At 32.1% G+C, this 72,089-nt stretch overlaps 2 protein-coding genes across 4 annotated transcripts in view; one reads left to right on the top strand and one right to left on the bottom strand.

Moving 5' to 3' along the window:
• LOC145279844 (ciliary microtubule inner protein 5-like) overlaps positions 1–32,112 on the top strand; it is a 135,966-nt gene extending 103,854 nt beyond the window's left edge. For all 3 annotated transcript variants that reach the window (XM_080131287.1, XM_080131286.1, XM_080131285.1), the window contains exons 2-4: positions 10,189–10,329; positions 14,390–14,429; positions 25,807–32,112. In XM_080131287.1, the coding sequence (XP_079987413.1) occupies positions 10,189–10,329; positions 14,390–14,429; positions 25,807–25,995 (370 nt within the window). In that variant the 3' untranslated portion in view covers positions 25,996–32,112. The remainder of the gene's footprint in view (positions 1–10,188; positions 10,330–14,389; positions 14,430–25,806) is intronic.
• An 11,605-nt stretch (positions 32,113–43,717) lies between these two features.
• LOC145279843 (beta-1,4-glucuronyltransferase 1-like) lies at positions 43,718–67,921 on the bottom strand. Its single transcript, XM_080131284.1, has 2 exons — positions 67,751–67,921; positions 43,718–59,971 (listed from the first exon to the last, which is right to left on the bottom strand). The coding sequence occupies exon 2, from the start codon at positions 57,504–57,506 to the stop codon at positions 56,229–56,231; it is 1,278 nt and encodes a 425-aa protein (XP_079987410.1). The 5' UTR covers positions 57,507–59,971; positions 67,751–67,921; the 3' UTR covers positions 43,718–56,228.
• Positions 67,922–72,089: the final 4,168 nt, after the last annotated feature.

Genomic DNA, 72,089 nt, shown 5'->3' with positions numbered 1-72,089 from the left:
TTTGATTACATTTGAAAGATTAAAGCCTAAAGTTAATTTTCAAAAGGAAAAAGTATTTATACGCGTGAAAAAAAAAGGCTATAATGAAAAATGTTTTCACGGCGACATTCAGAAGCTGACAAATTCAGCTAAATTTTTAAGTTAAATAAATTAATTGTAAAAATACTTTGAAAGATAAATATTAGTTTTCTGGGTCTATTTCAAAGATACTGAGTTAAATAATAAAAAAAAAACGCCTTGTTTGTACAAAAAAAAATGGCTTAATTAGCCCCCAACGCGGGAGATTCCGGCTTCACTTAAACATAAGCAAACGAAGTCGTGTAAGCGATGATTCTACGGAAGCCCAGAAAGTCAAAAGGCTATCTGAAAATGACGTCAGGTAGTTGGAGGGAGGAAAGGGGTGCTGGTTTTCTTTTTGTTCTCAGCCGTGCATCCGTACATTACTATCGTGAACATTTGTATAATTTTTTTAATTATTTTTTAATTTAATTATTTTTCTGTGTTCCTGCTTTTCGATTAATTTTTTTTCAAGATTATATAAAACTTGTGTTACGCCGGAAAATTTACGTTCATTCAAGCAAGGAAAATACAAGAATCTTACATATAAAAATTACGCGAAATATGTAATCTAAAAAAAAAAAAAAGTAGAAATATTTTTTCAATTATAATTTTTCTGTGTGAAAATATTAAATAAACAATGCTTACTTAAATGATACTGTCGGTAGTTGGAGAAATTAATTTTTGTTCGAGTTATCGAATTCATTAATATGGACTTTAGTGGGGGTTTTCATAATGTTCCTGAAAAAAATTTGTTTCTTTTTTTTTTTTATTGTTACAATTTACGATACTATATTTTCATTAAAAAAAAACGCAAAAATATATTTTTTATTATTTTTTTTTTTACTACTGAAAATCATAACTTTAGTAAAGGTGTTCTTTGTTTTAAATAAAATAATACATTTCCAATGTCATGGCATCGTTCTAATTGACTGAGTTGTTCAGGATCGTATCGGGTCACGTGGATGAAATTGTTATAGATCTTGCTGCCGCGTGTGATAACAATTTCTTTTTTGTTCTCTCTTCTCTTGTGAAGCAACAGAAAACTCCGAAATAACAACAATCTTTCTTAGCTTATCCCGTCATTGTTTCCAGGCGTCTTAAATTTCTCTTTTCTATTGGATTCAAGCAATACCTGTTCAGGAGAGATGCAATTGAAGTTTACACAACTCCTGCTTTACAATAAACTTTACGTACAAGTACACTTACGGGAGGTATCCATTATCCGAGCGGAAGCCTTAAATATACAACTTTTTATTTTTAGTTATCCAACTTCGCTTATTCTTAATTCATCCTATCCTTAAAGGGAGAGGATATATAACAAATATTAGTGACCAAACGACAGTGTCAATATATTATTGATACACCTAGCATGTGTTGTTAAAAGCAGCAGCGGCAGTGAATGATGTTTTTACGTATCGATTCTCAATTAGACAAAATCTCCAATCAACAATTTTTTTTCAGCCAATCAATAGACGAAAAAAAAAATAATATTCACTTCGAATTCCAGTGTGTTCTATAAAAACCCAAACACAGTTTTCTTTCTCTGTTCTGATATTTTTCTTCAGACAACATGCACCTATGTCCGAAAGGCCCTCGGAAAGTAGTGTACACGTGATGTGAATGTGGTAACAGTGTAAAGAAACGGAAAAATAAGCCAACATTGTTAGCAGGCGCTTATGTCAACGGATACTTAAATCTAAGGGAGATAAACAGCATAAACGTAGCAAAAATAAGCATATTTTGCAAGGTATAATTTGGAGCGCTTATTAATTAACGAGCAAAAAGTAAACAACCTGTTACAATGAAATTATGGTAATTAATCAAAAACAAAAATAAACTTGTTAATTAAGGAAAATAAAAAACTTTTTTGGAGGAGCTTTTGAAGTATTTAAACCGTCATTTAAAAATTTTTTAAACGAAAATAAAAAAATTAAAAAAATAAGAAATTTGCTTTTCTTTGTTTTAGGTAATCAGTCAACGTCAGGGTGATTAAAACGTTTTTGAAGGATATTTTGAAGTATTTAAACCGTCAATTTCTGGCTATGATTAAAATTTATTTATTTATTTATTTTTTTACTATTATATAGTTTCACCTAGAAATTCAATAAACAAAATATACCGTAAAAATTGAATTTAATAATAATAAAATTATACCGTCCTTTCTCTACCTGAATATCTGAATTGTCAAAACTCTTATCAAAAATTAAATGAATAATAAAAATTTTTATTTTCATTAATTAACAAGTTTATTTAATTTTTGTTGTTGATTAATTAACATCGTTTCATTGTAGCAGGTTGTTTACTTTTGTGTAACATTATTATATTTTCAGTTTGTTAATTAACTTTTTTTTTTTGCAATTGCCGGGACTAACTTCACCTGGCGCTTGCAGGTCTGGTATAGCATTCATGCATTTTTTTTTTTTTTTTTTTTTTTTTTTTTACTGCTTCGGCAATTTCTGAGGCTAACCTTATTCAGATATAGTTTGATCGCTAACGTGTTTCCTTTTCGTAAACTGCTTCGGCAATTTCCGGAATTCGGCCACAATAATAGTGTAATCATTCCTTTCTTTTCTTTTTTTTTTTTTTCATTTAACATTCATAATTCTGCTGATAATCTTAGCGCCCCAAATTATACCTTGCAAAATAAGCTTATTTTTGCTATATCTATGTTGGTTATCTCCCTTAGATTTAAGTATCCATTGACATAAGCGCCAGTTAGCATATGCCCCAGGGTTTGCACAAACTTGAAAAGCTTTTGAATTTTAAGTTTTGCCTTGAAATGCCTTATTTTTTAAATTGCCTTGAAAAGTCCTTGAAAATATGGGAAATGGCTTGAAAATGCCTTAAAAGGCCTTGAAAAGCGTATTTTTTTATGTCCAGTATAAATTTGTGTCAAAATATCAAAAATAAAATCAAAATCAATACTATTAAATTATTTTTAAGTATTAATAGAATTACCATTAAAATATTTTTAAAATAATGAAAATAAAATTGAATATTATCGTGAATACAAAAGTTGCGTCCCTTTGTTTTCCATATAATAACAGTAAAGGGACGTAACTCTCATACCGGAAGTTTAAAAATAAATGCCTTCTCTAAACCCAAGACTAATGACCACCAAGCGGGTACGGTGTAGAAGCCAATTTAAAAGTGCATCAAACATTCTTATGCACAACAGGACGGTAAAGGGAGATGGGTGTGATAGTGTGCTGAAAGAATATGATACTTCTTGTGGTTAGAAGCAAGAAAGAGAAGTCTTACCGTGGGTGCTCTGCGAGTGAGTTCAGGCGAAGAAAAGGAAGAACAAACATGGCGGCCAGCATTTTTATTTCGTCCGTTCTCGCATAATCTCGTGTGTGCATGAAGATGGAACCTATAAAACGATGTTCATTTCTGGGTGCTGGGAGATGATTCCCGATCAGCCAAGAGAGAAGAGACAGAGGACTGTAGCGATAATCTTTCTTGAACATTCCGTTTGTGTATTTGAGGTGAACCCCCCCCCATTTTACATCAAGCTATTTCGGCGATGGCCAACGCAGGCTTAAGCAATATGATTAAGCCTTTTAATGGCGACGGTGATGTGGTGGCGTGGCTTAAAAAAGTGGACCTTGTAGCAAGGATTCAGAAGCTGGATGATGTGGCCGCAGTAATACCACTGTTTCTGGAAGGGGACGCACTGGCCCTCTATTTGGAGCTCAGCGAGCGGGAACAGGGTGACACAGACGCCATCAAGGGTCGACTGATCGAAGCTTTCGCAGAGGGGCCTTTCGAGGCCTTTAATAAGTTGAAAGAGAAGAGGTGGACTGGTGAATCTGTGGATGTCTATGCGAATGAGATAAGGAGATTGGTTGAGTTGTCGGGCATCAGAGGATATGCCACGAGTCACGTAGTCAAGATGACTTTTGTTACCGGGTTCCTGGAAGAAATATCGAAAAGGTTGCAGCAGGTACCGGGGGTGGAGACGCTGGATGTGAGTGAGCTGCTTAGAACTGCAAAAATCTTGGTGAGCACCCAGCCCACGGAGCCTGGAGGAACGACAGCAACGGTACAGCAGGATGTGGGCAGGAATCTGCCAAACCCGCGGATCGCATGCTTCGAATGCGGGGGACCACACATGAGAAGAGACTGCAGGAAGTTCTTGCAATGGACAGTGTGTTACAAATGCAATCGAAGAGGCCATTTAGCGGTAAAATGCACAAGTTCGGGAAACTGGCGAGGGGAAGCCGACGCGCCAGCGGCCGCCCCGATTCGAGAACAGAGGCGCACCCACAGCAGATGCCCAAACAGAAGATTGCGGTGGAAGGACAGGAAGTTATGGCCCTGATTGACACTGGCTGCACCACTACCATGGTGCACACTACTCTGGTCAGAAGATGGAAAGGGAAGGATGAAGTAGTGGCATTCGATGGGTCGCGAGTGAAGTGTCGAGGGAGGAAGACCGTTACTATTGATATTGCTGAACGTCGGATGAGGGTCCATGCAATTGTCACTGATCGCCTGGTGCCTGGTGTCCAAGCCATCATTGGAATGGATGTTATATGCCGCCTTGGCGGTGTTACCATCACATGTGACAATGTGAGTTTCGGACTAGCTGAGTGCGCGGTGACGGAGAACGCCCCCAGAGGGATCAACAAGGCCGGGGAGGAAAGAAAATTGTCGATCAAAGATCAGGACTTCCGAACCGAATTCGATGGAGAGCGGTGGACGGTGGAGTGGGCATGGAAACATCAAGCGCCATCGCTGACAAGCAGGGTGGCGTGCTACACAAATTCGCTTAGAGGAGGGACGAGAAAGGAGTTTGAGCAGGAAGTCGACCGATGGATTGAGGAGGGGATACTGATGCCTTGGACGGATGATGTGGAGTCGGGCATTTTGCCGTTGATGGCCGTTCTGCAAACAACTAAAGGGAAAGTAAGACCGGTCCTGGATTTCCGAGAGCTGATAAAATGGGAAAGGGAGATGGGGTAGTGAGCTCATACATAGACGACATTCTGGTGAATGAAACTGTGGTAACTGCCAAGGAGGTGGTGGCTCATTTGAAGAGGTTCGGGTTGGTCGCCAAAGAGCCGGAAAAATTAGACGGAGGGCTGCTTTGGGCCTAAAACTGAAACGAGGTGCATCAGGCGCCTAGAGTTTCGCAGGGGAAACGAGATCCCACAACTGAAGCAGGAGCTCAACAGACGTGAACTTTTTTCCATATGCGGAAAGTTAATTGGATATTACCCTATTGCTAGCTGGCTTAGACCAGCATGCAGCTACATAAAGAGACACGCCGAAGGACGAGGATGGAATGATAAGGTGGGAGAAAGAACGGTCGCCATGATGGAAGAGCTCCTGAAAGAAGCAGAACGGCAAGACCCAGTCCAGGGAACCTGGAACATACCGCGAACATTGGATGGAGTCGTGTGGTGCGATGCGAGCAGCATTGCAACAGGGGTCGTTTTGGAAATTGGAGGAGTAGTTGCAGAAGATGCAGCCTGGTTGAGGAAAAAGAATGACGTCAGCCACATCAATGTGGCGGAATTAGACGTGACAATAAAAGGAGTCAATCTGGCCTTGAAATGGGGACTACGTGACATCTGCATCAAAACAGACTCTGCCACGGTGTTTGCTTGGCTAAAGTCTCTCATTTCAAGCGAAAAAAGGATAAAAACGAAAGGGGCTGTGGAGATGTTAGTGAAGCGCAGGCTTGGGGTGCTGGCTGAGCTAATACAAGAGTTTTGTTTGAAGCATCGCATAGACATGGTGGCTTCTGAAAAGAACCGAGCAGATGCTCTCACGAGAGTGAAGAAGAGTTGGCTGTTGCCAAAGAAAGATGTTGTTGCTGCATCGGATCTAGATGACGTTGGCATGCGAATACTGCACAATTTGCACCATATGGGGGTAGAGAGGACTTGGTACTTAGTGAAAAAAGTTGACCCGAGGATCACCAAGGAGCAGGTGAGGCAAGTGGTCAGGACATGCGACAGATGTCAGTCGATTGATCCTGCTCCAAGCACGCATGAAGCTGGCCAATTGGAGGTGAGTGGGACCTGGGAGAGACTGGCATGCGATGTCACCCATTACAGGGGTGGACTTTACCTGACCATGATTGACTGTAGGCCCGGGCGATTTGCCCTATGGAAGAAGCTACGTGGAGGAACAGGCAATGAAATAGCGGCAATCCTTGATGAGGTGTTTTTGGAGCGAGGCCCCGTGGAAGAGTTGTTAACCGACAACAGGACTGCGTTCAAGTCAGTAGCAGTGACAGAAGTACTGAAGAAATGGAAGATCCAACAATTTTTCAGAGCTGCCTACAGACCTAGTGGCAACGGGATTGTAGAGAGAAACCACCGCACCATAAAGGCAGTTGTGGAAAGAGGAGGCACCTCACCTGAGCAAGCTATCTTCTGGTATAACATGTCGCCTAAACTGGGACAAGTACCAGAGACGGTCCCGCAACTGTCAATGTTTGCATATTCCTGGAGACATCCCAGGGTGGAGCCAGCAAGCCGAGAAGTAGAGGCCACAGGGACAATTAAACTCGGGGACGAGGTATGGGTGAAGCCACCGGGGGCGCGCTGCACCACACCATGGAGTAGGGGTCGCGTGACTGGGAGGAACACTAGTAGCAACATTGTGGTGGGAGGAGTCCCGAGGCACATTCTCGACGTCAGACCAGTTGAGGGCGAAGCAGTGGAGGGGAGGGTGCAGCCACAGGAGGAGGACAAGACACCTCAGAGGCCAAGTAGAGAGAGGCGACCGCCACAGTGGATGAGAGACTATGAAATGTGATCTTGAGATCAGGGAGGCATGTGGTTAGAAGCAAGAAAGAGAAGTCTTACCGTGGGTGCTCAGCGAGTGAGTTCAGGCGAAGAAAAGGAAGAACAAACATGGCGGCCAGCATTTTTATTTCGTCCGTTCTTGCATAATCTCGTGTGTGCATGAAGATGGAACCTATAAAACGATGTTCATTTCTGGGTGCTGGGAGATGATTCCCGATCAGCCAAGAGAGAAGAGACAGAGGACTGTAGCGATAATCTTTCTTGAACATTCCGTTTGTGTATTTGAGGTGAACCCCCCCCCTCATTTTACATCACTTCTTTTTGAGCAGATACCTGTCATTGGATTGGAAAAATTTGTTGGGTTCAACCACAGGAGTGAAAATGACAGGCTAGATTAACTATTTGCAACCTACATGGCTGATATTTGTTACAGCAAGCTGTTTTAAATTGTGAGGACTGTTCTGGTGCTCTCTCGTGGCCAGGCCAGTATAGAGAGAGGATTCTCCGTGAACAAGGAAATAGAGGTGGAGAATATGAAGGATGAGACTGTAGTGGCATAGTGAATCATCTGTGACCAGGTTAAAGCAGCAGGAGAGGTGTGTCAAATCCCAATAACCAATCCCCTGCTTGTTTCATGCTTAATGGCTGGACACAGGTATAACTGTTACATGATAAGGGCTGTCCCCTGTTCATGTAAATATAAAAATAGAGAGATTAGTTAAAATGAAAATAAGAGAAAACAGAAATCGAACCCTGGACATAAGTTTTAAAGAACAATAGGTTTAAATGGAATGTCCAGTAAATTGTTAATTCGGATGAAATAAATAATAAATAAACTATTCAATTGTTAAAAGAATGTGGATAATAAAATATGGGTTAAATAAATTAGATATGTAGGTTAAATTCCTTTGTGGAAACAACACAAGAAAAAATAGGTTATTGGGAAATCAATGTCGGAAACGTGCAAAGTCGCGCATGTTGAAACACGTGAATTTTGCTCACGTGGCCGGGGTGCATGGATTTCTCAATATAGGAAGTGAGAGTTAGTTGGTCGGGGAGACGGTCAGTGAGAAAACTCAGAGACAGGCAGACGTCTGAAGCGAGACGTCACTTCAGAAACTAAAATGTGAAACTTTGAATTCTTAATGAGGAAATCACGACCGGTCGTAAAGAAATAAATTCATCATGTGTTTTGTGATAAAGCTCATCTTTGTGTTTGTGATTTCTACAAAAAGGTAAATTGTATTGTTATTATATGTCTGTGTTATAAAATGTCATTACATACACGTCTCGACATCTCATATCCACAATGTGAATCTACATCATATCTACACTAAGACTGTCTGAACACTATCTCATCATTCTAAGAGCTTTCTTCATATCTACACGTCTAAGTAATGAACATTTAAAATATAGGAATAGTTATAAACGAACAATCTCTCTTACAACAACATCTCTCTCTCTCTCTAAGATACAACATCATATGTAATAAGACAAGAACTCTCACTAAGACTCATAGCTTTACTAATAAGAACTCACGTAACATACGCGCACAAGTGGTATCGTCTAATACTAATAATAATAACTATATAACATAACATGTACTTGGAAAAACAAAAAGAAGAGAGATAAAAAGGTAGACAAAAACTCCAGAGAAAAGCAGACCTTGAACAGACAGAAAAACTAAATAAGAAGAAAGTGAGAGTAGAAAATGACATTATGTCAATGATTTCATCAGGAGATGCCCTTGCTCTGAAAGCAGAAAATTCTGGGAATTTGAATCTTGACAAAGTCATATGCTTTCAGAAAATCGACCTTTGAAAAAAAAAAAAAAAAAATGAACTGACTAAACTCAAAGAAAGGCTTCAAACTAAACAAGAACTGAAAACGATTCAGAATCAATAAATGAATGTGTAGTGAAGCTGTAAATAGTTGACCAGTTTTGTTGTGCATTAGAGAAGTTCATGTAACTGTGTTACTTTTATAACTACTTCATGAAATAAAGAAATAAAAATGACTTTTTCTGTTATCAATTATTAAATTTTTTGGTTTATTATATTGAATTTTGTTTGGAGAAGGCCTTGGAAAATTTTGAAAAGCCTTGAAAAGTCCTTGAAAATGAACATTGAAAATCTTTATGAACCCTGTGCATGTTGTAAGAAACTGTGGCATGCGAATCTAGAATCATTTGATTACGAAGTGAATGTGATTATGCAAGTTGTTCGGAGTTCAAAATAGCTGAATAAAAGAAAATGGATCTTTTACTTGGCATTTAGCTTTGTTTTGGATTGTTGTTATTTATCTTTGTTATTGATAGAAAGAAGAAAGATTTACTGTTGCGAAATGTCTTTGTCGTAAGTGAAGTGAAGAGAAGAAAATACTCCGGCACGAGTGTGTACTCTTTCAACTAAATAATTTACATGGCTGCAATAGGCATAAATATATTTTGCAACGAGACACACATGAACTATTAAGCACAGTACCAACATATGCGTGCTGGTAACTGAACTCTCTCACACAAAAGTTCGTACATACTCTCTCATTGGTAATGTACACGCGCGTGCGCGTTTACATGCCTATTCCATTTACACACGTATAAAAGCACATAGTGCCAACCGAAATAAATGTTTACTCGATTCCTTCTTATATACTAAATAATTCTCACTCGAAATGTTCTCTGAACTCTTCCAACCATCATAGATTGCCAACACTTTATTTTGCATTGTCTTGACAAGTTGCCAATAAAAATTAATTATCTTGTATAGTTCAACATTGTCATTATTCTCTTTGATGATGCGTTATCTTCAATATACAGGGTATGCTACCCTTATTTATCTCCTTTCCATAGCGGTAAGATGTGACACAAGGGTAAAATAAATGGGATTGAAGAGTCAGCGCCATAGAGGAAGAGCACTTTGACCAACAAAAAATTCCTGGGCATCCCCTTTGGCATTCTCCAGTAGGCACAACTTAGGCGACTAGCAATTACCTAAACCCTTCTCAAAGGGAGAAGGCAAAGTTTGGGAAGGCAGATCTCCTAGAACTACACAAGACCAGCAACATATCGCAGTCAACAGAAAAAAGACCATTTTAATAATAGTCCAGACTCTGAATTTTGGTGTCGACTTGGTAAATTCAAAGGCACAAATGCCTTTTCTGGTTGAATGAAGGCCATTATTCGATCTAAAAAAAAAATATTAGCATTACAAAAAATACTTGATGAATTTAGCTTTAAAATTATGCCATTCACAGTTCAGTAAATATAAAAATTGAAATGTATCCAAGACTTTTGTAACATAATGTGTTATGTAAAAAGAATGAAACAAGAAAATCTGATGTAATTAATATTTTTTCTTTATTTTAGTTCTTTTACTGGAAATAAGAAATCTGGCAGTTCTAATGAACATAAATCCAATAGCCAAGAACAAGATGGTGTGGATTTTGTCGCACAGGATAAAATATGGCGGGAATATCTCAACAGCGAACGACAGATTGTAAAAGATTGGTGAGTAATTTCTGATTATTCGAATACACTTGACTTAACTTAAAATAAAAGATTCAATAAAAGTTATGCTTAAATTAAGATGTTTCGGAATTCTTTTAGATGAGAATTTGTAATTTGGATTATTTGGATACTAAGAAAATAGAGAAACAAGTGATATCTAAATTTGGAAAAAAGATTATCTAAAATAGAATGGCAACAAAATAAATACTTAAATCTAATTAAAATTTAAAATTCTTAATGACATGCATCAACGTTTATCAAAAGAAGAAAGCTAGGTAGAATCAAATATTGCGGGGTAGCTATGTAGGTTTAATATTAAAAAGTCAACAGTTTTCTTTGGATTATTTGTATTATTCATACTACTATTCTTATTTTGGATGTTATTCTCACAACATTTTGACCGATATAACATTCGACCTTCAGGCGTGTGTCTTGTCAGATTTGGGAACCTTTCTGTTGGACTCAGAAATCCGCATGGGATATCGAATGGAGCTGTTTTTTTAATCCATGAGAGTAGCTTGCTCTCTTTCTGCAAGGGCCCGTGATGTAACAGAAAAAGTGTTAAGTAATAATCAATTGATAGTCCCCTGGAGCTTGAAAGTTTAATCCTCGATGAAGGCGATACTAAGAATACAACTACAAATTACTTATTATATCATATACATGATTATGAATGACAGAACGCGAGGAAGCTATAGGTTTCGGTTCAATATTTTGTACGAATTCCCGAGTTTGACAAGATGCGGAAGGTCAGAAGTTACATCTGCTGAACGTTGTAAGAATAATACCCAAGATAAGGACAGCAGTCTGAATAATCTAATACATAATAGAGGATGTCCCTAAACATTTGATATCATTTTAAATGCCAATATCTCTGAAACTACTAAATTTTTTTGAATATTCTAACAATTTATATTGACAAATGAGTCTCCAATTATCTTATAACAACTACTAAACACGTAAACTACACATAAAAATAAACGTTTATGTTATATTTCCATGGAAAAGCATCAGGCTAATTACACAGATTTACAATACATTATTTTAGGATTGTTTTTATAGCTAATCAGTGCTTACTTTAACTTTTAAGCAATTGGATGCCTTTCTTTTTTACTCCTTCGTCCTTCACACTCTATTTATTTCTATTCAGCTAATGAGTGCCGCACCCTTTGTTTGGATTCTTTACTTTTAAGTAGAGCAAATAAACAAAAAGTTACCATACTCTGATTCGAGAAAAGCTAAGACAATTAGTTTATCACATTTTTCCTGTTAACTATCACCATCTTAAATTTATTTTAGAATTATAATCTTAACACATTATAGACCTCTGTTTATTTATTTATTTATTCTTTTATTTATTATTATTATTATTATTATTATTATTATTTTATAAGTACGTATTGAAACGCACCAAACAACACATAAGAAAATGGATAGATATTGCCTTGCTGGTGAATTTTTGGGTGGTTGTCAAAACTTCCCCCTATATTGAAAAATAAAAATACACAAAAATCTTTACGCTATACATCTGCCCGTCATGGATCGAAAATATCAAATTTTAAAAATCATGTAACTTGATCAATTACTTTCTTTTTATTATTTTTAAAAAAATCATTATTTTAACGATTTTTAGTAGTTAATGGTAAATCGTAGCCATTACAAGATTAATTTTGATCTTTATTTCTGGAGAGGTTGTTAAGTTGGAGATAACCAGTAATGAAGTGTACCTTTTCAGAAATAAGTATTTTTAATGTAGCCTGAATAATTTAATTGATAGAATTTAAATCAACAAATGAGTCTCCAAGTACCTAATGACAATTGCCAAACTAAACTACACGTATACTTATTTTGGTGTTAACAGTCAATTAAAATAAGGTGATGGATGACCGAAATATAATAAAAAGTTGAAAATGAATATGACTTGAAAATATTTTATAATTAGTTAAAAGATTTTGTTTTTTGTTTGTTTGTTTTTTTTTTGTTTTTTTTTTGTTATTTTTAGAAAATTTTAAGAAAAATGTTATTTTACTAAAATTAGCTAAAAAGTGTTCGAACATGTTTTTCCTCACATATACACACCTACATGTACGCACGCACATACGCACACACACGCACACATATACACATCCTCATACACACACCCACATGTACACATGCACATATGCACAGACACGTACATATATTCACATTCACGTATATACACTCCCATTCACGTGCATACACACACACATGCTAACATACACACATGTATGCACACAAACGCGCACATGTACACACACATGGGAAACGTTACTTCCCCTGAAAGGAATTCTAGACATGCGCAGTCAGAACACTCACCCCGATATAAAAGTCCACAACACCATTCAACTTCCTCTTTCTTCCCTTTTTGCCTGGGTTCGTCAACCAGGCAAGTTCGGCGTCCATAGCTCTTGGCTTGAAGACTTTTCCATGTGGATGACTGCTATCATGAACGCACGGTTTTGCTGAGGCCAACACTCACTTTCTATTTCCCTTTCTACATGCGGACGGCCATTTCTTGTCCTCAACTTCATTCCTTTCTTTTCCACGCATGTAGTTGTCAACGCATGAATGAACACGTGTTTCACCTAAACCATTTTATTTTCGACAGAAAATAAACGACATGTTTATTTTATCCAGCAATTGAGTTTTTGTTTCCTTCATTCCATTCGTTTCATTATTTTCTTTTGTAGCGAGTTAGGGTATTTATATCCTGGTCTGCAACAAAAGCTTCTCATATGCTATAGGTTTGGTAAATATAATATTTAGAAAAAAAAAATAAATAAATAATTTTTTGTTTTACAGTGTGATCCTCTAAAAAAAATGCAACCATTACACCGTACTTGGCCTTCGGGACAAGATCACAGTGTAGTATCTGTTCTTCAGATGCTGCACTTGAATTTTTTGTTTTCTGTCAGTGGAGGAGAAATCCTTCACGACTGAGACAATTTTTATTTTTGTTCCTTTTCTCCACGTTAAAAAACGACCCTGGTGTCTAACTCTGTCCCGTGGGGAGGCATTGTAAATAGGAACCCATGGAATCATTAATAAAATTCAAACTCCTAAGAAATATCACTTACGTATTTAGTGAATAAATATTCAATTCAACATTTAACAAAATATGAATATTAAATTTAAATTTAAAGATTCAAGTTAAAATGCTGATGCAAACATTTACTTTGTTGCCATCCTATTATTGTAAATAATGCTTTTCACCTGCTAAATTTAAATATTCTTTTTCTATTCTCTATTTTGTTTTATTTTTAACTCTCTAGCCTTCTCTATTTTTTCTGTGTGCCTTCCCTTTTTTTCCACTTCATGTGCAATAGCTTTTGGTCCTTTACGCCCACGAAACAAGTAAAAACAATATGAAAACGGAAACGTCCCCGTCTTCTGTAGAGTTCGACTGACTGTACATATACTAATCGATGGGGTGGCTGATCCCCTATGAGCACCGCTTTTAGTAATGGTGCACAAAATGAGACGAAGTTTCAAAGATGGCAGCAGGTCTGTCAATTGAGGTATGGAAGCACAAAATTGATACAATACTTTCGCTATTCTTTTGGCTTTAAAACTGCTTATTTATATATTTGGATAAAATTTTAAGATTTTTTTGTTAATATATTTTTTCTAACATATTTGCGTTTTATTTTTTTAAATGTACTATATTTAAATATACTTTATTTACATAGATTTTATTTAAACCTGCTCAGTCTATTACATTTATTTTTCACCCCACCCCCATAATAAAAAATATATTAAAATTACAATAGAAAAATACGAGCATGAAATGTAATGTGGTTAAGCTTAAACATGGAAAAGTAAAGAACTAGTTGTTAAAACTGGAAAAGAAAAGGACAAGATATTCTAGTATAAAATATAATAAATTCATAACTTAAAATATTGTAGCATTAAGAATTGATTATATAATGTTATAAATTGAATTAAAAAAAAATATTTATATACATATATATTCAGTTCGTAAATTTTAATAATTAATTTCTGTTTTCATTTGGTGATCTTTTTTTTAATTTTATTTTAGGGAAACAAATTGGGGATTCCTCACGAGGTTTGATCCAAAGGTGAGTGTTAAAACTTCTATTCATATTTAGTTTTAAGATACACTAGCTAGGGTAATGCTGCCACATTTGGGAAGGTCTTGCACCAAATCGACTTTGCAATCTTGCGGAAGATGATTACGTTTGTTTTCGACAACCTCTTTCTCACAGATGAGACGTTGCTAGTCTTTCTCTACTCTATCATTTTTTACATGAAATATACTCGATTGATACGGCATCATTCCATTGACATATCAGTTCCTATTTGATTACTAAAGTTAAACAACGTTGAGCATGGTCAGTACTAAAATGAGCGACCATTTGGGAATTCCAGGTGCTGTATGTACTCTCCGCTTATCACGATATATATATATAAAACAAAAACACTAATAACTAACAAGATAAATGTGACTGTAGATCCCGCACACTTTTCCCACTTTAAAATAAATGTCTAACCAAAAGCATAGTTACCAGGTCACAATATTTGCGAAAGAAAACACGAATAACAAGAAATATTATGTAGGTATGACTTCCTTAGATTTCAAAACCCGATATTATGACCACAAAAGTACATTCAAAAATAAAAAAAACACCGAATGAAAACAACTCTAGCAAACAAATACTGGGAACTCAAAGAAAGCGGACGTTCGCCGGTAGTCAAATGGAAAATAGTAAGACAAAAAAACACATGTAGAAACCTAGACGATCCATGTAGATTACGCCTTCACGAAAAATTTGCTATCCTATACTTTAAAAAAACCCAAGATCTATTAAACTGTAGGAGAGAAATAGCGAACAACTGTGTTCACAGAATAAAATTTACTCTAGGATAGCTATACAAAATAACTTTAAAATTAACAATAACAATAGAAAATAAATAAATAAAATAAACATACATATACATAAATTATCATATATATATATATATATATATATATATATATATATATATAACTACTTCATTTACTCACATAAAATTAATATACGAAAGTATAGATTTATGCGTAAACTTTTAGTATTTACTTCAAAAGTGCTCAATACGTAGGTAGAGCTAGTTAGTAATTTATAAAATATATATGGCGATTAAGCTACACTGAATATTCGGCGTTTCATCCACTCTAGGATTCGTCAGGCTTATGCGCGAATTCTGTGGTTGGTTATCGTTTTTATATGGTCCTCTTCTGTTGAGGATTTTAGTTAGCCAATCAGCTTTCGAGTATCCACTGCACCCCTTCCTATCAGCCAATGGGCATGCATTTTATCGAACAAAGGATCTGTTTTAGAACTAGGTTAGTGGTTTAAGGCAGACATTTTTTTTTTTATATATATATAAATATACATATGTGTACATACATATATGCACATATACATACATATATATATATACATACATATATGTGTGATCGTTTATGTATATTCATGTTTATTTAATTTATTTATTTGTTTATTTTCTATTGTTTTTGTTAGTTTTAAAGCTATTTTGTATCGCTATCCTAGAGTAAGTTTTATTTTGTGAACACAGTTATTTGCTATTTCTCTTCTACAGTTTAATAGATTTTGGGGTTCTTTAAAGTACAGGATAGCAAATTTTTCATGAAAGCATAATTTACATGGGTCGTCTAAATGCCTACACGTGGTAGCTTGTCTTATTATTTTCCATTCGACTACTGGCGAATGTCCGCTTTCTTTGAGTTCCCAGTATTTATTCGCTAGTGTTGTTTTATACTGTGTTTTTATTGTTGAATGTACTTTTGTAGTCATAGTATCGGGGTTTGAAATCTAAGGAAGTCATGCCTATGTAATATTTCTTGTTATTCGGGTTTTCTTTTGCAAATATTGTTGCCTGATAAACTACGCTTTTTGTTAGACATTTATTTTGAACTGGGCAGAGTGTGCAGTGTCTACAGTTGCATTTATCTTGTTCGTTATTAGTATTTTTATTTATGGTATGGTTGTTCTTGTCCGGGGTTGGTTTGTTATTATCATTATTATTATTATTATTATTATTATTATAACAACAACAACAATAGAAAATAAACAAATATATAAATTAAATAAAACATGAATATACATAAACGATCACACATAATATGTATGTATATATATGTGTATGTATATGTGCATTCGCCCTTTGGAAGGTCTTGTTTTTAAAGGCGAATGAACTCTTTTTCTGGGTCAACGGGCAACTAGCACCGTGTATATTTGTGTGTGTGTGTGTGTATATGTGTATTGGGGTGGAGAGGGCTAGAGTGGATGAAACGCCAAATATTCAGTGTAGCTTAATCGGCATATATATTTTATAAATTACTATATATACACACACACATATATATATATATATATATATATATAATAATATATATTATATATATATATATATATATATAAATATATATATATATATATATAAATATATATATATATATATATATATATATATATATATATATATATATATATATATATATATATATATATATATATATATAAACCAACATAAAAAAAACACATTTAACCTAGTTTTAAATAGGTCAGAACACTAAATATCTACGCTCCCCGCTAAAATAGTACACACAAAGGAAGGGGTGAACCGGAGGTCAACTGGGCTTTTGTCCTATAAGTGCCTGCTCATTGGCTGATTGGGAAGGGTGCGGTGGAAACTAGAAAGCTGATTGGCTTACTAAAAACTCAATCGAATGTGCATATATAAAAACGCGAGCCTACCACAACTCCTCGCATGACCCTGATGAATCCTAGCATGCATGAAACGCGGAATATTCTGTGTAGCTTAATTGCCATATATGTTTCATAACTTATATATATATATATATATATATATATATATATACATATATATATATATATTGATTAAATAGAAATCAAATATGGCGCTATAAATTAACGTCTTCTCGTGGTTTCCTTCTTAAGAAGGATTCCAACATATTCTATAAGTAAGATCTTGTTACGCTTATAAGAGTGTCCATCCATTTCCTTTCATTATTATTTAAGGAAAAAAAATCTCCAACTGTTTCTTTTTTCTTTTTCTTTCTTTTTTTTTTAAGGAACATATATCTGTCTCTGATTAATATTTTGGCGAATTTACACCATTCAATGAAACGCGCAAGACACGCCATATTAACAATAAAACATTATCAGTGTGAAACAGGTACATCTTTTGTTTTGGAATGTTTACTAGCGATTTATATGCTCTGAAAGTGTAAATTCATTTTTATTGAGCTTAATTAATTGTGGCAATTTGGAAAAAAAAATTATAGAACATACACCCTAAAAGCATATATTTTTTTAATAATCAAATATATATATATATATATATATATATATATATATATATATATATATATATATATATATATATATATATATATTAGTGTTGGGACGATTAATCGGAATCGGGAATCGGAAAAATCGGAAAATTTGGGAGTATCGGAATCGGTAAAATTGATGCCTCTTTCCCGATGCCAAAACTATTCTGTTAATTGTTGTTTTTTTTTTGTTTAATTTTTGCTTAAATCAAAATCTTCCATTTCTGGTAATAATGACAAAACAATAAATATTTATTGATTTTAAATTACGAGTGAAGCTAAAATCGATAGTTCATCTACCACAAGTGTATTTTGACGTTTAGGAAAATATCTGCATATTTCACATGTGTTTTTACAAAAATCGGGGGGGGGGAACAACAATCTTAGAGTTAAATGATTAGAGATTCATAAAGAATCGGAATCGGAATCGGGAATTTATCACGGAATCGGTAATTGTATCGGAATCGGGAAAAATATTGGAATCGTCCCATCACTAATATATATATATATATATATATATATATATATATATATATATATATATATAGCTCTTATATTTAGCTCTTATGCGTAGATCATCGTATAACGATTTGATCACTGTCTGTCTGACGTAATGAACATTTAAATTAAAATGTTTAAAATTCAACGCTATTTCACACGGTTAATAGTAGCCGAATTGATACGGCCTCCGCTAATCGAGCCAGAGATGTCTCGTGTCGCGGGGTTCGAATCGTTCGACTGGTAGTAATCGTGATACCCTGCACTGAAGAATCCCGAAAGGATGAAACACTAGTGTCTGTAGGTATTTAATTATTATTATAATAAATAAATAAATAAATAAATAAATAAATAAATAATAATAATAATAATATATATATATATATATATATATATATATATATATATATATATATATATATTATTTCTCGGTTGTTAACTATACTAGATGATTACCCTCTATTCATATAACTTGCCACAACATAATGTTCACATATCTCACGTTATGAAAGCTGGATAAATGACATGGTATTTGTACGAATTAGGCCATGATGTCTACCTTTCGTTTCTCCTGTAGCGTAATTTTCCATTATCGTCTTGACATTCAATTGACACTTGGGACTGTTAAACGGAAATAATCACCTGGCGGACATTTTGTTTGAGGTGCTTGTTAATACTATTCGCTTAGCTTGTATTTGGTTTTCCCTCAATTTGGAATTAATCAGATTTTCCCTAGATCCCCAGCCACCTACTACGTAACAAAAAGAAAAACCTAAAAAGAAAAAAAGAAATTGATCGGACGTCTTTTTCTTTCTTCTCTCGGTGTTTTCCGACATAATGAGTTTTATTGGGTTGAAGCACGCCGACCTTTCATTTCCTTTTACGCTAATTGCAAAATGATTAATGGATTTATTTATGACTAGCAAAGCTACTCGGTGTTGTCCGGATCATGAACGACAAAATAGAAGTGTTAAAAAATGTTCATAGCATTTTCTTTTCTCTCTTAAATTTTCTCTCTCCATATCTACCTCTCTCCATCCACCCTCTCTATCGATCTATCTATTTATCTGCTTTTCTCTCATCCCCTCTCTATTCCTTACACTTTTCTCTTCCCCTTTCTCAGCTCAGAAGAATGTCCTTTCCTCTGCTCGAGGACAGAACAGTTTGCATTATTTACTTGCTATTATGTAAAAATGTTACATTGTAACAAATGAGGCACAAGGTCACCAAAGCTGTAGGGATCATGGGTATCGTTGGTTACCTTTGGTCTAAAATTATAAAAATATCTATCCTAATCTTAACTAGAATCATTTCAGTCACCACAATACCACATTTACCTTAGGAATCTTTCTACTTAAGGTATTCCCAAATTTGTTGGAAATCTTATTTTTTCAGAAATGTATTTATATACAAGGATTTCATTGAAATAAAATGAGAAGTAGGGAAAGAACAAAAAGTAAAATATTCGTTTAGTAAGACCTTTTCAACTCTTTCTAAATAATAGACCGCCCATTGTATTTTGGTTTGTTCAGAATCAAAAATAAGCAGCTCGATCTCTAAATAGGAGTGGGATCTAAGTAGGAAAATGAGAAATAGAATGGGTGGTGTCTTTCCAAGATAAATATAATTTGGGGGAGGCCGAGGACAAAAAAAATTGAAAGTGGGGAGTTGGCATCTTGGAGGATTCCTATTATCGAGTGAGGGTGTTAATTCATTAACTCAATTAGTTAAGAGGCAAAACGTACTGCTCAGGCAGGGATTAAGTATTCATATTTTAATCCTTCTCATACACACAAGCTCGCTACTTGTATCCACCTTATTCAAATAGCAAAAAATGTCATCTTTTTCCGTTTCTGAATTTTTTAGATATTATTTTGGGATGTTATTTTTTTTTTTTTTTTAATGTTATTTTTATAAAATAAAAATAATACTTAAGATGAAAACAGTAGTCCGAAAAATCCAAATAATACATAATCTTTTTCTATCACATCTAATCTAAACCTTCAGTCGCTGTTTTAAAAATACTGTCAGATTCAACTCCTTGGATTTGTCTTAGACGCAACATCAACACCACCATTCATGCTATAGCTAGAATTGCGAAAAACACCATTCATCTCTCCTTGTCCCGCGGCCTCCAGAATAGAATACAATTAACAACAGAGGATGTTCAGGATATATATACAACATATACTCCGAACGACCGGAGTTTGTGGCATTGGAATAAAGCGTGATCAAGCGTTTCTTTTAAAAGCATGCTACAGTACAGCGAATTTTCCATTCTGGAAATGAATTGTATGACATTGAGAATCAACGCAACGCGAGGTCATAGAGAACTCAGACTTGTTGAGATGACTCGTACTTGATGTTCAACTCCATTCGGAGCAGATCTCCTCCTCCAATCACTAGAACCGTTTTACGAATTGATCCTTATCGAGTTCCTTTCTAGAAGATTGCGAAAGGTCAATTGTTTGAGGAAGCTTTTTGAGTGCGGCCCAGCATTTTAAGGACTGCAATTTACTCCTCGCTTTGTGATGACTCTCGACTGAAGGGCCAAAAATGAGGTTGGAAAAGGCATTTTAGACCGTACGCACATTGTTCTGTCAGGGTTCAACTCAGGAAAGCCAGCCTCTCAGATCGTTTATGATACGTCAAGGTGGGCGTCCCCGAGCCTACCTCACACGGATGTTGAATACAGACCTGTTTGCAAACAAGATCATTCAAAAGTGTGAGTAAATATGCGTTGTTAGCCATCTTTAATCACACTATCTAAAAATTGCCTATCCTCCTCTTAACTAGAATTAGCAATTGCCATAATACCAAATTTACTCCAGGAGACGTTCTAATTAAATTTCATGAATGGTTAAAAATGTTATTAAAAATAATTATGTCCATATACAATAATTTCATTGATGAAAATCATAGAGTGGGGAAAAAATAAAGAATGAAAAAATTTGGTTAGTAAGACCCTCCAAATACTTTGATCTTAGCCAAGAGGCACAGAAACGATCCCTACACTCAGTGGCATAGCATCAGTTTTTGCCGCCCGGGGCGGTCGGAAAATCCCCCCCCTCACTGCATATAAGTACCTGTTTTGCCCCCCATCCCCACCTGCTACTGGCATATGACAACCTGTTTAAACCTTCAAAATTCCAAAAAGCCCTCAAAATATTTATTTTCATTGAACTAAAGTAAGTTAAATTAATGTACGAAAGGTTAAATTTAAAAATAATTGTTTGTGCTTTTTCGGCAAGATTTTCAAGGTGAGCATATGCAATCGCATGAAACAAAATGAAAGTCGAATAAAACAAAAGAAAATATCATTTTTAGCCGAGGGTGTTAGTCTAAAATTCTCACAATACTATTATAATTATCTGTATCTTGTTTTTTTTTGGGGGGGGGTGCATTAAAACAAATCAATCTACTACATATCTATGACATTGTCAGTAGTAATAACCGGGCAAATATTTATGATTAGGGTAAACACATGAACATTGTTTGGTAGAGAGAACGTATAGAATAGTTAAGAATACATTCACATCCGTTCTTAAGTTAAGAATTTTTTTCTATATAGTTACTGTTATTTAGAAACTCATGTTTAAAATGGAGAGCGGGACTTTGTTAACTATACTGTTCCTATACCGCTTTATTTTGCATGACAATCCTTAATTATTTTCAATTGTTTATGAAATATTCAAATAGCATTTTGCCAACTAATGACAAATGAAAATCGGCTTTGTTTTAAAAGAGAAATGCATCTTTAGCTGTTTCATTATTTTCAATCAATTAAAAAGAAAACATTCGAGAAAAATATTTAGCCCCTCCCCCGTATATGTAATATATGGCCCTCCCACACAAATACTAAGAATATTTTTTGTTTGCGAAAATATATGCAGACATGAGAATGTTTTAGAGGAATTCGGAAAAAAAAAAGACGAAAACAAATCACTTATTAAATATTTAGAAATTTAAAAGGAATTGGAATCTGAATCGGGAATCGTATCAGATCACAAATTTAAGACAGAATCGGTAATTGAATCGGAATCGGGAAAAAATTTGGAATCATCCGATCACTAGTATATACACATATATACATATATATTACATAAATAAATAAATAAATAACAGTAAAATTTCAAATTTTTTGTTAGCTTTTATTTATTTTTATTTATTTTTTCGATTTTCTATTTTTAACCTCTCAAAATGCCGCCCCCTGGTATGTACCATTCGTAAAATAGGGACACATTTTTCCGATTCCAATACCTCTAAAAGTTCCGATTTTTTAAAAACTTTTCGGTATAAAATTTAAGATATTTTGTTAGTTTTTATTTATTTTTTTTATTTTCTATTTTTTACCCCCTCAAAATGCCACCCCGCTGACATGGTCCGCTCATAAAATAGAGACACATTTTTCTGATTCCGATACCTCCAAAAGTTCCGATTTTTTTACAACCTTTTCGGTAAAAAAATTCCGATTTCTTTGTTAGTTTTTATTTATTTCTTCTATTTTCTATTTTTAACCTCTCAAAATGCCACCTCTGACGTGTGCCACTCATAAAATAAGGACACATTTTTCTGATTCCGATATCTCTAAAAGTCCCGATGTTTTACAGGATTGAAAGAAAACTTAACTTGACCATAGCAAAGAAATTCAAAACAGGAGCTGGAAATTCTCTTTCTAGATATATAATATCTAGATGAATGAAAGAAATGGGATTTTCTTCTAAAAGAAGCCATTTTTATCTCAGATGAACATCAATGATAGAAAGAGCTTTTCTTGTATTATGGCAAGAAAGATACAGACTGGTTCAGGAATGTTTTCTGGTCAGATGGAATAAGGTTTTATCTTGTTAGTGATCCTCCCAAATGGTGCATTCGAAGAACTGGATAAAAATTTTCGCCAAGTTGCATAAAAATGACAAACTAAATAATGGTATAGGGAACATTTACTGTAGCAGGAGTTGGGGAACTTATTAGATGTGAGAAGTCAATCAATGCAAAGGTATACATTCGAATATTAGAAACAGTACTGTTACCAAGTATTCAGAAGCTGGGAATATCCCAGAACATTATTTTTCAACATGATAATGCACCAGCACACACTGCTAAAGTCACAAAAAATGGTTTTCTGATAATTCAACTGATGTGAAGTTTTGGCCAATCGAGAATATTTGGTTCATAATATCTCATGCATTGGCTGAAAAAACTTTTTTGAACAATGACAAACTGTGGGAAGCTGTGTAAAGCGAATGGAATAACATCTCCTCTTCAGTGTTCCACTTTGGTTGAGAGTATGTCTAAAAGGATTGATATTATAAAGAAATCAAAAGGGAATGCGATTCCATACTAAGCCTTTATTAAAGTAAATGTCTTGTTCTGTGTTATTAGTCTCATTTAAGTTTCCTTGTTCAATTGTTCTTTGTTCGATATAGCTTTTAGTGTAATAAAATGTATAAAATTTGTTTGGCCCATTTTTCTTTTTTTTTTTTTTTGCTCACAAGTGTATCTGCCAGGATCGTCGGAATGATGAGTGCAAGTAAGTCAGCAAGGTAGATGAAAAGCTTTATCGTGTACATGCCTCGGTTGGTTGAACGTGATTAATGAATGCAAGTGGGTTTGCACGATCGTTTTAGTTCTTAGTCTACATGTGTATCCGCAGAGGCCAAGTGAGTCTGCACTGGTTGGATGCGTCATTCGTGTTACAGAATGAATTGTCGAGATTGGTGGTACACTATGGTCAAAATCAGTTGTGTGATGCTTACAAGTGAGTATACAGGGCCACGTACAAGTGAGTCCATACTGGTGTTGGAGCATATTGTTCAAAGTGATTGGATCCTTGAACTTTGAGTGAATCATCGAACGTCCAGTCATTGAATTTTTTAGTGTGTGTGTGTGTGTGTGTGTGTGTGCGTGCGTGTGTGTGTGTGTGTGTGTGTGTTGCAGCTTAACTCGTCTTAAACTGGTGCAATTTCTTCCATAGTTATTGTTCATGGATATCTGGGAATTTGATGTTGCTAAATGAATGTCCGTGAAAGTTTGATCGTCGCATCTATTGATGGAGAGAGTCAATAGGCTTTGAAGGGTGTTGTTGCTGCTTGCTTAGCTAGATTTTTTACATTCAGTATGAAGTCAACAGCTCGGTGTTGGTTCTAAGCTGAGTTTGTCATGGTTGGTCACGTCAAAGTAGAATGTCTTCTTCTTCAGCTGCGGCTTAGATCCAAGGATGATGTCTGATGTTCGGCCATCTTCTCTGTCAGTCGTTTTACCTGTGTCCAGATATCAGAGTCGCCACTTGTTACGGGGAGGAAGGGCCAAAGATGTTAATCGACCTTACAACTAATAAAATAGACATAAGGCAAAGAAGTAACAGCAGTAGCAAAGAAGGATGACAAACATAGATGATTAGTGAAAGACAATGTGTCTTGTGCTTTATTTTTTACCAAGAAAAATGGTAAAATGTACAGCAATGGATTCAGGATCAGCCAGAGCGAGAACAGGCATCTTGCAAGGTTGAAATTCTTGGATCATTGAGGTAGGAACTGGTAGCCGGACGTCAGTGGGAACTGAAACAGGTAATTGAATGTCAGTGGGCACTGGTACCTATGGCATATTTCTGGAAGAGTCATGTTTCAATCGACGGCATGTTTTTGTTAACAAACGTGTGAGTGTTTAGCTGGCACTCTGCAACAGATCTACTGACAACTGAGTTTGAAAAGGCAATTCCCTCAATTCCTGTGCATGCTCCACTTTTTTTTTTTAATTAGCCTACTTGTTCACTATCATTAACAATAAGAATATATTATTTTTATTTTCGTGCATCTGTGTTTGCCATTATTCTTTTAAGCATAGCATAAATACAACAGAAGAACATAGATGCCCAACTGACAGCTAAGAGATATCATCCTTTCAGACATGCCGGCAGACAAGTCGCACCTGATAGCAAGAAGTATGAGAAGGAAGCTGTTGTCTAAATGAAATTTAGTTTACATTTCTCTTGTCCACCAAGTTTAAGTCATGAATATTCAACAGTTTTTGTTTTATTGCCATTCAATTGAGTCTTTGTTTTATTGCCATTCATTGAGATTCAGCATGCCAAACTGTGAATAACTTTGACTGGCTTCTCTCTTGGTACAATCTTGATTTAGATGCGATGACCATCTTCATTTCAGGAATAGTAAGAGATTGTTTTGATAGTTTGATGAACAATTTTTTATGTAATCCTACATATAATACTCTGGGAGTTGGGGAGGTGAAGCCTATTCAGGATCATGCCCCCCTGTTCATGGAACGATCACTAAAGTAACCCCCATCTATCATTAAGCAATAATAAAACAAAGACTATTGGACATACATAACTGAAATTTGGTGGGACAAATCAGGGATAAATTCAAGTTTATTTTTACCAAATAAGGTTGAATTTCCAAAAAGGAATGTGAATTTTTTTTAACGATTTTATGCGTGGTATGTTTTTAGAGTCACCTGTGTCTGCATGTGGTCAACCTATTCGATAGTATCCTATTGTAAGCATTCTTCTTTTTTGTTACTTTTCGTCATTAATTTTATTTTGTATTTATTTTTTTTAGGGTGAAATAAAAGCAGAAAAAGAACTTCCAGAAAGGTTGAACATGTTTTCTGACGACGTGCCCAATACGAGTGCTGGAACCTATGGGGCACATGTTGAAACTCCCCTTGGACAGAAACTACAAACTTTGGAATTTCAATTTTATGGAAATATGCGCCGAAAACGAATGACAGACCTTGTTTGTTATTGAAACAGAAAAGTGGAAGAATTTTTTTCTTTTTCTTTTCTTCACTTTTAACCTTTGACCCTTTGAATTCTCAGTGTTTCTTCACAATCGGACCGCCATGAAAAAAAAAGCATTTAATTATTATTTTATTTCTTTTGAATAGGCTTTATCAACTACATTAAATTAATTAAATTAAATTAGTCAAATTTTAAAAATCAAAATAGCAGTCGATTTGATACATTTCTATTTGATTCAGGCTAGCCTATTTTTTCGTTAGTTTTATTCATTATGCTATTGGCTCAAATCTATCTTTTCAGATTTCGTTTTTTGTACTTATGTAGTATAAGGACCATGCAATCCTTAGAATTTTCTGAACAGTAAAACACCAGAACGTATCGAACGAACATTTTTATTTTTTTTTATTTTGTGCAAACGCTGATCAGTTTTTTTTTTATGAAAAATATATTATTTCTGTTATTACGAAGATGAATTAGTAAAAAATTAATTGAAAAATGAAAATAGTCTTTCTGTTGTTACGAAGATAATACAATGAATAGTTATTAAATGTTTTATTACAAAACTTTAAGGAAAATATTCAAATCAAGATATAAAAAACACTCATTGTAAGGTAAGTTTCATGAATAAATATTTATTTTTTGAATAACAAAAAACTGATAGCAAGCAAAAATAAATTGATTTTTTTTTTCTTTTTTATAACTTTTTTTTTCAGCTCAAGATAAATATTTTTTTATTTTTAATTAATTATTTTTAATTTTTTTAATTATTTTTTAATAATAAACCAATGATAGTAAAGTAATGCTTTCTTAAATTACGTTGGCTCGGTATTTCGGCACTTTTCAGTGTTTTACATAATCTGCCGAGAAAAGTTGGACGATAATAATAATAACTGAGCTCAGTTTTTATTCTGCATAGGTACCCAGTTTATATTTTTTGGTTAAACCTCTTTTAAGTGAGGGAAAGACATACTTTTGAAGTGCCAGTGTTATTTAGCAGAAAACCAAACGATGCTATATTATTTAGATCGAAATCGATCCATAATTTCCTAAATAAATTTATTAAAAAATTACTTTTTGAATTACACTTTCTGTAAAGTAATTTACCCTTCCCACAAATATAATAATGCTTATATTCTGTGAACCTGCTTCAGCTTATTTTTTTTACAAATGGCTAGATAAGATCTGTACTCATTTTGTTTGAACACAATCTCTTCCTCGATTTTTGTCATAACTTTCTTCTTTGAAAATCAATATCGAATGTAGGTTTATCAGTTCTTTTTACAAATCATTGCATGTTGTTAAGAACAATAAAATGTAATTGGATTTAATTCCTTCCAGAAAATATATTGTTTGATAAGAATAATTTTCTAATGTAAACCATCTTAAAAAAGAAATAGAATAATTATTGGGTGTTTTTTTTTTTATATAGCAGTTTGAAGATTCAAAGTGCTTAATTATTATTTTATTTAGTTTAAACCGTCTAATAGTCATAAACTTTTAGAATCTCTGTGCATTTCTATGACGCCATCTATTATATAAAATTAGTTAACGATGCATATATAAAGCATTCACTGATTGGCTGTTAGCACAGCTACAAAAATAGGTGGTCATCCACTTTTGGATCTGGCCAGGATGCTGCAATTCATGACTAACATCAAAACTTTTAGATTTTCAGTTTGATGCTCAACAAACTGAGCTGTTTGAGCTGCCCATACATCAACGCACTACACTATAATAGCGAAATTTGGAAAACGAAAAAATCGATTAAAAAGAAAAAGCAATGCTATCTATTGACATTTTGTGTCAATTTCAATTAAAAGTAATGATATCTACTTAATTGGCATGTCAGAAATACTTAAATATTACATCATTATTTAATAAAAACGTGAGTTTTCAATCTTTATCATAAAAAAAAAAACAGCGCCATATTTCTTTGGGGATATATGACCATAACAAGGGAAGTAGCTCAGTTATGCTAAAAACGACGCAAAATGCACCATTTTAAAATAAAATTGGTAATATTTACACGCTATTTCCTCCCCTTGGAACTATCTACTTTTGTTTTGTTTTTTTGTTTTTTTTTTGGTTTTGTTTTTTTAGCCAAACATGTGAATTTCGCTAATTTTTGTCAAAAATGTTTTCCTTAATAATTTTTCTTTTTTTTACCTTATTGTTTTTCGTAATTTTTGGATACTGTAACATGACAATTAAGTAGAGACCATTGGTTTATCTTGAAATTTAATATTAAAAATTTTGAATTTCGCTATTATAGTGCAATTGCATCCATACATCTTATAATGGTAAGCATTTTGTAATTGTACTGACTTAAGGATAGTCAAGTGCTGGTATCTAGTTAAGATGGCGTTTATCTCAAAAATGTTCCCAAGTGAATAAAATCTCTAATTCTCTGGTTCAAAAAAGGTTCATTTTTTTTTTTAAATTTTAATCGATTTTCTATTTGTATTTCTTTCAAGGAAAGAAAAATAAATATTTTTTCTTGACAATACCTTTGAGATGAGATATTGTTATTTACGTGTTTGGCATGTTTAAGACTCATTTTGGGTGTTGCTATGTTAACAGCATTAAAACTGTTGTACTCTCCGACCTTCTTCACGTTGTTTTTCTTGTGGTTGGTAACCTTATCAGTAATTTCATATTGAACTTTTTATTTTGAAGGACAAAAGTAACACTAGTAAAGAAAGTAACACTGATATATAAAAAAAACAAAAAAACTAAAACTCTAAAAAAATAGTAACAGTAGTACAAAAAGTGAAAATAAAAAAGAAACACTGGTAAAAAAAAAAGTAATATTGTTGAAAAATAAAAAAGTAACTGGTAAAAAATAATTGTAAAAAAGTAACAATGGTAAAAAATGTAACACCAATAAAAAATTTTTTAAGCAATGTCAGTAAAAAAAAACCTAATACTGTTAAAAAGAAAAAGGTTAAACTGGTAGAAAAAAAGTAACACTGGTAAAACAAGACATCACTGTAAAATTAGTAACACTGTTAAAAGAAATATTAATACTGGTAAAAAATGCAATTCTTTTTTTTTTTTTTTTTTTTTACTGATCAGCAAGTTAAGATAGTTGTTTCAATCTGTTTTGTTGATATCAGCTTTTTGCTGATAGGATAAGATACTCACCGAAGAGACCCTGCCAAAGTTTTCCAACATCCCTAGTGAAAGTGACATAATAAATCCCACAAGACTTGAACATCCACTTGATCACTACCACCTCCCAGTGTAGCACTATGGGGACAGATTCTTTGATTTCAGCAAATTATCCAGATGATGATTTTTCACAGCATCAATTTGTTTCCTTTCCTCTCTTGCTGCTGTTATCTTTTTGATAAAGGAAGTCATAAATGTTATTAATAGAGAACAGCATAAGGTAGGGAAATTTCCAAGGCTTTCATTGCTCTTTTCAAGTGTACATCATCCCTCACCATCCTGCATAGGGAAGGGGGTGCTATCAGAAGCCGGTTCTTTTCTCTTCTATGGTCCAGAGAAAGGAAAAGAAATATCTGATCAGCTTATTCATTACTGACAACTTCCTGTCTGTGGCGTAACTTTCTGTGCATGTAACTTAAACTCAACTTCTAATAAAAAGTTTACTCTTTACTTAATGATTTAAAAGTTTTGAAACATAGTAACTATTTTTTTCTTTCCTATATTGTCCCTTGGTTTGAACGGTGAAACACTGTTGTAGATTGCTTTCATTCTGTGTTTTATACGTTTTATATAGATGTTTAGTATCAGTTATATGTTTTTTCACCAAAGATCTATTAAATAAAAAATTGAAAATTTCTCATAGTTTACCAACTATGATAAAAGGAAACTGTAAAGGGCTAGAGAGTGCCACAGTCAAAGCGTTGTTACCGAGATGAGGAGAATGTTTTTCGATTTATATTTTTAAAAAACTTTTTTTTAAATAAATTAAACTAAGACAAAATAAATAAATAAATTGTATCAATTGTATTGTATTTGTTATTATTTTATTTAACTGTTGCATTATGGGAGAACAGCCAATCATCATAAATATTTTTGTTGTATTTGGATTATTCAAACTACTATTCTCATCTTGGATATTATTTGCAGAATGTTTCAGCCAATATAACATCTGACTTTCTTCAAGTGCGTCCTGTCATACTCAGGAATCATAACGGAACTTGTACAGAATTTCAGCCATAACCAGGCAGAAGTCTTAAGTTATTCATAATTGTATTTGTATGACATAGAATTTTCAAAACCCACCATACTCCAATAACAAGCATGTTAAGAGGGTATGATCACAAGGATTTGGGCAATGATATTTATCATCAGGAATGATAAGAAACAAACCAATCAGATGTCAGAATCGTTTTATGAAATATACTGACTCTTTTTAAGTTCTTCAGTGATAGCTTTCTGTCTTGTCACGAAAAGACCACTGCCCTCTGCTGATCCTGAGTGAATTAATTCTTTACCTGGAAAAGTTTCTCTGACAGGATTTATGCTGCCATTTTTTGCTTGGAGACCTAGTTAGAAATATCAATCAAGAATCTGTTCTCAACAATCAGCCTGATGAATGTGGAGCCAGGAACTGATCCAATGCCTGTCAGACTAAGGTACATCACCTGGGTAGTACCTAGGAAATCCACTCTTCCAGGCCTTAACACCCGGTTTTCGAGTGGAGTAAGTTCATAGCTTACTGCCTGAAGTGCCTCTATTAGTGAATATCCAGTCAATTTTTGCTAGGTCAGAATGCTCCTTCTTTAAAGGAACTGACTTGGTATGGTACACCCCACCTTCCAACCTTGTGTCACATCCTGCTTTGGTGGGAAGTAAGTAAATATCTGCCCTTTTAATATACCAAAAATATTGCAAGCTTCTCTGACTGGATTTATGTTATCATTATTTACTTTATATTTTTTGGCTTGGGGCAACTACATTTTTTTTTTTTTTTCAAGAATGGCTCTACACTCAAGAAATGATTAAAAAAATGCTCGAAAAGTATTCTACAGAATTCAACCAATGAAGCAGGAAGCATTTTTAGGAATGTGTTATTGAGTGATACTACTAATGATAAACATGTTTATGTCCCAAAATTATTTGTCACAATAGCATAAAATTTTGCATGAAGCAAGCAGATATGTCACAATTACTTAGAGTACTATTATTGCTACTTCTATTAATAATTATACAAGTAGTTATATATACTTCCCTGGCACAGTCCTGATTAGGTGTCATTCCAATCAAGAATATGCTCAAAGTTTGGGTTATTTTGGAGTAATTGATAACCTTGCATTTTTCAGTCTGAGGTATGGTTCCATGCAGTTCTAGGAGGTTCACCTTAGCAGGATTTATTTTCTCTCTTTGAAATTATTTTATTGCTAATCATTTGAAGCATCCATACTAGGTAGTGCCAACTGGATTGCACAGGCATTTTTTCCTAGCATGCTGGCTTTTCAAAATTTTATCTGACCTTGTGTCTAACTTTCTGTAAAGGTAGATACTTACTGTCATTATTATTATTATTATTAATGATGATGATGATGATATCATTATTAATGTTATTGTTATTATTAATATTGTTATTTGTGGTGATAGTAGTAGTAGTAGTAGTAGTAGTAGTAGATTTTTACTTCTCCAGAAGGTGAGGTAATGTTTTGAAAAATTAGCATACTAGACAAAGTGCACTCTGGCCTACTTTAAAATTTCAATTTTCTAAGAATTATTGAATGTATTATGGCAGTCTTTTAATTTATAAAAACTAGAAAAAGTGAGCCTTTCATTTACTTTCAGCATCCTTGTAATTCTCGCATCTTCCTTTATTTTGTTCTTAAATCTTCACATTCTATGATCGATGTTTCTGATAAGAGAAGAACTGCTGTTTTCTGGGTCGGACCCTGACCATCTAACACTTTTCGTTTGCTAGTTTTTAACCTTAAAGTAGTAGTATTTTTAGCTCCTTACATCAAGCGGCTTCATGCCTTGTCTGAAGCGATTTCCATTAAAAACAAAATCGAAGGTTTTGAATATTTCTCATAATTCTATGCTTCCATATGTTATGTATTTTTTTTTTCATGTAAAATAAACTTGAAATCAGGTGTTCTTTTTTAATAAACACTTTTGAAAACTTGGATATCATTGTGTATACTCTTTATTTGAAATAAGGTTTGCAAACTATATATATCTTTTTAAAAAATTAATGATTTTTAGTTTAATGAATACTTCTAGAAGCCTTTAACTTACATTTTGTGGTTACACCGGATTCCAAAAACATCTCAGATTCAATATGGATGCTAAAGCAATAATTCTGAAAAATTTGTCTTAGTGTAACCACTCCTTGTCATTGGAAGATATAATGGTACTTATACAGAATAAGGAATGTACTATCATTTGAATCATTCAGGCAGTTTACAGAAAACGCCAGACGGGGTTTTGTGATTAAAAAAAAAAATCTTTTGCACAAACGCTAACCAATTATTTAAAAGACAAATATATTATTTCTGTCAGTATGAATCTAATTTAATGAACAATTAATTGAAAATTGAAAACCATTTCAGTGAAAAATTAATTGAAAAATCAATTATTATTTGATTAATTATTGAACAATTTTTACAAAAATTTTAAAGAACTAAAATTCAAATAAAGAAAAATACTCATTGTAAGGTAAGTTTCATGAATAAATATTTATTTTTTAATAATAGCAAACAAAACATTTTTAGACCTAAAAAAAAAATTTTAAATGATTTTTTTTCTTCATTTTATGACTAATTTGCTCAAATAAAAGATAAGTATTCAAATTTTTTTTTTTTTTGATAATAAACCAATGATAGCAAACATGTTTTCTTTATGATTTTTTTTCGTATTAGGATAAGGCACTTAGAATTTTGGCACCTTTCTGCATTTTCTGTAAATTGCCTGGACAATTCTAATCATAGCCGATCCGTATATTGAAAAAGTAAGGATATAATGTCACTAATTTTCTTTTATCTTATTAACCCTTAACAAGGCATATTGCCACTTGGGCATAAGGAGCTACTATTTGGCACCATGTATACAGAAACACTATGTGAGAGTTGAGCAGCAAGATGTCTGTTAACATCACATTTAAACTTCTACAAGTTCGTACAGTCAGGGAAGCAGAAAATAGGGAGAAAATTCCAAAATCTAGCAGTTTCAGAGAAAAAAAATTATTAGAGTAGAAGGCTTTCTAACATCTAGGGATCTCAACAACAAAGAAGTGGGATTTTCCTGCTTGACGGGTGAGTCAAAATATTTATATCAAGAGAGCAAAAGTGCTAAGAGTTCGTTAGAGCACATTCCATTAAAGTAGTTGTAAAACAGGCATAGAGATGCAACATTTCGGTGATAGGACAGAGGTTGAAACTTGGTTGATACTACAGGACCTATATAAGACTGTTCAGATGCACCAGTCGAGATGTGGCCACAATACTCCATGCATGAGTGAATGGTATCTTTGGAGAAATACAGGATACTGTCAAGTGTGAGTAGTTTTTTAGCACAGTAGAGAGAGTCCACCTTCTTTGCAGCTGTCTTAGTAATATCTTTAATGTATTTGTTCCCATTCATCTTGCCTGTGAATGTTAAGCTGAGGAGTTTAAACAATGAGCTCTTAGCTAGAGTATTATTAGACATGGCAATTGATAGTTGAGAAAATTTCTCATAATTGTTAAAAGAAAGAAGCTTAGTCTTAGTAGCATTAAATGTTACCCTTCATTTTCGTCCACATTCGACTACAGATGACGGAATATTTATTTATACTCTCCATTAGAAAAACGATGGAGAAAAATAATTGTGCTTTGCCAGTGTTCACACTTGGTATTTATCTAGATATATTGCCAAAATGTTCATATAAAATCAAAGAATTTAATCAGTAATTTAATTTTTCATATATGAATTGTTACCATTTCTGATGACCTAAAGAAAAAAAAAACATCCCCTACTGACTTTTTATAATAAAGTCAGCGAGGTAAGTCTGAGGTAGTTGTCTGGCTTGCTATTTACTTTCTCAGTTTTCACCATTTGAAATGGTTTTGTCTTGGAGATTAGAAAAAGGCATGTGTTTTATCTGGTAACTTTTGCTTGACAGGATGGAAATATATATATATTTATTTATATCAAAATAATTAGTCTTTATTATAGAGTAGAGGATTTCCATAAGTAAAGTTGCATGAATCACAAATATTCTAAAATTAAAAAATGTTTTATATTTAATTTCTTTCATCGTAACATATTTGAATCCATTTAGAAGGGAAAACCCAAGACAACCAACATTTTTCCACAGCTGCAAGAAGCTATGAGAACTACAACTAAGAACAAATTATATCATTGTGCCGCTATCCTAATAACTTTAAAAGACTTAACGCTTCCCAGAGCAGGGGAGATAACTCCTTCAAAATATTCAGCTATCTTTCTTGCAGAAAAGTTTTTAAAGAGATAGAAAATCAGTTTTAAAAATTAACTTTTTTTTCTTCTTTTGTTTACTAACGACTTACTACTTAAGACTAAGAGCAATCTGAGAATAAGGATTACTTATGAGAACGGTTTACGATAAGGGTTTATTAATATTAGATTTGAATAGTATCATGTATAATCCGTAGGGAAGTATTCTTGCAGCAACATGTGTAAAAACTTTTTAAATAACACCATTTAGTTTCAGAAACAAAAGTCTTGGTGTGTGGGAAGAGAGGATTACAGTGTGAGCGAACGAACAAGTTAGCATTATTATAAAGTGAATAATTATAAAAAGGGCCGGAGATAAGAAGTGCCTAAAATGGGGTAAAATTTTGTATTTTCTGAACATACAGTATAATCTCATTTATAAAACTCATTATGTCTGTCTGTCTCCATTTTTTTTCAAATTGCATCTCCTCCAAAATAGTGTGTCACAGAATGATGTGAAACGACTCAAATTTTTTGTGAGCCGTTTTTTATGTGTGTTTACACTGCTAAAATAGTTGCTAAGGGATAAAAAAAAAAGGGGGGGGGATCAAATATTAATTTTAATTAATTTTAGTGCATTTCATTAATGTTAATTAATTAATTTTAATTAACTTATTAATCATAAATCGACTTCAAATACCTTCTATGCATGCGCAAACATTTATACATTAAATGAGATTTGTATGTTAATCTAAGTTTATTTTCATCTTTTTATTACCCGACTGACGATGGCTCACCCCGTAACTTATCTGGTAGAGATGCTTTAAATTTTGCTTTCGGTTTCAATTCTAGCTGATGGCACTCAAGTCATATTTTTCCATTTTTTTTTTTTTTTTTTTAAATCAAATATCTATCCTGAATAAAAACAAATAATTATATTTTGGATTAATCAGGAAACTTCCTGAATTTATTTGAACTGGTTTTTCTGGGACTCACCTAAATTTGTTAAAAAGGCAAAATTTTCTTGAATAAACCAGTGGAAACCAGTTGCTCTAAGTCTATGGATCGGTGTCGCTGGGCGCCCCTCTTTGCATGTTTTCCTCTGTAACGTCTCTCCATTCACACACAAACATTAACGATCATTATAGTGCAAATCTGTATAAACTTGATGCATTGAAATATTTTCACACTTTTTCACTGAAGTCCATTTCTAATATGAAATCAAATGAACATTGACTCTTATAAACAACTTTCAATGAATTATAAATGATTGATTGAGCAGAGAAGTTTTAATAATGATTTCTGAACCATGTAACACACAGGTCTTAACCCATTCAGACTTCTTCAATATCTCAGCTAATCAATACCCCCACCCTGTTTTTACAAGAACTTTAAAAATATTCAAGAACATTCTATGTTTTTCCTATTGCTGTCAACTTCCATTTAGAACATATATAAAATATCTCTTTTATGAATATATGCCTTTTGAAATCATTATTTTGTTTTGTTTACCTTATAACATATCTCTCGTTTTTTTTCATATTTGATTATAAAACCTGCAATCTTTTTCACTGAAAATATTTCTCTGAATCTGACTCATCCCCAAAATACTTCTCTCATGATAAAACGCTTAAAGCAAGACCCCAAAACTGGTGTGGAACTCATTCTTAAAGACTGGTGACCGACTTTCCATAAATCTATATCACACTAAATATGCAATAAAAATAAAAATTAAGTCAACAGTTTACAATTATTGATAATTTTTGTCATTTCTGTAGAAAAAAAATAATAGCAAATAAGTCGATTCTTGAGGTTTATTTGAAAATCTTAACAAAAGATACTTATTTTCTATACAACTTTAGTTTGAATCCTAATTTAGTCACACAAATTATTGACTGTGAGAAAAAAAAATTATGAGTTCGAGGGTTTAAACAGTTTCTTCAAAAATTCAAATACAATTTGTTTGGTGGCGATAATACATGCATATATATGTGTGTGTGTGTGTGTGTGTGTGTGTTTAGGAGTTAAAATCAATTTTGTATTATGCAGTAATATGTGTAAAAATGATAATTTCTAAACTCTCAATTAAAACAAATATTAACAACTTTAACTGTTACACTTCTGGTATTAGAATTATAAAGATTTATTGGTGCAAATCCATAGTTCAATGTAATTAATGAAAAAAAAAAAAATACAGAAAAATCTCTGATGTACTTACTGGTCACAGAACGAAAATGTCATATTCCAAAAGTTACATACATTGATCAAGTATTTTTTATATATAGGAATTTTTTTTTTAATGATTTTGATAGTAAATCGTTGTCATCACAAGGCTAATTTTGATCTCAGTAGTTTGAATTGAGTTGTCTCTCTTTATTTAGTAACTATAATGAATGAAGACACGTTCTCACTTCCTTATAAAATGTTATTTTCTTAATTAAAAAACTACTTGATAAATTTATGTGATTTTTGGAATATTACATTTTTGTTATGTGATTGGTACTCTATATTTTATTATTTTAAAAAATTAGGTTGAACTTTAGACTCGCTCTAAATTGTTTTGTTTTGTTTTTTTTTTAGCCAGTTAAATCTAATCTAATAATTTATAACACTCACTATGTCTATCTGTTTCCATTTTTTCAACCTGCATCTTTCCGGAGACAAAAGGTCGCAGAGCAGTGACAGGCTGGCTAAATGATTGCTTTTTTTTTTTTTTTTTTTTTTTTTTTTTTTTTTTTGTGAACCGTTTTTATGGACTTTCAACTGGTAAAATTAGCTGCAAGGGGGTCAAAATTAAAGAAAGAAATTGGAACTCGAGAGGCATAAGTCAACTTAAAATTCTCTTGCATGCATGCGTGCACACACACACACACATACATATATACATTAAGGTTAGTTCATTTTTAGCTATCTATCAAACTGACAATAGCTCAAATGGTAACAATTTAAGCTGGAGTGCTATAAGTGTTGGTTTCAGTTTCAATTCTAGTTGATGGTACTCAAGTCATATTTTTTTTTATTAATTCTTATAATAATTCCTAGGAGTCATTTCCCAAACCATGCCATCTTTAAAAAGGTGGTAGCATGATATTTACTCACATTATTTTCTCCTCTTCCTATCCTCAACACCAGAAACATTTGTCGCGTTTTTTCACATCAGCTCACACACACACATATATATATATATATATATATATAAAAAATGGTGACCTTATCCATTATCGGGCTCATATTGATTGTTATATTATTGAATCAATTTGGAATTCTGTTGAGATGAGTAATTTGTATAATTTTATTTTATTATTTATGGACTATTATCCTCATCTTCTAGTTGTTGTATCACGTTTTGGCCAATTATTCCTCTGGCCTTCATCAGACAATTGGAAGAACAAAAATATAAAAATTTGGATTTTATAAGACCAAAAAATCCAACCTTGATTGTCCTTCGGGGTCCGTGGTGCAGTGAATAAAGATCCGGAAATTCTACAATTCCAGGTGAGCATTGTCTGAAGGTAGCAGTTTCAATTCCACCCAAACTGTCAGTATTAATAAGTGATGAGACGATTCCAATATTTTTCCTGATTCTGATACAATTACCAATTCCGATTCTTTATGCTGATTAAAAAAAAATCTCATTTATATTTGGCAGATATAAGTAGTTTTAATATATATTGCATATATATATATATATATATATATATATGTGTGTGTATTATGCACTTTAAATCAGTGGCCGCTAGATTTGTATGCACATGTGAGGAAAAATTCTAATTCTGACAGGATTCAAAACCGGAGTTCTCTTGCATGCGAGGCAAGCACTCTACCAACTGAGAAAATGTGCTGCACACAAGAAAGTCTTAACTATCACAGATCAAGCAAACCGCAACAAAATCTGACAGTGGAATGAACCTACTTTCGTCTCGAACGAGGGATGTGATCACCACAATCAGCCTTAACCCAAGCTGATGTCTCACTAGTAGAAATTCTGAGTTCAGATGTGTCTAACTGATGAGCCCAAATGAGGGCGAAACTCGAGTCTTGGACTCTCGGTTTGTTGGTTTGCATGGCTCTTGTGAGCTACGATGTTGTCTGGCTGTGGAAATAATTATATAATCTCTCACACACTTTGAAATATATATATAACTACTTCATTTACTCACATAAAATTAATATACGAAAGTATAAATTTATGCGTAAACTTACTTCAAAAATGCTCAATATGTAGGTAGAGCTTGTTAGTAAGTTATAAAATATATATGGCGATTAAGCTACACTGAATATTCCGCGTTTCATCCACTCTAGGACTTTTCAGGCTTATGCGCGAATTTTGTGGTTGTCTGTCGATTTTATATATTCACCTACTTTCTATTGAGATTTTAGTTAGCCAATCAGCTTTCTAGTATCCACCGCGCCCTTCCTATCAGCCAATGAATATGCACTTACCGGACAAAGGCCTATTTGACCTCTGGTTGATCTGTTCCTTTGTGTGTGCTCTATTTAGCCTGGATATCTAGTTTCTTGACCTGTTTTATATCTAGGTTAGGGTTTTCTTTTTGTCAGTTTATATATATATATATATATATATATATATATACACACACACACACACATACATATATGTGATAGTTTATATATATTCATCTTTAATTAATTTATTTGTTTATTTTCTATAGTTTTTGTTAGTTTTAAAACTATTTTGTATCGCTATCCTAGAGTAAATTTTATCCTGTGAACACAGTTGTTCGCTATTTCTCTTCTACAGTTTAATAGATGTTGGGGTTCTTTAAAGTACAGGATAGCAAATTTTTCATGAAGGCATATAATCTACATTGGTCGTCTAGGTCTCTACATGTGGTAGCTTGTCTTATTATTTTCCATTCGACTACCGGCAAATGTCCGCTTTCCTTGAGTTCCCAGTATTTATTTGCTAGCGTTGTTTTCATACGGTGTTTTTTATTGTTGAATGTATTTTTGTGGTCATAATATCGAGTTTTGAAATCTAAGGAAGTCATACCTACATAATATTTCTCGTTATTCGGGGTTTTTTTTTGCAAATATTGTGGTCTGGTAAACTACGCTCTTGGTTAGACATTTATTTTGAAGTGGGCAAAGTGTGCGGTGTCTACCATTGCATTTATATTGTTCGTTATTAGTATTTTTATTTCTAGTATGGTTGTTGTTTTCCGGGGTTGGTTTATTATTATTATTATTATCTCTGCTAGTGTTAGTTTATGGTTTTGATTAAAAAGCTGTTTGACGGCACTATGCTCAGATAAATGACAAGTAGGTCTGACATAGAATAACGTTAAATGTTTTTGTTGTCCAACATAAAATATTTTATTTTCAGAGATGCAGTCATCAATAGGAGTATTCATGCATATGAATACTGGGCAATTCTTACAGAACTTTCATTTGAAAAGAAGGAAGACAATGTCAACTGCAAAGAAAAAGAAAATATATATAAAACAGATAAAAGCATGTCCTATCTTTAATACAAAAATATATAGCAATTAATATTATTGTATTATGTATTATTCGGACTACTATCCTCATCTTAAGTGTTATTCTTATGCTTCAGCCAATGTAACCTCCAATCTTCTTCGTGTATATATTGTCAAACTCAGGAATCTGTACAGAATTTTGAAAAGAACCTTTTATTTAATCGATGGAAGTAGCATATTCTTATTCAGTTATTCATGACTGGGTAGAAATCTTAAGTAATACACAAATGTATTACTAGTACGGCCTGCACTAAGGATTAACCTTCGACCTCTAGAAGAGTGTTACTTAAAATCCTAAGTAAAATTCATTTCTATCTGTTATGCCAGTGGTCCTTGCAGACACACCTGAAAAGGTTGGCGGTTACATGAACAATATACAAGGATAACACTCAAGATGAGAACAGTAGTCCGAATAATCCAAATTATCAATCATCATTTAAAAAAATTCAGAAACATAACTGTATTAGTTGCTATATTTATAAGGATGAGAGTGCTCAATATCTGTGATGGGGTACATGTAAATCTAATCTAAAGGGCGTAGTTAGAATCAACAGCACATGATTAATCACAGTTGTTGGATGACCGATTGATTATATGGTCTTTAAATTTGGACCTTCAAAACTTTTAGGGACGAGCAATGAAAGTGAAAGAATTAGGTTTTTTGTTAACCAAAAAAAGAATTTAACCTGTGGCTGGAAAAATTCCTATTGGGTCTTAATGAAATTTTCAGTATTTATTAATTTATATTAAGATTTATTAATTACTAGCGAAGCACCCGGCGTTGCCCGGGTGTTTGGAGGTGTGTGTGTGTGGGGGGGGGGGTAAAGAATAAGCGAAGTAATAATCCTGTTTAAACTTTTTTTAAAAATACGGAAAAAACAAAACAAAACAGCGAACGGACGTAAAACTTCTTAAAAAAAAAAAAAAAAAGAAATCGGATAAACAACCCCCCCCCCAAAAGGGGGGGGGGGGATGAACGTGTTCAGAAAAACAAAAAAACACAGCAAAAAGCGAAAAAAAATAATGGTATAAATAACCTTGTTTCAATATTAAAAGTTTAAAAATCGAAAAAAAAAAAATATATCTGATAACTGGGATTGAACCTGCAATCTTAAGATAACGACGCTGTCAATTAATCCATTGCACTATGAACGCATGGGCGAATGTAGGTCGTTTTTTATAATATTCAAACGAATTCAAGGTACGTCTTTTGCGCGTGTTGACACATGTGTAGAAGCCATCTTGTCATGAAGATGGAATTTTTTTTTTTTCCCACCCCTCCTGGTAGAAAAGGGTCTGGTTGAGGGTGAAGGAATGAATGTTTTTGGCCAATTTTTCGATATTTGTCGGCCAAAGGTTCGAGCTTGAAAATGATACCTATCTGGCGAAAATCCGTGGCCTCTGTCGAACGTTTTTGCGAGACATACAAACACACACACAAACATTTTGGCTTTTATATATATAGGTTTACTTTTATTATTATTAAAAATATTAATAAATTAATAAAACAAGAAAAAGAAGAAACTTGTAGATTTTCTAAAGTCATTTAGATCACTTGATCCTCCTCCTTCCTTTCAAGGATGAAATGCATTTAATTTTATAATACCCATAGTTGAAACTCAGTAACTATATTTAAAAAAAAAAAAAAAAAAAAAAAAAAAGGTAATTTCCGAAAGTGCAAATATTTCAAATATATATATATATATATATACTAGCCCGGGGGGGGGGGGGGGGCAGCAGCGTTGCCAGAGTGTTTGTAGGTGTGTGTGGTTGTTAATGAAAACGTAAGAGTAAGCAAAGTAAAAAAAGAAAACAGAAAGCGGGGGGGGGGGTACCGAGGAGAGGAGGGGGGGAATCAAAACATCGAAAAAAAAAACACAAAAAAAACTAACGTAAGGCAAACGAACGATGTTAAATGTAAAAATCAAAAAAACAAAAAAGAAAACAGAAAAACGAACGTTCAAACCAAAAAAAAAAAAACATGTGAAAAATGGCTTAAATAAGCCTGTTTCGATATTAAAATTTAAAAAAATCAGTGGGTACCCGGGTGTTTTTGGGTGTGTGTGATCAGTCGGGGGTGTTAATGAAAACCTAAGAATAAGCGAAGTAAAAAAAAAAATTTTTTTAAATAGAAAAACGAACGTTATGTGAAAAAAGGCTTAAATAACACTGCTTCAATATTTAAATTTAAAAAATCGAAAAAAAAAAAAAAAAAAAAGACATCTCACACCACGATTCGAACCCAAAACATTTAGATAATGAACCAATGCTCTAACCAACTGAGCTAACACGACGTATATGAAATTTAGTCAGTTCTTCAACTATTTAAACTAAATCAGGTCATGACGTCATCTGATGCATGCGTAGAACCGGTCGTCATCATGAGAGGACCGTTGTTGTTGACTCCCCCCCCCCCTGTAGAAAATTGTTGATTTCAGGGTGAAAAAATTAACGTTTTTGGCCAATTTTTCGGGCGAAGGATGGAGCTTCAATATGATACCAAGTTTGTGAATTTTTGTTCTGTCTGTTGAAAGTTCTTAGCGGACACACAAACACACATACATACATACATACAAACAAACATACATACATTTTCGCTTTTATATTTATAGAAGATATATATTGCTCAATTACAGAAATGTTAATGATGTTGCTTAATATTTGAGTCAATTTACCTGGCTTAATTTTTATTGATATATGTATATTGCCACTGGCTAATGCAGTTTAATATATTAAAGCTTGGGAAAAATTTTCATATATATATATATGTATGTAGGTATAAATTAAAAAGATAGCTTTCAGTAGAAGAAAAAAAGAAAAATTAATGTGAAAAATAAATAAATAATAAAACGTTAACATCTTGAGAACTTTAAATAAAAGTTGCCATTATTTTTTCTCTTTATCAGTACCTTCAGAGTTATTTTTTTGTAAAAAAGGTAGCGACTGAGCTTTAACTATGGGTATAAAAAAAGTTTTCTCCTTGAAATGAAAGGGAAGGTAATTTAAGTGACCTTAAGAAAGAAGTTTTTAATTTAAGCTTTTTGGGATTTTTTAAATACTGAAAATTTCTTTAAGCTCGGTTAATTCATTTATCATTTTTCCCCCCTTCTCTCCAATAAGGTGCATTCATGTTTTTGGTGAAAAAATAAATAAATAAAACAACTTTCAAATAAAATTTGTTACAACACAGATTAAAAACAAAACATTTATGCATTTAAAAATTCATTGTGGCTTGGTGTCACTAAAATAAAGTACATGGATTGTAAAATAAAATATGTATGAAATACATTTGTTAGCCAAATTACAACACAACATTTTGTAAAAGAAACAAATATTTCTATAAAATTAATTTTTCAGCGATAGACGCCATCTTCAGAATTTTATACATGATTTCTTTTTGTTTTCCCCCTTCACCATGATGGTAAATGGAAGAAAAGTTAGTACAGAGTCCACGTGTTGTTTGTCTGCTGTGATATATTCAAATGCCAGAAGAATACGCTTCGTGCACGAGTTGTATTTTCCATGATATAAGCGTTGTTTAAATTTTATAATAAAATATATATTAAATACGTTTGTAAGTCAAATTAGAATGCAATATTTCGTGGAGACAGCGTATATCACTGAAATATTGATTTTAAACACATAAATATTTGTTTATTTTACAAATTTGCATTGTAATTTGGGCTATAAATGTATTTTATTTTGAAATTTAAACAACACATATCACAGACTCTGAATTACATGGATTATATTCGTCTAGTGATACCATGCCACAAGGAAGGAAAAAACACAAATTGTTTTCATGTTTAATGATGACATCTATCATTGAAACTAAGATGATTTTTAAAAAAATTTTAATAAATAAATGTTTGTTAAAAAAAAAGAAAAAATTCTATGTTGTATTGGCTTCTTAAATTTACAAATGCCAATTCAAATTTAAAACAATGCTTACATCAAGGAAAAAAAAAATCTCTAAATAACTTCCACTTTCTTACCTGTCCCTATGTTTATAACTAACCAGCTGCTCATTTTGTGTCAAATGCCATAATAGTGGATACAAGAACGGAAGCGTTCATAATTTTGATGCTTTATTTTAAACTGAATCGCAAAACCACTGAAGCTGCTCATAGAAATTGGAAGGAACTGAAACAATGTCTGATCACAATATCCAAAACTGGTTGAATTAAAAATAGTAGCAACTTGTTTTGTTTTGTTTTTTAATAAAATCTGGTGCTTGAGTATTAGAATTGGATATCAAAATAATGCATTTTAAGTAAAAATACTATGATGTAATCATGTGTCATGGCAAAATTAGTAAAACAAAAAAAAAATAAATGATTGAGTAGAAAAATAATTACAAGAAAAAAATTAAATTTATTGAATAATGCAGTTTTATCGATTTCTTCTATTGTGGCTAATTCTGTACAACAACCTGATCTATTTCCCTTGTCTCCAGTTAACTTCCAAGATTTTAAATTAGAAAACGGCATATTGAGAATATTTGATAATAGCAATGTTTTATTTTATAGAAAAAAAAAAATAGACTAGAACTATCATTTTTTGTAATTTAAAAATTTTGTTTTTACTAATTTTGACATGATACATCAATACATAAGTGTTTTTATTTAAAATGTATCCAGTTATAATGCACAAGCACCTATTGCCTTAAAATGGACAGCTCCATTAATTATAGTGCTTTTACATGCACATTATGATAACATGATCGGCAGAATTTTCAATCAGAAGGGATGTTAGCATCACTAAATGCCATACACATGTTATTATTCAAAGTTGTTTCTTTTTTTTTACAAATTTAAGAAAAAAATAATACAATATTTTTGATACACCAAAAAATTTTTTTTAAATATTTTCTTGTATATTTGTAACACCAAAAAGAGGCGAAACTGGCTTCTAACAGTCCCATTAAAATTGAATTTTATTCTTGTTAATTTGACTTTAAATTTTAGGTTAGGGATACAAAATTCATTATATTATTACTATTTGTTTGGCATCAACTCAATATTGATACACATTTTTGAGTGATACATTGTCTCACATTACAATTCATTATTAAAAATGTTAATCAGGAATGTTAACTTTACAATCAATTTTTATGGACCGTTAAAGGTAGATTTTGCCTCCAAAATAATAATTTACAAAATGACCATACCAGAATGAAAAAAAAAAAAAAAAAAAAAAATTGGTCAGATAAAAAATGGTAAAATGGATGGAAGAAGATTTGTTTAAAGGAAATATAAGGTAATTTCTCTTCAATTTTTGTTGGGGGGTGCATATACGTGTTCAACAGACATCTTGGATCCTCATTAAATTATATTTAAAAAATTAACCAATAAAAGCTAATAAAATTGACAAAAAAAATAAGACAGGGTTTGACACATTTTGTTTTTGTAAAAGTTAAATCAAAAAATTAACTTGACCATCTAGGAGGATTTCTCTTTAAATGAACAAAGATGGAACAGAATAAATGTAGTATATGAACAGATACTACATTTTGAATTATTTATTCTCCATATAACAAAATTAAAACACTATATGAAAAATTTGGCATGAAACCAAAAATCACTGCACTCTGAAGACTATTTCATGCTAAAAGTTATAGAGACTAACATACTCCCAGCTGTAGTATTAATAGAGTTTCAATCTAAACAGTGGACCTTGACTATAGGATCAATCAAAAAATAAGGATAATTTTCTCTCTTTAATTGTATACAAGTTTATTTTATTTGTATTTAATATTTGAATATTCATATAATTTAAAAGCTTAATTTAATGTTTAATTTGATAGTGAAAAAGTTTAAGAAAATTTTTTTAAAAAATCGAACATAATTAATACACACTATTCCTGTTTCCAATACACAAAACTTATTTATCTTGCAGAATTTCATTAAGAAAATTCAAGAAATTTTGGATAGTAGAGTATTTGACTACAGGGTACCCCCTCCAAAAAAAAAAAAATGCCGCCATGAAATTTGTAAGAAAATTCATGATCCTCTCTGCAATCCAACCACATGTGGTACAAATAAGTGTCAGTTTCTGCCTGACTTGTCCACCAAGTTTCAGTTATGATATGCACTTGCACTTCTCTCGTCAGGAGGTGTGATCCTAAATGGGTTTCACTCACCAGATCACACTACCCTCCTCCTCCCCTGATTTTTATCTATGGATAAGACAATGTCTATCACAACAATCCCCTGACTATTCCTTAGACTGAAGAGGGCTACCATAGCCCAAATCAGGGCATTGTCAAGAGATGGGTGTGTCAGAGTTATTGACAATTTTGCATGTCATATCCAACACGCCATTATCCTAAGTAATAGCAACTGGAAATCCATTCGCTTTTTATTCTGAAACTGAACACAATAGAAGAGCTAAAACGTGTAACATCTTTCTTTTTAAAGCTCATATCTTTCTATTTGAATATTAAAATTTAAGAAAACCAAATGCGATAAGTGCTTTTTTCTCTCTTAAAATCAGCATTTATTTACCTTAAAGATATGAAACAAGCTTTCAGTTCTTGTTAAGGGAGTTTCGATTGATCAATTTTTTTTTTCTTGGAGATATAAAAATCTCTCCTGAATACTATTTATGAAAATTTTTTATATCTTCATTGAAAAAAAAAAAAAAAAAAGAAAAAAAAAAAAGAAAGAAATGATCAATAAAAAATTTTTTTTTTTGCTTAACAATGGCTAGTGGGGTTGAAAGCTTGCTTAATAACTTTACGGTAAATAAATGTTTATTTAATATATATATATATATATTTGTTTTTTGTTAATTTTAAATTCAAAATCATAACGAGATTTCTAAAAAAATTGTTGATGAATGATTACATAATGACATTAAATACATTTAAAAAAACTAAATAAAATAATTTTTTTCATAATTGCTAAATGTTTCCATTAACCCCAAAGAGACTAAATATTTAATAAAGAAAAACAAATGTGCATATATTTTACTCATGCTAATAGTGTTTTATGTAGTTTTAACTTTTTTGCATATATAATATTTTCTAACACAGTTCCTACAGAGTGAAACAAGCAAAAAAAATAAAACTCCTGTGGTCTGCTTTTTTGTCAATTGTATTACTTTTTGTTGGATATTTATAATTCATTGTTATCAAACATAAAAATACAAAGTTTTTAATTATTCTTTTGTTTAATGGAAGAGGATGACATTCTGAAATAAAAAAAAAAATTTTTTTAATTATAAAGCATTTTTGTTCAATTTTTTTTTTTTGAGAATTGATAATGAAAAAACAAAAGAAACATTTCCAAAACGAAAATGGAAATTTACATTTGTAAAAAGAAATTGTTTTCAATAAAAAGATTTCAACATAAATAAAAAGCTTATTTCAACTTTAATATCACAGTTTAATCCAAGAGACATAAAGTAGGTTGCACACTCATACACAAATACATAATACACTTTTGTCCTTGGGCCCCATAGACGTAGAGGTTCTCAACCAAGGGTCAACAATTTAAGACAGTGGAAGCTGGAGAGAGGCGCATGAGCAATTTTCATTGGAAGCACAAGACAAAGAGCTTGGAAGGGAAGTACAAATTTTAACATTATTTACATAACATAGTGATTAAAAAAAAAAAAAGAAATGAAATCCCTAAAAAAAGGTTCTTGTCCAGAATTCCCCCTATATTAAAAAGAAAAATCTGTATGATGTACATACCTGTGATGAAACAAAAATATATTTAAAAAATAACATAAATTAAGTAGTTTTATTTTTATAAAGAAAATCATTTTTATTAATAGGAATTTGTAGACATTACAACATGAATCTCACAAGTTCAAATTGCTAGGATTGTTTTCAAAATGGCAAACAAGACAGACGCTCTTCGGTTTTGATTTTATTATTTAAAAATAACACTACTTATCAATTTACGTGATTTTTTGAATATGATCTTTTCGTTCTGTTACAGGTACATGCATCATAAAGATTTGTCCTTATTTTGGATTTTTTATATAGGGTAAATTCTGGACAAGCACCACAAAAAATTCTCCACCCCCTCAAGGGGCAAAGATTTTGATATTTTGTTTTTACATAAACACAGTAATTTCAAAAATGCTTTTCTTTGATCTTCAACCAGTCACACACTGAAGCTTTGGTCATGTGACTTGTTAAATGTCATTATGACATTGAATTGAATGCTTGATAATAATAATACATTAAATGTTTCCAATTAAAAAAACTTTTTTTTAATGACAAAATATACACAGAAAAAAGTTTCCTTTTCAATTCACAAAGAATTTTTCATTGTTCCGTTGACAATTGAAAGAGGAGCATGAATGAGCTTAGCTTGGTACGGTTTTTTTTTTTTTGGGGGGGGGGTATGAAACTCGTTCCGGACAAAACAGAAAGCCGCTTCATGTAAGAGGAAACATACTTCAAGGTCAAAAACTAGTCAACGATAAATGATAGATGGATAAATTCTGACCCAGAAAACTACAATTCTTCCCCTTTTGTTAGAAACATTGCTTATGGAACGTGAGGACTAAAGGACAAAATAAGCTAAGCGAGAGTTATAAGGTTGCTGAAAGTAAACCCAAGGTCCACTTTCTACTCTCCTGTTTTATAACATATCAACATTTTGTATGTTATTTAATGCTCAAACTCAATACCTACAACAAACGATCAATTCAGTGGAAGACAAGTTGCTATTTTATTCATAAGTGACAAACATAGAAATAGGGAATTCATACATGCTCAACAGTATAAGATCATAATTGAAGATGGTAGATCAGATGTGATTTTAACTTTGCTTGTCCGATTCTAGTCTTCCTCAGCATCGATTAGTCCCCCCCCCCCAACCCGTGTGAGAGAAGGAAGCAAAATCAAATGATTAGAGAGAGTAGGGGGAGGTAAATGAAAATGGAATTTAGAACAACTGTTTTTAAACGAAAAAAAAAAAAAAACAGATTGGCAGGTGAGATATCTATCTTTCTACAAATTACAATTTTACAGATTATTCAGCATTGTATGATAAACTATTGAACGCTACAAATTGAACCTTTACTTAAAGTATAAACTAAAGATATTTCATATTTTTATCTGTAAAAATGACATCAAACAATGATAACATGACTATCTATATATCTATACGTGAGAATGTGTGTGTGGGTGAGGACACTTCTCAACCTATATACTCAACGAACTTTTGATCTACAGACTTAAAATTTAGTCTATAAGGTATTCAGACATGTTGGAAATTTTTTAATTGGTTTTCATCCAGGGAAAAAAGGCTGGTAAGGGGACAAAATTGAAAAAATGGGGGGAGGGGGGGGTCATCGGAGTTTTATCTGTTTGTCAACTGTTTCACGAATGCACATATGTAAATCATTCACATGACAGATTACTTATGTTAAGAATAAGCAGGTTTAAAAACACCTTTTTACGATAGTGTCAAGCTGGCCTAATGGTTATCATACTTGACTCACTGTCTTTAGGTTTTTATTTTGATATAAGCTGTAGTATTTTCTTCTTTTTTTTTTACTTACAAGAAGTGAACTGTTTAGAAAAAACATAATACTTGCATGCACATGTCTCAATTTCTTGTTTTTTGTTTTTACACAATTTTAATGTTACGTTTAATACCTACGGTATATAATATATATATATATATATATATATAACAAGAAAAATTGCTGATAAAAAAATGAATAAAATATAATATCTATTAATCCACCAACAATTCCAAGAAAACCTTCATGTGAACTTAAGTGCATTTTTAATATAATAAAAGATTTAAAAATCTCAATCAACTAATTAACTAGTCAATCAATTACAGATTACAATTTCATTATTTAGTTAATTGTTTAATTTTTTTTATCTCTTATTATATTGAAAATGTCTGAGTGCAAAAATGTTTTTTCTAATTTTTTTTTTTTAAATTTATGTTAACCAGTGATGCATTTTTACTAATGCTTATCTTTTGATGAAAAGAGCCTATCTTTGAAAATACATGGGTTAAGGATTTTTCTTTATTATAATTCCTTGTTTGAACTTTTGATGGATTAATAAATATTGTAGTTTATTCAATTTTTATTTCCATCATCAATTTTCCTTGTTTTTTTTTTTAATAGTATATTAAGCTTTCTATTATCTTGATAGGTTCTAATTTCAAAATAATATTTATCTTTGTAAATTTTCTATATTTTTATAAGCAGGAATGATAAGCAATGGACAAACCGCCCTACATTCCATAAACTACCCAACCACCCACCATAATATTCTTCTTTACATTCCACACCTGTCAGCATTTAAAAAAAAAAAAAAAAAGTTATGGAAATCATTCCAGACAAGGCATAAAGCCACTTGATATAAGGATCTAACAAGAACGAAGTATTGCAAAGATAGGAGATACCTAGTGATCTTAGTTTTGTAAAGACAAAAGCTATAGGTAGGAGGAACTCAGCAAGCAGGAAGAGTGTTTTAACCACAAGCTCACACGCATCTGCTTCCAAGCAAACTGATGACTTCTCTCTATCTTTGGGCCATGTGATATTACATCCATATCTAAAACACAGGTCTAAGTACACTATGCTAACCTTGATTGAACCCTATTTTCTGTTATTCTCAACTAACAAAATTATACTCCTAACATTTAACAGTAGGATTTTTTAAGGACAGCTGTCACTGCAGAAACAAAAGGTAAAGATATTAAGCATTTGCTTTGGCTGTGGTAGTCAAACCTCATGAATATGATGCTTGGAAGTCCTACACAAAATATTTAGAATAAAGGCAGTAAAAAAAATTGTATTAGAAGTTAAAGTTTAGAATTATAGTTCTGTGTCAGGGTATGATGCCATGGACAGAAAGTCTGAAGTGACACGTGGCAATGAAGAGAGAAAAGTCTTTCTCTTCAGCAGGTGAGTTGACGGAGTTTGAATGCTTTTTTTAAAGCTCCCCCCCCCCCTCATCTTGGGGATAATAAACTTACATCATCTGTGACTTTACATTGCTGTATAAAAAAAATAAAAAATAAGATTATGATACCATTGAGCAAGTTTTTTTATTTATCAAATTACTGCCAAACGAAAGAAAACACAGAAACCTCTGCTGTTACATCATCACTTCGCCCATCTTTACAACTAGATATCACTACTCATTAAGCCAACTACTTATAACATGTCAACAAGAGACTCAGCTGGTCTTTGCCAGTAGGACTGAGATGATTTCCTAATGTAATGAACATCTTATCAGTGCTATGTATCATTCCATATAAATTGTGAAACTAGAATGTGTAAATATAAAGTAATTTTCATAGACAAAAAGATTCAAATTGAATAAAAAATGATTTATTAAATTTTTTTCTTTGTTGAATTATTTTTCTTTATCATAGACAAACACACATACACTCGATTCTCATATGTAGATGATTTGGAATGTAATTTTTTGTGTCAGACAATCTTATAAAAGTTATCAATGGAAGAGAAAGGAGCAGTGCCGGATTAATATAGTAAGAGTTGTTTTTTGTGGTCACTATGGGCTTTGTTTCTTTAGGAAATGTACATTCAAGAAAAAAAACTTTTCTGATACTTTGATGATTTTAGGTGACGATTTGGTTTACTTCTCAATATTAATAGAAAATGAATTGCGATTTTCATAGATTACAAAAAAAAAAGTAAAAGTAGAAGGAAAAAAAAATGCCTTGAGATTGCAGTCCTCTCATGTGTTAACAGACAAAAATCATAATTTGAAGCAGGGTTGCAGAGTCAGGAGGGAAATATGTAGATACAGCAGCCTAGGACAAACAAAAAACAAAAAATGACCAACGCGTTAATTTTATGTAAACACTGAAATGCAACAAAATCCTTACTCCACATATAAATTATAAGGATAATTGTAAGGAAAATTTTCTTTGTTGAATGATGTAATCCATCTTTTGAGCATTTCCATCTCCAACCATTAATTGACTACGAATAATAGTTCAATGCATATGGTAAATTATATTTAAAACCTCCAAAAATTCGCTATTAACTGATGCATGACAACCCACTGAATCATTCTGAAATTGTCAGCTAGCATCATAAGTTAGAATATTTTTATTTCTTCCATCCACATGAAATCATTGTGATTAACATCTAAGAACTCCGTGACCATTTTCTTTCTAGGCAGCCGTGTCTACATATTACCACTCGGAAGATATAATAGTACAGCTTGGACTCATAGACTCTCAGAAATCTTACTCCTTATTTTGAAATCCTCTAATATTCAGACTTGATTTATCGAAGATTAAAAAATCCAACTCCTAGCATTCTTACAAGTTTGATTCAGACTTCTTCCAAAACCTGCTACTCGGACTCTGCAATCCTGGTTTGAAATCAATTTTTCCCCCCAATGTAGATTTGGCTCCATGCATCTCTTAATCATAGTGGCAAATTGTCATAGAAAAAGGCCATGTTGGATAGATTAAATGCTCTTTAACCTTAGTGGGCAATAACCTTGGAGATGGCGTCTCAATAAAAAACGCTGTTCCCCATCATTTTACTCAGTTGGCCTAAAAATGTTTTGTTTTTTTTCTTTCAATTCAATGTTTTGTTTTATGGTATAGCAATCCCTTTTGGATTATTGAATGCAGAATCCAGTAAATTTGGAAAAAGTTTTTATACTTCAAGTTTTTTTTATATCTACGAATATTTATTCATGGTTTGATTGTTTTGTAGAAGAAAATTGTTGTTTTTGTTCTTTTACTTTGCAAAACATGATTTAGTTTTGCAAAATAAAAGTAAAAAAAAAAAAAATGTTTGGTGCATTTTAGGCCAGGAAGCCAGTATTTACATATAATCTGATCTGGTAACACTAGTCGCTGTAATTGTTTTCTCATGACCAACTTTGTTGTCAGAGTATTTTATTTCTGCTGGGCAAAGTTATAAATAATGTTAATCTTGAATTACAGCAGGATCTGATTTTGCCGAGAAATTTTTGCATGAATATAAATTAAGTTTTGTAAAGAAATATTGGAATTTCTTTACAAACCCTCTTCTATCTCCAAATCTGGATGATGTCAGTGATGACCTGGCAACCACCTCTCTCGATTCCTTTCTGCTCTCAGAATTTTTCAGAGTGATGCACAATTTTCTATAACACTGCCACAAAAAAATCATTATTTTAATGATAATAGAATCATGGAACACCTTTTCGGATTAAAATAACTTGCAAGAGAGATAATTGGCTCAAAGAACTGCGTTCATGCAATTTAGCCCTATTGTCTCCCATGTTATTGTAAATTTAAAACAAAATTTGTATCTTCAGACAGCCTGATCTGGTAGTACCATGCCTTAATTAAGGAAATGACTTCCAAAGACACCTGACTAAGTTTGGAAGTCAATTTCTAAAAGCCAACACATGCCAGTGTGTAAAATGAACATTAAATCAAATATGATAAAAGTTTTTTTTTTTTTTAAAGTTGAAGAGAATCAAGTATGAACAGTATCAAACAGGACCAGTTAATAACTTTGCATTAAAGGAACCATACATGTAATTTTGAGGGAGATTCATATTCGCAATCTCATAAACAATTGATCCCAACTATAAACTTTTGATCATATGTTTTTTTATCACGTGTCATTTGTTTTTGTTTATCTTTTATTCTTGAATATGTATACTATTTGAGTAAGCATGTTCTTTTTTTTTTTAAATTTATTTTTCATGTTATTAAAACAGAGTTGTCTTTTAGAAGAATCCCACCATGAAATATGCGATACATCTTGCACTAATTTAATCTGACACTGGGAGAGGAGGGTACATTTTAACAAGGGGGTGTATATAAAGGGAGAAAAAAAATGGTTGAGAACCACTGTTTTTTTGTTTTTTTTTGTTCTTTTTTACAAATTTAACACTCAGTCATAATTCCAAACTAATAACGGTTGTTTGACATTTATGAAATAAAAGTTTTTGGTTCGTTCTTGCCCAGAATCTCCCCTTATATTAAAAAACAAAAATAAAGAAAAACCTGCATGGTGTATGTACTTATGACAAATGAAAATAGATTCCAAAAAATTATGTAAATTGATCAAGTAGTTTAATTTTTATAAAGAAAATCATTTTTAAGCAATTAATGGGAATTCATAGACATTACAACATAAATCTTGCAAATTTGAACATTTGAGTTATTTCCCTTTGTTTTGTTTTAGATTGTTTACGAAATGGCAGAAATGACATCCCGCATTTCTGTTAGTCATAAAATTTAATTTTTATTATTTAAACAAAACTACTTGATCAATTTAAATGATTTTTGGAATCTGATATTTTCATTTTGTCATGAATATGTACATCATGCATTTTTCTTTATTTTTGTTTAATATATGGAGAAATTCTGGACAATAATCAATTTTTTTTTCTTCTCTTGGTTTTTGATAAAACTATTTCCTTTATCCAAGTTCCTTTCTTTTATATAAAAAGTGAAATGATATTTGTGTTTACGTATTTCAAATGAATTCTGAAAGCCATTGTATTAAGACTGAAATTTTGTAAAGAAAATTTGTTCATAATAGCAGGGTTACATAGGCTATGTATGTATTTATTGATGGTTAGGTTTATATAAAAAATATATATTTAGTAATGAAAACATTGGTTCTTGTCCAGAATTCGCCCTATATTAAAAACAAAAAAAAAAAAATAAAGGAGGAAATAAAATATATTTTTAAAAACATGTAAATTGATTGAGTAGTTTTATTTTTATTAGGAAAATCATTTTTAAGCGATTAATGGGAATTTGTAGGCATTACAACATAAATCTAGTAAATATAAATTATTGTTATCTCCCTTGTTTGAGTTTTTTTTTTCAAAATAGCAGACGAAACAGTCACTCCTCTTATACTCATAAATTTTGATGTTCTCATTTAAAAAATAAAACTATTTGATCAAGTTGTGATTTTTAGAATATATTTTGTTTTGTCACAGTTACGTATATCATACAGATTTTTCTTTTTTTGTTTGTTAGCATGTGGGTGGGTGGGATTCTGGACAAGAACCAAAATATCTAACCGTTTGTCTTCACAAAAAAAAAAAAAAAAAAAGAAAGAAAAAAGGTATAAAAAGGTTTTTGCATCATAAAATTATTTTCTTTGTAATTAAAAACATTTAAAATTAATGTAGCGATTCTTTCTTTTTGCTTTTAAAGTCCATAAGTTAAACAAATATATTAATTTATTTTGATACAATATATTTTTCAAAAAATAATTTAAAAAAAGTTTATTTTCAATAAGTTCTTATTTACTTACTTCCAAATGAGGGCAAAGTTTTCATCAAAACTTAAACATTGTGAGATGATGTCCGATAAATAAATTACATTTAAAATACACTCTTTGGATGAGCAAGGGAAAGACAAAGAATTAGTTGCTTTGAAGTTAAACGTTTTCAGAGACTTTAATAAAAAAAAACTAAAAAAAAACTTCTGAGACACTGATTCTCATTGAATCACTGAAGTTAAGCAATGTTGAGCCTAGCGAGTATCAGATAGGTGACCATTTAAGAATACCAAGCACTGTATGTAGAAGGACATTTGATGACTGGAATATACATGCGACTGGGGACCACTTGTGAATTTAATATTTCCTATTCCTTGGACATTTCCTCTTCTGGAGGAAGCTGGTTCAACCCACCTTTCATTATTATTTTATTATTTTCATTTTTTGTCTTTGAGGTTAGACATTTTATGAATGACTTTCAATTGCTCATGCATTTTACAAGCTTGCTTGTGCCACTCACTAGGATCAAGTCATCATCAACTGATGCCCTGAACATTAATAAATTCATTTATTATCATATATAGCCAAACAGCAACTTAAACATTTAAAAGTAGAAAATTAGGGTTTATGATGTAGTTTTTTGGCAATTCAGGAACTAATTGGATTGTCTCATCTACGAGTCAAAATTCAAAATTTATTTTAATAAAATCTCCTTTTCCAATTTTAAACATATACATAACGTGATGTCAGTTCATGTTTATTTTTGGTTTATTTATTTGACTTTATGTATTATTTTTACTTTATATATGTGCGTAAGGAACATAGATAAGGGAAATAGTTCTATTAATAATGATTGAATAATAAACATCTCCATCAAAAGAAAAAAAAAAAAAAAGGGGAGAGATATTAATAGTTTAAAAATAAACAGATGAAAAATGAAAATGAAAAGATGAAAACAAAAATGAATAGATGAAAAAAAAAAAAAAAAAATGAAAAACATCCATTAATCCATAAACTGAGGATGTCATATTACAAAAGAATAAAATGGATTTTAGTTTTTTTCAATCTATTAAACCATGAAATTTTTCATCTCTTCATTAAAATAAAATAAAAAAAAAAAGAAATTAAATCAATAACATCTCTTCTGGGAATAGGGATATTTCATTTTTAACTCTTCCTTAAATTTACGAAACAGCATTCGATTCATATTGAGTTCTTTTGTCTTGGTAGAGTGGAACTTTTCTGGTTGTTTAAAACCCTGATGAATGAGAAAAGCATTACTGAGTACGCTTAGTGTATAACCTGCAACATGCAACTCACACACGTGGCTTATACGATTGAATCCATACTGCTTAAAACGCTCATCAAATGTTGGCATGAAACGGCGGGTGATAAAAAACGGCTCCCACGGATCTTTCCACGGGACGTTATAAGCAATCTTCAGCTGGGAACCATCGATCTCTTTCCAGGTGTCATAGTCGGTGTGACGTTGGCACTTCCAGCAGACCTCGTAGTAAAAGGGGCGAATCTCCCCAGCATCCCACTGTTTCAGGAGAGCCTTTTTATCAGCAGGGAATGAGACATTGAGTTTCGCCTCAAAACTTGGGATCACGAATGCTGTTAAATTTGGCAAGAACCTATCAGCAACTTCGATGAATTTGGAAAAATCTTTCCGTAGACCAAGTGATGGAAGCATGTCAATGTCGATCATGAAGATGAATTCCGTCTTCGTATTCTTTACGGCTACATTGCGTAACATATTGTGTGGGTACTGGATGTCATCAAATGAATAATTCGGAACTTTTGACTCAAATACTTTTGGAAGCTCTTCACAAGATACCAATGCCGTGTCATAAGCATTGTTCAGATTTTGCGGAAACCGGTGCAAGGGATAGGCTAAATGAAAGGTGACAGTTTTTAAAACAACTGGATGACATTTACGGAGTGTAGCAATAGCAATTAAAACATTCACGATTCCATCATCAAATGCAAATACGGTCACTCCGATCGGACCTTGCCATTGGCTAGCCATGTTGACGATATGATGTAAATTATTAAGTGAAGTTTGAGTCACAATTGTAATCTCATATTTTTCATACATTGGTGCACCTGTCGGAAGACATTTTTCACACATTGCAACATTCGCAATCACATGGTACGAGCCAGTTGCATCCAGCTCATGGGATTCATATATTCGCTTGATCATCTCACCGATCTCAGAGTTGTCGGCAGTCTTAGACTCTCTCTTGGCATGGTTCTGTATGCGGGACAACAAGAACATGTGCACCCCTTGCAGGACAATGACGGCAACGAGGAGTACAAGGATCAGCTTTGGCAGGGACAACCTAGAATTATTACAGCAGCAAATCTTCAAATAAGTTAAGCGTGGCATTCTTAAATTGTACATGGCTTAATCTTTTCAGAATTAGGTAAGATTATTTTAAGATTTCAGAAAATAAGGCAGAGCACAGTGTAATTGTGATCAAGGCCTTGAGAAAAACTTACATAATTTCTTTCTCTGCCATTTTAGGTAAAAAGTTTTATAGACATTTGTTTTGAAATATGTGCTGAAGAGTAATGTTAGCTTTTGTTTACTGAATATCAAACATTTAGTTTGGAATCTGAAACCCAACAATCAGTATAAAACTTATGTCTTTTAGCTGGTGAGATAATAGTCCACTGCTTGCTTGATAATGTCCAATCATGTTCAAATAAAACTGGTTCTTTTCCTTAACAGTTCATCTCTTTGTTTCTGTTTTAAGGTTTTAGGAAGTAATTGTGATGAAAAGGACTAGTGCAGACTGATTACTCTCTGTATCGTGTTACAAGCACATAGTTGCTCCTATGAATCCCCAATTTAGAGAAATCAGCATAAACAAAACAGCAAACCAGATTTTTGTTTTTAAGTTATATCTTCATTTAAGACCTGAGTTTCCTATCATCATGTAACAGTAGCATGGATTTATAAATAAAGAATTAAATATATATATCTCCCTTGTTCTTCTCAACAAAGCTTGTACAATATCAATTCAAGTACACACTATGGTAAAAATGATTTTTTTAAAAATCCTCAAATGTAACATAAGGTTCTAATAAAATAAGTAAGGAAGTAGTTCTAAATTCTTTGTAGATTTATAACTATAACATTGAGATTTCTCACAAATGTAAATCGAAATATCCCATAAAAGAGCTTGGCTCTATAAAAAAAATTTTTTTTCTTAACTATAAAAAAATAAACTTGGTTCAAACTAAGCAAATATTATGATTTTAGTAGGTAATAAATAATTACTAATCAATTTTTTTTTCTATATTACATTTTTCAAGGTAAATGCACAAAAAAGAAGGTTCCTTATTTTAATTTGAAATAATTATTTAAATTAATGTAAGAGTTTGATTTTATAAACCAACTAAGACTATGATGATAAATAGTTTTATGTGAGGAGAGATACTTAATAATAATACTTAGTTTTTGTTTAATTTTGTTTGTAAAAATGATTTTTTCAAAAAATGCAAATAATGGTTTTATGATAAAGAATAAAACAAGTATTTTTATTTCTTTTAAAAAGGAAAAGTAGATAAAAGATAAGTTTTTAAATATCAAAATTTGATGGCTGCATTCAAGAGCTGTGATATAACAACACAATCTATATGTGGATGATTGTATATAAGCCCTTTTTTTCGGGTAGAGCACTTTTGTTAAATTATATCACCTGCACCTGTTTGTAGAAATTTAAATGCTACACTTTAAAATTATCAGTCAAACAATAGTTATATAAAGGTATTAAAGATATGATTTATGAGTGCTGATCCCATGGTTTGAGAGCAGGACAGCTGACTATCAACTAGATGGTTGTAGGTTCAATCCCTGGCTTGGGATAGCTCCTAGTCTAGCCACATCGAAACAGGCTCTCTATGGATGACTATATAGCTATAATGTTTACATTTTATTGTTAAATTTGTTTTTTTAATTCAGAAGAGAGACAAAAAACTAGGATTCAAAACATTTTGATTGGCATACAATACGAATCAATGCTTTCAGTTTCAAAAACATTTTAAAATATCTATATAACAGACTCGTTTCTACATTAGTATGACTATTATCCCCTATTTGGAATAATGGAATAACTCAGATTAAAAAAAGATTGATTCAAGAGTAATTGATATCTGATTTGATAAAGTTTTTTTTTAAGCTTTATTTTCAAAACTATAATTTCAGGGAGTTAATGTTTTTAAAACATTTTTTAATCATTACAACAAATTATTAATACTTTTTAAGCAGAGATTAAAAGGAAATAATATCGTGTGAGTTAAGAACAAATAAGTTAATATTAGTTATTTATTTTTTTTTTTTTTTAAGATGTAAATTAACCAAATTTACTTTTTAGGAATGAAAGACCATAGAAGAACAAAAAATGTAACCTAAAATAAATTAATCAGTGAAATTAGAAAAACCTATAAAATATTTTCATCCTAATTCTTCCATCTTCTACGATTTAACAGATATACACATCTATAATAAATACATATCAATATTAAGTGATTGAATAAAATTTTTTTTCATTAATCTTATGTCTTCCAAATGGCACATCTTCAATCTGTTGAGATGAAAAGTAGAAAAGGTCATAGCTTAAAAAGTAGCCCATTTGGCCATCCGTAGCTTTTTTGAGAAACAGTGGGATTGCTTGAAAATGCCTTAAAAATTGATACCCTGGAATGTATGAAAGGGTTACAAGGATGAACCCAAGAAGAGATCTTTATTCATGCCATCATTCAGTGGATTACTGAATATCCAAAACAAATTGATGAAGGCTGTAGTTAGTTTTAACAAGATGGATTTTTGGCATCTGAACAGAGGGGCAGGAGGAAGCCACACTGAAATAGAAAAAGAAGGATATAAGTACACAATTGTTAAATAACATAAATACATGGGTAAAAATATGTACACTTTAAATGTCAGTAGCAATGTAAATACCAGTCTCATGTTAAACTCAAGTAGTTGGAATACTCAGGCTGGAGTAAACTCTTCTGATTGTTAAACCTACGTAAATTTGGTTAAATGTTAAAAAAAAAAAAAAGTTAAAAATGTTTAAAAAAAGTTTTAAAAAAAAAAAAATAAGTAAAAAAAAAAGTAAAAAAAAAGAATTTTTTTAAGCAATAAAAAAAAAAACTTTCAAAAAGTAATTAAAAAAATAATTTCAAAAAGTAAATAATTTAAAAACATAATTAAATAATTTTAAAAAAGTAATTAAATAATAATTTAAAAAATAATTTTAAAAAAAGTAATTAAAAAAAGTAATTTTAAATAAGTAATTTTAAATAAGTAATTAAAAAAAAATTTTAAAGTATTTTTTTTTAAGTTATTTAATAAAAAGTAATTTAATAATAAATTCCAAGCAAAATAGTAAATTAAAAAAAGTGTAAAAAAAAATATAGTAAATTAAAAAAAGTGTAAAAAAAATATAGTAAATTAAAAAAAGTGTAAAAAAAATATAGTAAATTAAAAAAAGTGTAAAAAAAATATAGTAAATTAAAAAAAAATAGTAGCAGAAAACTTTGTTGGTTCTTAGATTCAGAGAATGAATGGGAATTCTTTGGTTAGTATATAGAAGCCTATCTTTGCATGGGCTTAAGACAACCTTCTATAATATTTTGTAACAGCAGAGTCATCAAGCAAAAGGAAAACAAAGCCTATTTCTAAACTAAAATAAGTATTATTTCAGTGACTTATATTAAGTAGCCAAAAGTTAAAACAGCATGCAAAGGAAGAAAAGAATAAAGGAAGTAAGAAAGTTCAGTTTGCTGCCAAAATCCTTTTTGAAGAAACAGATCTTCAGTGAAGATAGCTTTAATTAGTGTCAATGATGAAGGCAGGATATGATGTGAGTTTGTCGGAACAACAAAGACCATCTGATCATCTTAGGGATGATAGATGGCAGGCACTTAGATTTTGTTTAGAGTGAAACTGGTTTGCATAGAGCCAGTTTCACTCTCTCATCCCAACTAACCTGATCCAGCAGCAGGACAGGTTCAAGACAGCTGGAGTTAGGTGCTGTCAGAAGTGTCAACCTCTTCCTACATACAGCGCCTGGTATTTCCAAATAGTCAATAATTTGGTACTGGTCAGGTTCAATGTTGCTTAACTTGGATGATCTAATGAGAACCAGTGTGTCAATGCTATTATGCTGTATTTTGAAGACAGGAAGAAAAGGAAGCACTTAGTGGATTTCAGGAAACTCTCTGGGGTTGCTGTCCAAATCCCACAGAGTCCAGAAATACTCCTTCAAGGTTGGTTGATGATTAATCTGTGTGACCCAACCACCTTACAAGGGCTGCTCTCCACATGAAGAAAAAGATGAAAATGTTTATGACTGCTACAAGTAGATGTAGAACAGTTGAGGTAGCAGGTTAAGTTCACAGGGGAAAGCCAAAGAAAACATGGGAAGAAGTGATAAAAGGAAAAGATGCATAAATATATACCTGGCCAGAGATAGGTTACTTTGGAAGTCAATTTCCTAAAGCCATCCAACTCATGCCATCAGGTAAACAGACATGCATGAGGATCTCATGAAGGATACTGATTACCTTTGCAGGTGTACAGCATCATATACTCTTGCATCTTTTGTAGTAACCCAAGAAGTTGTCGTTACTGCTTGCACGGTTAAACTCGACTTGATAAAAAAAAACCTTGTGAACGCTGGTTTGTTTTTAAAAGTTTTATTTAAACAGATCAAAGACAAAACATTGAAATGTATATGAATGAGCAGAGAGAGAGAGAAAGAGAGAGAATGTCAAAAAGTTGAAAGTTCATAATATAGATGAGTCAACATCCAGCTACTTGTATGCCACTATCCCCACCCCTGCTGAGGCAACAATGTGTCACGTCTATTTTCGATGTTCAGGGGCTGAGAGAAAGAACTGCTTTCTCTAGCGAAAGTCACAGGAGTTCTCAACTTCTGCTTTTAGGCTCCCCCTCTTTTTAAGGTGCTCTCCTCGGGTTCCCCTTTGCTATCTCACAATAATACATGGAACAAAAAAATTCCTTCCTTTTCTAATGATGGATATTTTACTATCCAAAATTAATAAGAATAAAGTTAAAAAAAAAAATCAAATGATTTTTAAATATTTGCAATTTAACATGGTTTCAAAGAGAGTATATATGTTTATTCAAATTTAAAATTTTCTTAAAGCTTTTTTGCCAATCCTCATCATAACACACCGGCAACATGCTTACAAAAATCAAAGTAAAGAGATTTTATTAACACTAAAACATGCAACATCATCAGCATGGAGTTTCGATATGACAACACGAGCCACAGACATTTTATTTATGAAAAAAAAAAAAAAAAAAAAAAAAATTTCCTTCTCCGATGGTGGATATTTTACTATCCATAACTAATTATAAAAAAATTAAGTTAAAAAAAAACAAAAAAAAAAACAAATGGATTTTAATAAAATACTTGCAACTTAATGTGGTTTCAACGTTTATCTGTTTCTCCAAAATTTTAAATCATAGATACAATTCTCACCCAAAATCAAAACTCTCTGTTGCTACTAACAAGAACTTTACAATCTCTATGTAACATTGCTATTTATAAATGCTTGTTCCTATTTCATAAATCCTTCTTGTTTAATTTTCAACAAATTTGTGGGTGTTTTAAACAAGGACGCATGCAAATACATCTAAACATGTCAAGTTTAATACAATGGAGATAGTGTTTCATATTATAGAAAAGGTCAGCCACATGAAGTTATCAGGAAGGCAGAAAATAATTAGTTTTTGCTTTCAGAAAAGATGCACGTAGAAGATAAATTTACAAAACTCAGTGTTATTACTCTGCCCTACAATTTTGATTAGTTTCTAGGTTGTCTTTTTTCTTTCTAATGGAAATTGCTCCAGACAAGGCATGAAGTCACTTAATGTAAAAAGCTAGAAAACGAAAAACAGAAAAATCAGAACTTATTGTGGTATCAGAATCAGAAAATTTTTAGCTTAATGACCAATTCCAAAAACACTTTATTTTTTTTAAATACAATTTTCCATTGCTGGTAGTAATGATACAATTATAAATATTTTTTGTTTTTAAACTAGTTTTGTTTTTTTAATTATGCAAATCGTTCCACACAGGATATAAAGCCACTTGATGTAAGAAGCTGAAAAAAATGTTTTGGTCCCCCAACAAAAGGAAGGTGAACCTGTAAATTCACCCTTGTCCGTTCGTCTGTTCGCACTTTTCTCAATAACTACACCTTAGAATTTTTTTTTAATTTTGCACAAACATTGAAGATGATATGTAAAAAAGTAACAGAACGGATTTTCCGGGAAAACTCTGGTACTCCCCTAGGGGTGTTTTTCAAGTTAAAATGTCTAAAATTGACACTTTTGTGCTTATTAACAAAAAAAAAAAAAAATTGATGCCTTGGATTTTTATAAAACTTTCTGAAAAGTTGTAACTAACTGATTTCTATATAATTTTGTCTATACTTCGCGATAATCCTTAGGGGTGTGCCAGGGGCTCTTTTAGGGCTAATTAAAACTCCATTTTTGGGACTATTTTACCATATTTGCCCAAAATTTTCTGTGTATGTCTATTTAGCAGTTTTGCATGGTGCTAAACTCAAATTGAAATATGTTAAGGCCTTGGGGACTTTTGGGGCTACATGGGGAGGGGGGAGGCAAATGATGGACTTAGTCATTTCTTTTTTTTTGCATGATGCATTTACATATGTTAAGGCCTAAAACTGCACTGTTTGTTCATTTTCACCAAGATTTTGGGGGCTGAACTTAGTCATTTTTTATGCCTCGTTCACTGTGAACTCACAGGGGACCATGTATGCTTCACTTGTTTTTTTAATACTTCTATGGGCTAAAAACTAGTCAACAATAAGCGTTATATGGATAGATTCCAACAAAAAAGGAATAGCTATTCTTCCCCCTTTTGTTCGAAACATGGAGACATAGAACATGAAGACTAAAGAACAAAATAAAGGAGCAAGAGTTACAAGGCTACTGAAAGTAAACCCAACTCTCTCTCTCTCTCTCTCTCTCTCTCTACTCTTCTGAAATTTAATCTTAAGTTTTGGAAGATTAATGGAATCACCTCTTTTCTGTAAAACTAACACAAAGTTACCTTGTAAAGTTTTTCAAAGTCAGATCCAAATAGCACAGATGATGACTGCATGTCACCTTTCTTTTATATCAACAAATCTACACATCATACATTTTTTTTATACTTTTATTCACCCCAAAACAAGGTACACTGCCCCTTGGTTAAGCAGCAAGATGCCTGCATTACACTTAAAGTTCTACATGTTAGTACAATCAGGAAAGCAGGAAAGAGGGAAGGAATTCCAAAGTCTAACAGTTTGAGGAAAGAAATTATTAGAATATGAAGTTTTCTGAAATCTAGGGACATCTACAGTGAAGTGGTGGGATTTTGCTGCTTGTCGGGTTATTAGGAACTAGTGATAGGGTAAGTAAAAATTTTAAAATTATGCAAAATCCCTGCTATACTCTTACCTATTTTATTTATTCATCCTGAGCTAGCGTCCATTGTTGCAACTAATAATCTATATTCTCGTCTTTATGTGACGGGGGGGGGGATACAAGTGCTGAGAGTTTATTTGGTTTACAATAGAGAACTCGTACATAGAATTAAATTCTCTACCAGCCCACATACTTTTAATGTGTGGAAACTGAACTGCAAATTTTTCTTATTTCAGAATTTTATTTCAATGTGTGTGCTTTATTGACACATGGAAAACAACATGACAACACACTTTACTTAGTTAAACTTGGGCGATAAAATGTGGTCTTACAAGGGTATTTTGCTTGGAGATAGGAGGGGACTGTCATTCGCACTTAGGATTAGTGGTAGGGTAAGTAAAAATTTAAAAATTATGCAGAATCTCCTATACTCTTACCTATTTTATTTATTCATCCTGAGCTAGCATCGATTGTTGCAACTAATAATCTATATTCTCGTCTTTATGTGACTTACATTTATGAAATTAAAAAAAAAAAAAAAAAAAAAATTGATTAAATAAAAAAAAGCCTTGAATAAAACCAAAATTTTATAATCCGGCTTAAAAAGGAAAAATAAAAAACATGCCACTTGTATAGTTTAACATTTCCAAGCAAATTTAGAAAGCCATTCTGAAGCTGGGAAAGGGGGCTGCTGGGCTGAACTCTCCTAAAATGAAAGCCATTTACCTAAGAACGCTAAACTGTAAAAGTGCCACTAATTTTTCTGACAAAATTAGTTTTAGTTTAGCAATAATGTGAGGTACTTGTGCATAGAATTAAGTGGAGATTCTAAAGTTTTGAGGACAAATTGGAAAATTACCCATTCTCGAATATTTCATATATATACTCAATTCCAATTTATCAGACCCGCACTCCATTCGTAGTCTTCCTTCTACCAGGCACTACACAAAAAAAGCATTAGGTTAGCATTAATGTTAGTTCTAAGAAACAACATTATAATGCTAACCTCATGTCACTACCCCACACAAAAAAAAAAAAAAAAAAAAAAAAAAGAATGAAATTAAAATAAATAAAAAGTTCTACTTTTCGATGAGTGTTCGAGTAATTATATATGTTAAGACTAGGAAATCCCCACAATTATGATACAGGCATACTTTCGGTGTCTATTTGGTAAAACTTGCAGAGAATGCTCTGTTTTACGGTTGTAAAAATGGAACAGAAATTTAAACTTTGTTTTAATTTTTTTTATCGTGCCCGCAAAAATGAAAGTAATCGAAAGAATAACACTCAACAATCGTACTTATATATATATTAGCATGGGTGCCCGGCGTTGCCTGGGTGTTTGGAGGTATGGGTTGAGAAAAAAAAAAAAGTGGTAGTAGGAAGGCAGGCTCGAACCTATACCGCGAAGGAGGAAAAGAACGGGGGAAAAAACGTGACGTCTTTGCTGTTACGACCACCGCCAAACCGGAAGTGACATAGGTTTAAATTAAGGCTAGGCAATCGAAAAGAGGGGATGACTTTTGAAAATATCGGTGAAAAAAAAGCGACCCCTCGCTGTAGAAAAGTGCCCAGTTGAGGGTGAAAAAATTAATGTTTTTAGCCAATTTTTCGGTATTTGTCGTCTGAAGGATCAAACTTCAAAACGATACTGATCTTGTGAAAATCCGTCGCCTCTGTCAAGTTTTAGGCAGACATACAAACATACATTTATATATTGGTAGCTCAAATTTTCGACCCAAACCGATTGAATCGAAAGTGAACGAAGAGTTGGACGTAATGTAAAAATGTATAAAATTTAAAACGGAATGGAATTTAAATTTCCGTTCCATTTTTACAACTGTAAATCAGAGCATTCTCCCCAAGTTTTACAAAAAAAAAAAAAATAAATAAATAAAGAAAAGGCAGATTTGGTTTGAGGATATTTGTACAACTAAACGGCAAATCTGCAAAAAAGAAAAAACAAATAAAAAATATTTATGATGTATGTATCCATCATGGAAAGAAAATGTCATATTCCAAAAATGACGTAAATTGATCAAGTGGGATATTTTTTACGAATTTTTCGCGATTTTAATAGGAAATTGTAGCCATTATAAGGTTGATTTTGAATGTTCAAATTTAGTTGTCTCATCCTTATTTATAAAACATGGCGGATCAAAACATAACGCTTCGTAAGATTTGATTTTCTTAATTTAAAAAGAAAAAAAAAACTACTTGATTAATCTCCGTGATTTTTGGAATATGACATTTTCGTTCCATGACGGGTACGTACATTGTACAGATATTGGTGCTTGTGCACTTTTGCTACCGCGCTAATTTTAAGTAGGGTTTTTTTTTTTTTTTTTTCAGATTAAATTCAAGCGTCACAATATCTTATTATTATTATTATTATTAAATTGTTTGGTGGAAGCACAGAATGGTTACAAAACACCCTCCCCATATTAAGAATGGCTTTCAAAATAACGTTATTATTTCAGCACAGTAGCAAAAGTGCACAAGTATCCAGATAATCATTAGTGCCAGATATTTTTAAAAACCATTTTCTGTATTGAAAATAAAATTCATTTTTTTTAGCTGTAAAAGAAAAAGATTGTCGGCGATAATTTAATTTCTGTAGGTAAATTTTAGTCAATTAATGTTTAAAAAAATAAAATTAAAATATTTTCTTAACTGGAAAACTCCTCTAAAATCACATTTATGAACGTTTGTTAATATAATTAAGTAAAATATAAATCATGCCACTTATAGTCATCCATAGGTTGAAAAATCTGATCATTAAAACCTTATTTATTTGATTCTAGATAGAATTACGCCACAATAAGTAATAACAAAACTACGACTACTATTAAGTATTAACATTTAAAAGAAAGGTGTTTACAGTTGAAATTATTTTAACAGGAAAGCTTCGTATTAAAAAGATATCTGCATTTATTTAAAAAAAAAAAAAAAAGTCTTAAAATGAAACGTTAATTAAATTAAAACTCCGTTGGGGGTGAAATGGGTTCCAATTATATATATATATATATATATATATATATATATATATAAATAAATAAATAATTTAATTGTTCATTATTTTTGTTGACAAAAAAACAGCTTGTTGTGTAATAAACTAAAGCACAGATAATTTCCAGCCTTCATAATGGATGAACAGAGTTAGATACCTGTTAGATCGGGTTCGCCCTCGTTGCACGTGTGTGTGGATGCATCACTCGATTGTGATTAAATACAGTTGCTTTCCTTTTAAAACATCATTTGTACTGCATTTGGAGGAGATCGCGTAATAAAGTAAACCTCTCCTCTCCAGAAAGCGATCTGCGAGTTCTCTCCCCTTGAACAAGACGAGATTTTGTAGTCGATAGTTTTCAGATAAAAAAAAACAAAAAAAAAAAAACGATGGTTTCAACTGATTTTTTTTTTTTTTTTTTTGTCAATTTTAATAATGGTAGCTTCGAAATTAGGCAGTTGGAATTACCTGAATATTACTAAAAACAAAACTACCTGAATATTAACTGAAAAAACAAACAAAAAACAAACAACTTTAATCCTGGTAGCAGGTGAAAAATCGCTGCTATTTTAGGAGAGGGAATGTAGGTGACTGCTCCTTACTGCTCCTAATAATTATTTAATTAATAAGCACAAAAAACAACTCCTTGAAACAAATAATAACAAAAGGGGTTTATTGCAGAAGAAAGACGAGATTGTTTCTCGAACTGAAAAGAAAAAAAGAGCAAAGGAACCTGCCCCTGCTGGGCGTTGTCTGCTGATGGTTGGCCGGGTAGGTGAGCGACGGATGGCGGTAGCCAGTGTTAGGAGTGCTGTGAGAGAGATCTGTTCTGGTCGCTGGCTGGTGTCTCTCTAGGTGTATCAGAATTTTTGTAGGAATTTTTGACACCCCTAACACGGAACTGCGAATAAGATATAAAAATCTCGTAATTTCTCTGTTAAAAGTGGGTTATTTATTTTCTTTATGGATTATACTTCCAAAATAAACTATTAAAGTTGTATAAAAAGTAATAGAAATATATATTTTTTTTTAAACAGTAATGAATTTTCCGAACTCAATATTTTTCAATTTTTAAACTTTAAAAATCTATCAAAATTTTTCTATTGATTCTATTTTTATGATATTTTCAGGGTCAATGTGAAATTTTTTCTTAATAAACCGAATATAATATTTTAGACAAACGTTTTTTTTTAATTCACGCCCCCCCCCCCATTTTCAAGTTTCTATTAAAAAGTAAATAATTAATTTACTCACCGAAAAGTAAATAATTAATTTACTCACAAATTGAAGAGAAAAGGTCAATAAATAATATATTCAAATTTAAAGCAAAAAGCAAGTAGTGTTTTTTAGAATTTTACCTGCAAAGTTTGAAGTTTAAAACCTTTTTTTTTAAACCACGTTATTTGTTTTTTCTTTTTTTTTTATGGAACCTTGGTCCTTGCTCCTTTAATTGAAAAAAAAATTAGGGCTTGAATTACATTTTTCGATGAGTTATAAGCTTGGAAAGACAGGGGGTCGAATAATTCACGCTTCCCATTTTGAAATGTCTATTAAAAAGTAAATAATTAATTTATGTACCAAAGTCTTATATATCAAAATTGAAGAGAAAAGGTCAATAAATAATATATTCAAATTTAAAACAAAAAAAAAGAACTGTTTTTTTAGAAATTTACCTGTAAAGTCCGAAGTTTAAAACCTTTTTTAAAAAAAAAACACATTGTTTTTTTTTAATGAAACCTTGGTCCTTGCTCCTTTAATTGAAAAAAAAATTAGGGCTTGAATTACATTTTTCGAGGAGTTATAAGCTTGGAAAGATGGGGTGGAATTATTCACTATTTTCACGAAATTTCTGACACACCTAGTGTCTCTCTCTACTAAAATCAGCTGAGTTTCCAAGGGGCTAAAAATAGTCCTTTAGGGCACAGCTAAAATCAATGAGCTCTGCCAACCGATTGGTCAGTCTTGCCGAATCACGTTGGTAAAGGGCATTGATCCATATAAAATAGTTTGTTGCTACACCATCTTGTGTAAATTGAAACGGAAAATTACCTCCCTTTTGGAATCTCACGTGTCTTACGATCGTTTTCCTCAAATTCTATTTTATTTTCTTTAATAAATAATTTTCTACCTTATCGATTTTCGTAATTTTTTTATATAATCATCTTAAAAATACAAGGAATACGTAGATACCATTGTTTTCATGTGAAATTCAATATTACGATTTCCGAAATTTCGTCCCAGTAGTGCAAAAGCGCCGAAAATTGTAGTATCTATTCTGATATTATACTTTACCTTTTCTGTTCTCGGTCAGTGAAGAAAAAATCCTTCTAGACTGAGGCAATTTGTCTTTTTGTAACGTTTTTGTCTAGACTCTTTCTCTCTCTCTCTCTCTCTTTCTTTCTCTCTCTCTCTCTCTCTCTCTCTCTCTCTATATATATATATATATATATATATATATATATATATATATATATATATATATACTAGCAAAAGTACCCGTCGTTGACTGGGTTCAAAAACAGCCTACAGAAAGTGGACTGATTTATGAAAGTATGATAGGTTATGAAAAGGAAAGGTTGTAAAGAGATAGCTCCGAATTTGGGGGTATCAAAACCAAAGCAAAATATGATGAAAGTAAAAATAAAATAGATAAACCCCATAATTTATACATACCTGTTCACACTGAAACAACTATCACAATATTCTGTGGATCTATATTAAAAAACCTTGTTAAACTTTGTGACATATTTTCATTCTATGGCAGTCAGGCGCAAATGAACACCACATAATTTTATTATACCATATTTCTTCAAACTGAACCCTAATTATCAAAGTGTACTTACTCAGATATATATGAAAAGTCTGTATTAAAGTTTGTGCCTATTTCCATTCTATGGAGGCTAGGCGCGGACGTAGACCCCACAATTTTATTATACCATCCCTATTTAAGTAAAAACATACTTATCAAAGTATTATTATGTACATCTATATCAAAAACACTTGTAAACGTTTTTTTTAATTTTTAAATTTTTTTATTTCCATACTTTGTGGATCAGGCGCGAACACAGACTCCACAATTTTAATGAACCACCGTTCTGCCAGATCAAACATACCCATTCCTGTGTCTCGATACATCTTCTATCATTATATGTAATCATTTTTTTAAAATAGTCAACCATATAGGAACCTATTCGTGACCAAACACACACACACACACACACACACACACACACACACACACACACACACACACACACACACACACACATTCAGTTTTATATTATAGATATATAAGAACAAGTAGTTTATAAAACATGTTAAAAAACACTTTGAAAAAGAGTTAAAAACATATTTAATTTTAAAAAGGAAACACTAAATAAGTGGATAGTCCTTAATCCACGGAGTTTCGAAGAAATAGTTTCCTTCTCATCAGAGGGTAGGAATTAGCAAAATGCGGGATCGGATTTTGCTTGCCAAAGTATTAGATGAAACTACAAGTAAGTCATAGATCTTACTTGATAACAAAAAGTGAAGCAGAGGAAATAGGGTGACTAAAAAAGTGATTTCACATGAATGGATAGTCTAGTGAAGGGTAAAATATCCAATGACGGTAAAATCCAAAGATGCAGAACCCAAGAAAGTTAGTTAAATTTCCATTCACACAAGTAAAATCCAAGGGAATCGTGTAATTGGAAGATGATCCAAAGTAATCGAAAAGACAGAAATCCGTGGAATAATTCACAAATAGGTACAAGGAAAAGGGAAAGAATTCCAATATAATATTAAAAGAAAGATAAAATGTGCGTAAAAAAGGAATGGAAGAAATATACTGCTCGACTGTCGAGGCAAGGCTAAATTAAGGAAAAATATATATTATTTTATATATATATATATATATATATATATATATATATATATATATATATATATATATATTATGATACATTTATTAAAATGTATAATAAATTATTTATTGATTTTTAGCCGAGAGGAGATATATTTTCAGTATATTTCATTTACTGTATCATTTTTCGCACCAAAAGGATTCAATTCACGTCTGTTTGGTCACATTTTGTAAACAAAACAGAAGAAAAAAGTGGAGGAGAATGGAGAGACAGAGATACTGTGAACGAAGAGTGTAAAAGGAAAGAGAAAAGAAAGATAGAGAGAAATAAGAGAGAGAAACTGTGTAGAGAAAGAGAGAGGTAGATCGTATAGAGAGAGAGGGGCCTGAAAAAAGTTGTCAACAGGCAGTGGAGCTTTGCGCTTCAAAGCGATAAGACGTAAGTCAGTGAAGGTCGGGTTGGCGAAGCTGGCGAAAGGTGACGATGGCGGTAGCTGCGTCATGGAGATAAATGTCAACGACACCAGCCGATGATCAGCGGTCAAAGTTAGAATATTGACTGAACAAAAGAATGAACCCAGCGAAGGAAGGAACCATGGAGCAGTGAAACTTTTACTATAAATCAAGTGCTTCAATGAGCTTCGGAAACGAA

This window comes from Euprymna scolopes, chromosome 7, assembly GCF_053919585.1.
Source record: "Euprymna scolopes isolate OS-2025 chromosome 7, ASM5391958v1, whole genome shotgun sequence".
Classification (NCBI taxonomy): Eukaryota; Metazoa; Mollusca; class Cephalopoda; order Sepiida; family Sepiolidae; genus Euprymna; species Euprymna scolopes.
Note: the sequence above shows the minus strand (reverse complement) of the source record. Positions and strands in the feature narration are given on the sequence as shown.

What these genes read in the sequence shown, in the direction of transcription:
- LOC145279843 (XM_080131284.1), bottom strand. Translation starts at nt 57,506, where the DNA reads ATGTACAATTTAAGAATGCCACGCTTAACTTATTTGAAGATTTGCTGC.